This window comes from Delphinus delphis, chromosome 16 (genome assembly GCF_949987515.2).
Source record: "Delphinus delphis chromosome 16, mDelDel1.2, whole genome shotgun sequence".
Lineage (NCBI taxonomy): Eukaryota > Metazoa > Chordata > Mammalia > Artiodactyla > Delphinidae > Delphinus > Delphinus delphis.
The window spans coordinates 24,434,645-24,495,592 of record NC_082698.1 but is presented as its reverse complement, the minus strand read 5'-3'; the positions used below and the strand labels follow the sequence as shown (position 1 = coordinate 24,495,592).

The window sequence follows — 60,948 nt, the reverse complement described above, 5'->3', positions numbered from 1 at the left end:
CTATGACTCTGGGAATCTGAACTTGCCCTGTGCTAGAGAAAAGGAGGAACTGAACAGAATCAAATTGAAAAAGCAATCTTGTGGCTATCTTACTCCATGAAATCCCGACTGGGTTTTAGATGAAAACAGAGGTCTCCAGCTGGGTTTCTGGGAAATATCTGTGGCTGATATTCAGAAGAAGGTGCCCTGACCTCTGCACCATGCAGATCAGAGGAAGATGAGTGGCCTTTCTTTCTTAGTCGGGAAGGGGAAAGATAGACTATCCCAGAGAATGGACTGGGAGAGATAAATAAGGAAAATGAGTTCCAGTTCTCTCTGTGAAAGATTTACTGATATCGGTAAGGGCACAAAGCACAAACCACACAGCATTCAAGAGAAAAAAGCTGAGAACTCTGGAGCCAGAAAGGGGTTAATCACAGCAGTATATCTTTCGGGTCGCAGTGGTGCTGGCAGAATGTTGGGTGCTATTACCTGCTGTTACCATGACAGAGGCCTGAGTCCTTTAAAGCAGGGGACCCATGGCCAGAGCACCCCTTGCTGCATTTGTGGGTGGCACTATGTCACATGTGTTTGACAAACCATGTACTTAGTGAAAGACAATATCAGAGGAAGACTTTGTAGCGGCTGATGAAAGGGGAAAACAGGGTTAAATAGTCAATGGAGGGGATAAATACCTAACTTTTTGTTACACTGTAATGTATTTTATCATTTGTGCATTTTTTTTTTCATTTGTACCAAGAGAACACCAAGTCTTTATTACACGAATTCCTATGAAACAGCTCCAAGAAAAAACCCACACGTAAAAGAAAAAACAAAAACAAAAAAAAACGAACAAAGCCACACACAGGGACGGGGTGGGGGAGGGCGACTGGTGCTCCCCCTCTTCTGCGCCCGGGCCACTGGGGGGCGGTGAGGATCTGAGGGCCGCCGCACTTCCGCACTCGCTCGAGATGCTGAGCCGGGCCAGGGTCCCCCTCTGGCACCGCGGGGAGCCCTCCACGCCCTCATTATCTCTGGGTGACTTAGGGCCACCAAGCCTGCTCCCAGTGCCCCAACGCTGTACGGCTGGGCTGGCTCGTCATGGGAGCACCTCTTGGCCAGCAGGCTGAACTTTGGTGCGACCGCCATCTGCGGTGTTTTAAGCTTTGCCCCAGCAAACCGGGAAGGCCGGCCCTGGGTCGGGGCTTACGGGGTGGGCGTCTGGCTGCGATCTCCCACAAGGCACGCGGGAGGCTGCGGCGGCGCGTTCCTTCTCGCGGAGAGTGGGGAAGCCAGCCTGGGCGCGGGGTCGGATCGCCCAGGAGGCCTTCTGCGCGCGGGTTGCTGGCACTTCTGGGAGAGACGGGGAGGGAGGGAGGGAAGGAGGAAAGGCGGGGCCACCGACTTTCGTAATCGCCTGCAAGACCCGGCGCGAGCCGGGCCTGTGCTGCGCCGAGATGTCCGGAGGGTCAGCCAGGAGCCTGGGGAAGGGTGAGGCCTGCCTGCCGCGATTCGCGGCGACCCTCAGACGCGTGTCGGGGCCAGGGCCTGGGGGCTGGGTTGCTCCGGAGCGGAGCCACGCAGGAGGTCTTCCACTCGCGGGAAACTGACCAGGCCCGGGGGGGCGGCGGGAGGCTGAGAGTTCCCGCTGCTGTTGGGGCTGTAACCGCCTCCGCTTCTCCCCGCAGGAAGCGCGCCCCCGGGGCAGGTCCCCGAGGGCCTGATTCGCGTCTACAGCATGAGGTTCTGCCCATTCGCCAAGAGGACGCTCCTGGTCCTGAAGGCCAAGGGAATTGGGTGAGGATCGAGGCGCGGGCCGCTCCCGGAGCCAGCCAGGAACCAACAGCTGCGGGAAGAGCGGGCGGAAATCTTCGATAGGGTCTCCGCAGCTTCCTTTACTACAAAATACATCAGCCTTTTTTTTTTTGGGAGGGGGGGGACAGAGAAAGTTATGAACCCTATCCTCGGGGGGCGGGAGGAATGCCACAGACACCACCAGTCTAGGACATCCCGTTTAGATTAACCATTTTATGGATCAGAAATGCTGAGGCTCCAGTAAAGTTAGTGGCATGCAGAGATCCCTCGAATGGTAATCACAGGCAGCTCTTTTAGCTCTGGCAGACCCCTGATTTCTGCTGTACTTCCTTCTCTATCACCCCGCTTCTTTCATGTCCTGTTTATATTGTTTGCTGTTATTCTGAGACTATAGTCCCTTCCTGAATAGTCGGTAATTTGCCCCCTTGAAGAGTCCAGACCTTGACCCTCCGCTGGACAGAGTGCTGAGTTAACTGTACTGTGAATATTCCTATAGATTGGGTTGTTGGTTGAGTGAAATAAAGTGTTTATGTCTAAAAATTCAGACTTTTGGGAAGCCTCACTGAAACTATTAAGGTGATTGACATATGGGTTATCCACAGGAAATATGCAAGTCATTGGCTTTTCCCTGAGCTGAATAGCCATTGAACTGCCTCCCTTCCAATGACCTTTGGAATCTGTTGAACAGACGTTAGATACCTGTAGTGTGGGAGTTTAAAACAAAGCCCCCATGACAAAGAAATTTTCCATGTATGTGCTTAGAATTTGTAAACTAATTTTAGTCTTCTTGGGGGAGAATTAAGCAGGCAATTCTTTTCTCTAAAAAAATAAGATATATTCTAAAGAAAAAAAAAACAAATTATCTTTGAATTAGTCATCACTTCAGTAGGATTTGCATCTTATTTTGGATGAAACAGATTGTGAACACATAGCAAAATATTCAACAGTAACATTTATCAAAACATTATTTTATCCAACTCTTGTAATGTTTACTGTATTAGTCAGGATACTTTTATTGCATTTAAGAGATACCCATTTCAGTTGGATTGAAAAAAGACATATCTTGTGCTCATACAATTGAAAAGTCCAGGAGCAAGAGACAGCTGGATCTGGGGCCACAAAGTCCTGGGTTAGTGCCCTTCTGGAACTCTGGGTTGAAAACAACCATATCTTATTGGGACAGTTTCCCAAAGGAAAATTGCAGTGATTTTACATAAAAGTGTGTGTATGGAGGGTGAAGGGTGTAACAGCTGCCAGGCAGTGCGAACAACAGAGGTCTGCTATGTTTATGGATCAGTTTTGAGTCCCAGAAGGCTTTGATTAGAGAGGTACTAGATTTTACCACATGATAGAATTTACTAAAGCATGGTTTTCTGTAAAAGGTGCATCTTCCAACTTGTTGCAGCAGATATGTTGCCTTGTTGGCTCACCATGCCAGGTTAGCAAAATGCATGTGTGTTCTGAGAACTTTCTTTATGACAAAAGCCCAGGATTTACCTTTTCTTTTCATACTATAAATTTTCAGAAATGTTGATAATTCCTTAGCAGGGAACGTCATTTTTCTTGCAGTGGCTTGTATCTGAAGTGTCCGGTAATCTGACAGCACAAGTACATACACACAGATACCAGTGTTCAATCTGGCTGTTCCTTTGTTTCCATGGGGGGAGGGATTGCATATTTAAATCCTCAAGATAATGCTGTTGTAGCTAGCTGCTGAGGTGGATGAGGAAATAGGAAACAAAAGGTGCTGGGTATATTATTTTTGAGTAGCTAATCTGTTCTATTGAACACTCACCCAGTTTTGACAATGATATGGACCTGACAATTATATGAAACTTTCTTTTCTCTTATTTCCCCTAAAATCTCTTAGGCAAGATACAAGTTAGTTCTAAAAACAATCTTAATATAGCCTTAATATAGCCAATCTTAATATAGCCTGGACTTCACCTGTTTTTCACACTTAGTGTGATTTACCCATGTAACATTTTTAAAAAGTATCAAGGCATGGAGATTTAATCTGAAAGTTTATTTCGTGGATGGATTTTTTGGGTTCCCTAATATTCTTGAAAAAAGTGAGGAACTTTCTATTAAAATTAGCAAAAGGAATTGAATTTTATCATGTTGATTCTCATACAATGGAGTGGTGGGGTGTGGAGAAACTCAATTAGTTGGCTCATATATTTTTACAATTAAGATACTTCTTAGTCCCAAATGGAGTATCTAATTGACAATCTTGAAGCATTTCCACTTATTTATTCAACAAATGTGTACTGAGTACCTATCTGAAAATGTTTATATTTCTTCATAGCATTTAAATCTACTTATAACTTTGCTGATTTACATGTTGGTTTATGAATATGACCAAGACACACAAGATCCCTGCTTTCATGGAGCTTACATTCTAGGGAGGTGACATAACAGACGTAATTAAGTAAGCAAAGTAATTTCAGTTAACTATTATCAGTACAATGAAGAAAGTAATTCAAGAAATATAAAAAAGGCCGGTGTGGGGTTTCCCTGGTGGCGCAGTGGTTGAGAGTCCGCCTGCCGATGCAGGGGACACGGGTTCGTGCCCCGGTCTGGGAAGATCCCGCGTGCCGCGGAGTGGCTAGGCCCGTGAGCCATGGCCGCTGAGCCTGCGCATCCGGAACCTGTGCTCCGCAACGGGAGAGGCCACAGCAGTGAGAGGCCCGCGTAACGCCAAAAAAAAAAAAAAAAAAAGGTCAGTGTGGCCAGATCATAATGACCAAAGGAAAAGTCATAGGAAGCAGATGTGACAGGTAAGCAGGGGCCACATCAAGGGGTATAGAGTTTATCCTCACTGCAATGAGGAGCAAGCGAGGGGTTGTAAGTAAGCAGGAGGGTGGCCTCATCCAATTTACTTTTGTGTGTGGAGAATGGACCATAGGGAGGTTACAGTGGAGGCAGAGGGGCTGGTGGGACTATTGTAGAGGTCCAGGTGGCAGATGACCTCTTAGATGAGGTGGCAGTGTTAAAGCTGAGAAGTGGATGAATCCAGAACGTGATTTGAAGGTCTAGCTGACAGGTCTTGCTGATCCATTTGATTTGAGGAAGAGGTGGCAGGGGGAAGGAATCAAGGCCAAGCTGACTCCGAAATTTCGCGTCTGACCAGCTAAGTGGATGATAAGACCAATGAGGCTTTATTCAGGAGTACAAGAAAAATGTTACTCTCTTCATTGTCTTCTATGTGTTTTTCAGGCATGAAGTCATTAACATCAACCTAAAAAATAAGCCTGAGTGGTTCTTCAAGAAGAATCCCTTCGGCCTGGTGCCAGTTCTGGAAAACAGTCAGGGTCAAGTGATCTACGAATCTGCCATCACTTGTGAGTACCTGGATGAAGCATATCCAGGAAAGAAGCTGTTGCCAGATGACCCCTATGAGAAAGCTTGCCAAAAGATGGTCTTTGAGTTGTTTTCTAAGGTGTGTGTTCAAGAAATTTCAGCTCCTATATAACACCTTTGTTTTTTAAGCTAAATCACTGCTGTCACTGATGGTTCAGTGATTTGGGTGGGGAAGACAAACAGGATTATGCTCTTGTCCGCTTGGACATGTCCTACGAGCCCTTTCATGGTCCAGATCCTTTTTACTTCCCAAAGTTACACCTCTCCACTCTTCTCCTAACACTTTATATTCCTGTCATGCTGAATGTTTTTATTTTTCCCAAACTTGCCACCTTCTTCTCAACTCTTGCTGGAAGACTCTTCCCCCTTCTCACTTTGCCTGGTTGTCTCCAAGTCCTCTTTCCTGTACAGTCTGCGCTCCTGTATGTGCAGAACGTGAGGATGCTGAGGGCCCACTATACTATGCCGTTTTATAAAGGACTTGTGTATCAGTGGATTTTGGTATCTGTTGGGGGCCCTGGAACCAATCCTTCAAGGAACCAAGGGACAACAGCCTTTGCTCAGATACCTTTGTCTTCTAGAAGCTTGTCCGGGCTGGGTTAGTGCCCAGCTCTGTGTGCCCACGTGTGCTAACTTTCCCCTGTGGGGACTGCCACCTTCTTGCCTGTGTGTTGTACCAGGGCTGTGAGCTCCTTGAGGGTGAGGGCCGTGTCTCCATCACTGTTGGCCCACTGCCTAGGCTTGCGACCAGCCCTTCCTAGTTATGTGACGGTGAGCTAGTTGCTTATTAGTTTACCTCTGTGCCTCAGCTCATGTGTAAAATGAGTATAGTAATTGATCCCATCCCATTGATAAAAATCAGTTAATATAAAACACCTAGAGTCCAACAGATGGTAGATACTCAATGTTAGCTCTTGTTGTTCTAGCCACATTGTCTAGTTGTGAGCATCTTCTGTGTGTTGGCAATAGCTCCTTGTGGACTAAGTAAATGGCATTCCTATAGGAGAACTGTCTGTGTCTTAATTAGCATCAAAGTTAAACATTTGCGTGAGTTCAAACAATTAGTATAACCAACAGTAGACAATGCGAATAACATGGTCAGGTTATATCTCTATAATTCTGTTACTTTTGTCAGGATATATCTCAGCACAGTAAGAAACATCGTATCTCTAGGGAAAGAAATGGTTAGAGAAATATCCAGAAGGTGAGACTTGTAGGGAGAATATTTTCTTAAAGGAGACATTGCAAAGAGAAGTCAATGGGGAACGAAGAGGGAGTTGTCTGGCTTAGCAGAACGAGAGTGAAAGAATACTAGAGATGGTTGCCATCAAAGATGATGGACAGGGAATATGGCATTTACAAGAAAGATGCTGGAGAATTTTTAAAAATAGTAACGAGATTCATTGTACTGTCCAGAAAGAAAATGAGCTAACAGCTGGAGATGCCCACCATTACTTCCCTCACACTCAGGGAAGAGGTGGCCTTAAGCACTATTATGACACCACCCTCCTGGCCCCAGTTCAGCAAACCAGAAATGCCCCCACCTGCATCCACAGCCAAATCATCTTCTCTCCTGGGAACTTGGAAATGAGACACAGAGACTAAGACAATAAATGTTGAGGTTTTAGAGGTGTATGTATATATCATTGGAGATGACAAATCAAAGTCACACAAAAAAAGAATTTTTAAGGAATCAGAAATTAAGAGCATTGCAAAGGGATTTGACATTTGGAAAATAACAAGGAGCAGACATTTAAGGAGAAGCAGAAATGAAAGACCAGGCAGGCCCAGATGGAAACGTGGAAGGAAGGGCTGCCTGCACACCTTCAGTTCCAGTGACGGCAAGCTGTACCCTGGGATGGATGGGCTTCCTGTATTTTTTAAAGTGCCTTTTTACTTCCACTGGACGAGTGGACTTTTGTCTCTTGCAGTGAGACAATACCAAAGACCGAGCATTAAAACACAAACACTTCCACCACAAGCATCAAAGCATCTGACAGGACACCTGTCAAGTCTTCAGGTCATCAACCACTTTGAACTGTCTTCTCATGCCCTCCCCAAGATAGAAATCAGGAAAATCCCCTTCCCAGCTCCCTTTGCAGCTGGGGCCAAGGTCTGGACCTAGGCTCTTCCTCTCAGACACACACATGTTAGGGTTCAATTCAGAAATGAGCCATGTGGGGAAACAGGCTTGGTGTGGGGCACTGGTTCTACTGATGAGGGTGGCTGGTGGCAGAGCTCCTGGCTTTCAGGAGCTGCGGTGGTTGCCAGGTTGAATTCCAGAGTGGCATTGGTTACCTCAGAGTCCAGCTTCTGGCAGCGGCACAGACTGTAGCATCTAGTGCTCGGTTCACTGGTGGCAGTGGGTGCTTCCCATCAGGTCAGTTCCCAGCATGATTCTGAAATGTTCCAGACCTGTTTGTTCAGCCTCTCAACAATTCTGTGAGCCACTCAGTGTCCTTTTAGGACATTTTTGACCCAAGCTCACCAATCGGCTTCTCTTATTTGCAGCTTATAAAATCCTGACCAGTACAGCATCTAAGGCCACAAAACTGTTTTTAAGATCAGTACCCGACCTCTGTGAGCAAAGGAACTGGTGTACTTTTGAAGTTTCTAGAACATCCTGACACTGGGTCTATGAGGGTTTTATGGCGCTTTTATATGAGGGGGCTGGTATAGTTAGCGTCACACTGATAAACTAAGAAATTACTCTCTGTCTAGGTACCACCTTTGTTATTAAGCTTTCTTAGAAGGCAAAATAAGGAAGACTGCTCTGGCCTGAAAGAAGAATTGCATAAAGAATTCAGCAAGCTAGAGGAGGTAATTAATCCCTTCTCCTTGATTTTTATTGAAGTGATACATTGTATCTGCTGTCACCTTCTACTCTTTTCTTCATACTCCCATTTCCAAAATCACTTTAATTAGCAATAATACCAAATAGGAAATTTTAGTTTACAACAGATAGCAGCTGTAAGCTGTTGTGTTTAAGATACAAACCAAAACACCTAAAAATGGTTTGTCATGGGCTTGCTTTTAAAACATTTTATCGCACTGACATGAAAATATCACGGAAAAATTTCACCCACATTTCCAGTTTTTCACCTGTTATTTTTCCATGCTTGTTTTCAGTCCTTGAACATATATATTTTTTATATATATAAATTTATTTATTTTTGGCTGAGTCAGGTCTCTGCTGCTGTGCACGGGCTTTCTCTAGTTGCAGCGAGCAGGGGCTACTCTTCATTGCGGTGTGCGGGCTTCTCATTGCAGTGGTTTCTCTTGTTGCGGAGCACGGGCTCTAGGCACGCGGGCTCAGTAGTTGTGGCCCCTGGGCTCTAGAGTGCAGGCTCAGTAGTTGTGGCGCACGGACTTAGTTGCTCCGTGACATGTGGGATCTTCCCTTCCCGGACCAGGGCTTGAACCCATGTCCCCTGCATTGGCAGGTGGATTCTTAACCACTTCACCACCACCCTTCACCCTGTGTATGACTCCTGTACAATTTATCCATTTTAGTCCTGATAGACAGTAAACATTTCCACTTTGGGGATGTAACAAATAGTGCTTCAGTGAACATTCTTATACCTATCTTTTGGTGAACATATGTTCACATTTCCAAGGAATATAATTACTGGGTTATACAGTATGCATGAACTCAGCTTTAGTAGATACTGTTAAAACATGGTTGTACCAAATTATTGATACATTCCTATCAGCAGTAGATCCACACCCTTACTAAGTTTGTCTTGTTCATTTTAGCCATTCTGATGTATGTGAAGTGGTATGACACTTTGGTTTTAATTTGCATTTCCCTGATGACTAATGTAGTTGAGCACCTTTTCAAATGGTTATTGGCCATTTTGACCTCCTCTTCTGTGAAGTCCAAGTCTTGCCCAATTTTCTGATGGGTTTTCTGCCTTTTTTCTTTTTGATTCCCAGGAGTTCTTTCTATATTCTGAATACCAGTCTTTTGTTGGATATATCTATTACAAAGATCATGCACTCTGTAGCTTGTTTTATTTTTCTCCATTTTCCAGTTTATTTTATTGACCGTTTTGCTTCATCCCAAACCAAGAGATTCTAAAGCTTAAACTAATCAGACAAAAAGCCAACTTGAATATGTCAGGGTTAAACCTGCTGCTCTCACTTTCTTAACTCTTGCCTTCATCATTTCTTTTGATGAATCTTACCAGATGCACAAATAACAAGTACTCTTATGCTGTTTAATGTTCAGGTTCTGACTAATAAGAAGACAACCTTCTTTGGTGGCAGTTCTCTTTCTATGATTGATTACCTCATCTGGCCCTGGTTTGAATGGCTGGTAGCCCTGGAGTTAAATGAGTAAGATATTTGAATATTTTGTGCTTAATTTAGGATAATGACAACTGAAATAGTATATACTAACCTTTTTTTATGAACAAAAATTAACATATCTCACTCAACTGGCATGAATGGGAGCAAGCACACAGGAGGAGACTTGGACGTGCCAGGGCATGTCCTATACCTACACTCACCATTTTTCATCCTTGGGGCCGGTAGGGGTGGGGAGTTCTGTGACATGTAGTAAAATGTTTTAAAAGTAATTACTCCTTCCCTCCTGGTTAAAAATCCATAAGGATGTGCATTTTCATAAGGATTTCAGGAAGGACTGTATGACCAATGCTACTTCCCATTTACCATCAAGAGTCCCACACTATTTTCCAAACTCAGTGTTTCAAAGTTTGGCGGCGACCTTGGCTTACTGCCAATTCTTCGGGCTTAGAGCTACTCAGGGTTACTTTTAGTCACAATCTGACCATAGAATAACAAATATATAGCATTCTTGGTTGTCTTTCATTTTCTCGTTTTAAAAAACTATCAGCCTCTGTTTGGACAAGTTCTCATGCTAACTGAGCAAGTCACTTCACTCTAGTCTTAGATTCCTCTTCACAAACAAGGACCTCTACAATATCTTCCAAATCTCATATTCAATGATTACATGCATCTTAAATAAGTATTTTTAAAGAACTATTTTTAAAAGTTAGAGGAAAACAATATGAAACTGCAGAGTGGTAATAATGATATATAGGAGAATTTGCAATGCCTTCCTACTTAGCCTTGCTCACACCTTCATTCTTTCCATCTCCCACAGGTATGTAAACCACACTCCAAATCTTAAGCTCTGGATGGAAGCCATGATGAAAGATCCTGCAGTATCATCCCTCTTCATTGATCCAAAAGCCTTTCGAGGTTTCTTAGATCTCTACTTGCAGAACAACCTCGAGGCCTGTGACTATGGGCTCTGAAGGGGACAGGATATATCGGATAATATATCGGTTCGCTAATATGAATAATAACATGCTTTTATTTTACCAAGTGCTCTCACGTCTCACTGGATCACCTTCTCTGATTTGACACTATGGCCTTACTGTGGGCTTTCCTCAAGTCCCTCCTGCAGAAATGTAAACACATTTCCTGTCTCAGGATGCTCAAAGGATGCTAAGGGTTCTATCAGAGTCCATGCTGAAAACCTCTAAATCACCTCTAGTGAGAGCTGAACTTCAATCTGGATTTCTAACTGCCCATAGGACATTTCCACTTGGATACCGTGTTGTCATTCAAGAGATGCCCTTTCAAGTTTGTCTTCTGGGTTCTAAGTTAAGAACCTTTCAATTCTTCATTCTTTCCTTTCCATCACTGACTCAATTTTACACCTTTCTTCTTACTGTTGTTGCCACTGAAGTCCAGACCCACGTCACCTCAAAGCCAGGTGACTAGGTGGTCTCCTACTTGTTCTCCCAGTCTCCAGTCACTAAGCCCTTCAAATCCTTCCAACCAAATCTTATGCTGGGCACACAGAAGGTGTCCCATATATGTAAGTGAATACTTTGAAGACCACCTCCATCAGTTCAGTATATAAGGCTGGATTTCATTCTACAGATGATTCAACTAAGGTCCTGAGGTTAAGTGAGGCCTTAAGACGCTGGCAGAAAGTTCTGGGGAAACACACCCAGCACAGGGCTCTTATATCAGAACTAGGGGGCGGGCTGTCGACCTGCCCCAGTACAGTCTAGTTTCCTGTCCTTATTCTTAAACGTAAGAGCGCGTTAACAGTCACCTAAGGCTCACCCCTGGATTTCCGATTCGGTAGGGTGGGCCGGGGAGTTCACATTTGAAATGAGTCTTCCGCCCCATGGTGATGCAGGCGACCAGGGGGGCCGCACCCTGAGAGGCAGCTGAGAATTGGTTGACTTCACAAACGGCCTCCAGCCGTCCACCTCGGCCGCCACCAACGCCCAGGCTCCGGGCGGACCCATCTCTGCCGCCGTCCGCCTGCCCCACCCGGGGCAGGCTGCGGGCAGACTTCGGTCGGATGTAGACCAGGGGACTGAAGTGCCATGACCAGCCACTACCTGGCTTCCACTTTGGCCAGCCACAGACACCCGTGAGGACCCAAGACTCCGGGACCCAGGGGCCTGTAACGCGGCCGCCCATTGGCTCAGCTTGGCACTGCGAGGCCGGGGCACATACAAAGGCTTGGAAGATTGGCTGAAGCTCCGGGCGCTGCGGCCAATTGGCGGATAGGATCGCGGTCTCGGGGGCGGTTTCCGCCTGGGCCCCGCCTCTTCCTGCGGCTCACTTTCTCCCCATCCGGTTCCGTCGGCCGCGCACCTGGAGGTGCATCGGACTCGTCTCTCTTTTCACCTGCGCCGGGTGGGTTGCTGCTGCCTGCGTAGCATTTGAAGGGATGAGGGGTTAGAGGTCAATTTTGAATTTTTCACGAATTTGGGAACCCAGAATAGGATTGCCAACTTTTAATTTTGCGTAACCGTTTTAAAAGAAAGCTCAACTACTTCACCAAAGTTTCATCAGAGATTTTACCATCAAAAAAAAAAAAAAAGCGCAAGGGCTATAATCTGAGAGTAAGGAACAGGTCTTTAAAGCGAATACCTTTAACTTAAAGGGGAAAAAAAAGTCATTAAATTGTTCTCGTTTTCTGATTTGACTGGAGACAAGTAAGGACGACCCCATATCACTAATTGTCAGCTCTGCATTGGGCACCACTAATTTAGCTACATTATAGGGCACTGACAGACAGGGGCATTTGGTCCCCAGGAATGTTCTTTCTTGTCAGAACTATGGGTCTTCCCTGCAACATTCAAATAATAAAAATAATAGCTAACGGTTGCTACGTATTAAATGCTTCTCATCCATAGTCAGAATTACTTCAACCCAGACCATACAATGTGTTGGTACCATTAGCTCTGAATTAACAGATGAGAACATCAGGGCATAGAAAGTTGCTGTGATTTGTCCAGGGTCGACCAGTAAATGTTGAAGAGGTGATTTAAACCCAGCCTGAACTCTTTAACAGTCATTCAGACCATTCTTAAAATAAGCGTTTAAATATGCCCCTGCCTCAGACTCTTTATTCATCAACTTTTAAGTTTTGGAGATTGAGCTGAGAGAGGACTGTAGCCACTTTTTTGACACACCACTGTTGTTCCTGGGGTAGGACAGGAAGTGTTGATGTTCCTTTTCGAAACCCAAACAAATCGAAATTTGTTTGATTTTACAAGTGTTTCATTTTGGCTTATTTTAGGATCTTGAAAATCTGCCTTTGCTTATTCAAGTGTTATTATATAAGGTTGTTAATTTCTTTTCTTTGATCCCTTAAGCTATAAAATAGGGACAGGAAAGCAGAATCACGTACTTAAAAAGAAAGTCTCCTTTGACCCTGCTTTCCCCAGTGGGAAGATGAAGTTCCCCCCACTGACAACTTTAGTAATCTTATTTAATGTCCCAAAGACATTAGAATACAGGATTCTCTCTGATCCTAACTTCTTTGAAATAAGTCCTAAATCTAGACCCGTTTGAAAAAGAGCCTTTTTCCTCACTTGCCTAACTCTTTGAACTTGGTGAATAATAGTGGAACTCCCAGTAACACAATCTGTCATGTAAATTAGGCTTCTGAAATACTAAGAGGAATGTCCTCCAGGTTCTGCCACTATCAGAGATTGGTATGACAAAAAAAAATTTTTTTTTAATTGCAAAATGCACACCCCACTTCCTCTCCTCAAAACAGAGACTCAGGTAAATAAGAGTGAAGAGATTATTATTAATGTGGTGGCACTTTTTTCCTAGAAGGCTTAAGTCATCATCACCCAGGACTGAAGTTCTCCACATTTTCAAAACAGATGCCGTCATATTTCAGGTAGCTGGAAACCAATTTGGAGTAGGTTTAATATAGCCTTATTACCATTTATTTCTTGAGTGACTCAGTATAATAGAGGTGTAAACATGATATACAAGGAACATTTGCAAAGAGGATTTCAAAGAGGTACTTACTGAGTTTTAGAGAGCAATAGGGTTAAGCTTAAAGGTCATAATTAAAATCTTTCTAGGGAAACCATAGTGTTCAGTGGTAAGATTAAAAACCACATTACTGAAAGGTAGCCTGCAGCATTCAACCCATTCAATTGGTATTAAACTGGTAACTGATGAAATAAGCATTCTGAGTTGAATTTTAATTCTAATGTGCTTGGCAAAGCCGAATTGCCGTGCACTTTATCCTTTTGGATATAAAATAAGAATGCACTATGCTATTAAAAATGTGTCCTTATTCACTAGTATTAATCATTAATTTTGAAGTACACTAAACTCTTACTATACTGAGGACGGCCACCTGAACAATTTCATTCGCTACATCAAAACCCTTCAAGTAGGCGCTTAGTGTTCTCATTTTACAGGTGAGGAAGTTGATGGTCAAAGAGGTTAGATAGCTTGCCTAAGTGCCAAAGCCAGGGTTTGAATATAGTGCCCAGTGAGAACTTTGACATAATATTGCTTCCATTCAGAGGAAGAACTTTCCATCCCTTTGTCCATTCTCCCCTGACTACATCAAATAGACTTGCATCATCTCAGAATGTGACTTCCCATATACAGGTATACAGCTGACCCTTGAACAACATGGGTTTGAACTGCAAGGGTCCACTTATGCGTGGATTTTTTTCACTAAATATGTACCGCAGTACTATATGATCTGCAGTTGGTTGAATCTGCAGGTTCATAACCACGGATGCAGAGGGCTGACTGTAAAGTTATACTTGGATTTTCTTCTGTGTGGCGGACCAGCACCCTGAAACCCCTAGTTGTTAAGGGTCAGCCATACTTTTAATAAACAGTATTTTCCAACTCTCGGAGTTGCTTTTCTTGAAAAGGTGGGAATGAGGAGACACAACATGAAAGTACATTCTTTTCTGGCATGGTAGAAAGGTGGAGCCAGGAACTTTTTACTTTACAATGGAATCCTTAGCTTAGCTATTGCTAATCCAGTCATTGTCAGTGTATACCAGGGGTGGGCAAACTAAAGCCAGTTGGCCGAGTCTAGCCCACTGCTCATTATTGCACAGTTCAAGAACTAAGAATGGTTGCAAAAAAGCATCAAGTGAAGAATTATGATTTGTGACATGTGAAAATTACGTGGAACTCCTCAATGGTAAGAAATGTCCCTCCCACCCTGATGCAGGATGCTCAGTAGTCGGGGAGGCTGTGCTCGTGTGGGGGTCGGAGGTTAGTGGGAAACCTCTATATATTCGGCTAAATTTTGCTGTGAACCTAAAACTTCTCTAAAAAACAAAGCCTATTAAAATATATATGAAGTTCAAATTCAACGTTCATAAGTAATGTTTTATTGGAACACAGCCACACCCATTTATTTATATATTATCTACGGCTGTTTTCACCCTACAAGGATAGAGTTGAGTAGTTGAGACAAGATGGCTTGAGAAGCCTAAAACATTTACCGTCTTGGCCTTTACAGAAAAAGTTTTCCCATCTCTCGTATAGATTAAGATCCTGGTTAGAGTGCTGCCCCTGGAGTCAAACTTCCAGGCTTCATAGTACCCTTTGCACCTCTTACTAGATGTGAGGCTTTGGACAAGTGACCTAACCTTGCTAGCCTCAGTTTACCGAGGCAGGAATACAACCCTTATAGGACTCTTTTAAGGATTAAATGAGTTAATACACATAAAGCAGCTAATCCATGTTAGTATAATTTATTTTGATTTTTGAGAATTTCACATTCCTCATACGGCCTTTCCTTTTAGAATCTGCTTATATTTTCTCTCAACTATTTGAAATATACTTTCTCTATGTGAGCGTTATATTTGTCTGATCAGGAGGCAGCTCCTTGTCTACCAGAAGCTCTCACATGACATGGTTATGTTGATTGTTCCTATTTTACCCTCCAGTTTGTACTTTTTGATCAAAATTAGCTCCAGAAGAGTAGTTATTACTTCCTCTGTCTTCCAGATGCAGAACTGCCAGCATGGCAAGTCAAGAACCAGTTTGTCTTTTCCAATGCCAGGCTTCTTGGTGGCATATATGCATTTTCTTCCCAGAGGACATTTATTCATACATTTTGCCATTCCCCAGTTCTTAGAAAGTGACAACTTACCATATCTTACATAAAATCACTCTGAGTAACTTAGCAAAGAATGTAGTCGAGTGACTATTCTGAAGATTTTCAGATTCTTATTCAGCAGAAAAAAATGTAAACTCAGTTAGCCAAGAATTTCTGGATAGGTTGGAATTCCAAAGACCAAAAGGTGCCCGTTCATAAGCTACATAATTAGGTTCTGGTACTTTAATAAAAGATATTTAGATTCAGCTAACATTTGTTGAGCAGCTATTATGTACTATATCTTTTTTGGGCTTCATGTCCTTTCCACACTGTTGCCAGCTTTAGAGGCCAAGTCAATGAGCCAGACTTCGGACTTTTAAAGTTCTTCAACCCTACTAAATGGTCACTTTGGGCAAATAATTTTCTTTTTCTTTTTTTTTGGCCATGCTGCGCAGCTTGCGGTATCCTAGTTCCCTGACCAGCGTTAGAACCTGGGCCCCTGGCAGTGGAAGCACTGAGTCCTAACCACTGGACCACCAGGGCATTTCCTATTTTTCTGAGATTATTTTCTAACTTGTAAAATAGGAATAATAATAATAGCTGACTGAGTGGTTGTGGGAATCAAATAAGGTAACCCATGGAAATCATTTAGTCACTGTGAGTGAAACATAATAGTTTTATTTCCTTCTTTACCTGTCAACCCCATAAAATGCATTTACAAGCAATTCCCATTTCAGCTCTATCCTGTAAAAATTAAAAGAATTGTATTTCCACCTGCTAAATTTTAGGATCTCAGCTTCTTAAGGTCAGAGCAAAAGATAGCTACCTCCTTTATCTCATGTAGATGGGCGTGCTATCCAAGTGGCCCCTGTATTGCTGGCTGTTCGCAATGTGTCCTTGGTAATTAAAAAGGGTCTTCTCTGAAATTTATACTGGGAGTTGGAAAGAGCTCACAAATTTGTCTTTGCCTCTAGGTATCTTGTTTCTGTTCATCACCAGTTTTTCATAGTTTGAGTAAAATCTCATAAATACGGCCAGAACTAGGGTGAGGCAATGAGGACACAAAATTTAAGGAGACACTTTTAGGGTCGTGCAAGATCTTAACACTAATACGTTTTTCTTCTTATCTGCTAGATCATGAAAAAGTTTGGCCTTATTTTAAAATAAAGTACTCATTATACACAGGGTATGGCCAATTGTCTTAGATAACACAAGAGGGAGGGTTTAGAATGGGAAAGAAAACGTTAGCGTTACCCTGGTCAATTTTTTATTAAACTCCTTTGAAATAAGTGGAGTTTAAATGCCCATTCTTCACGGATTCTTGATGCAGAGAAGAAACGGCACAGGACGTTGTGAGTTCAAAGCAAGGTGTAGTCTTCAGGTGTTTTTTGTTTCTTTTCTGTTGTTTGTTTTTTTTGCTTTTTGTTCTTTCCCCACTCCTGCTACGGCCTCCGAACCTGGGGCTATGTCTCTGCAGGTTGAATAATCCTAGCTGCCATCCTGGATCACTCCCCCTCTACCTCGCCAGTGACCTGTTGCTCCAAAGCTGAATATGGGGCAAGAGGGGAGAGCCGGAGCGCTGCTGTCCTTGGAGTCTGCAGTGGCGGCAGCAAGCCACACTGCCACAACTGTGAGTCTTGGTCGCTGCGCAGACTCCAGGAGAGCATGACTGACGATGCAGCCAGGACCTTGGGGAGAGGTGAGTCCTCTTGACAGCTGTCCACGGACTGGGGGCGCCCCGTGGCTGGATGTTGGCTCTGGTGAGGTGGCTGCCGGCCTTGGCCTCCAGACCAGCGTGGCGAGGAGGGACAGGGTTCCTCCGCACAAAAGGCACGTGCAAAAAAAAGGTGTCTTCTCTGGGACATGGGAGACGGAGCACCCGTGGCCCTCTTGGGGTCCTGGGGAGGCGAGTGAGCCCCTTTCCCCTCTGGGCTAATCCGCCTCCCTGTATCCCCCTCCGCCCACAGGGAGCGCCCCCCCAGGGCCTGTCCCAGAGGGCCTGATCCGCCTCTACAGCATGAGGTTCTGCCCCTACGCGCACAGGACGCGCCTGGTCCTCCAGGCCAAAGGCATCAGGTGAGAAGCAGGGGCGCCCCCGTAGGCGCGTGGGAACGTCTGATATCTGGGGAGCCCTGGTCAGATTTCAGAGGCTCTCTGTGCCTTTCTTCTGAGGCAAAGTCAATAAGCGGTTAGCAAAGGACAGGTTCTTGAGAGTGCCATCCTGAAATGCAGAGACAGGCCTGTGCAGGAGACTTTTAGGGCAGCTCAGAGTAAACTGAATGATGGCTCAGTGAGCTGGTTCCTCCCCTAGAGCTTGTGAAGAAAGGCACCACGGAGGCTACCGGGGCCTTCTCTGACTGCTCTGTCCAGTGTAAACCCCACCCCACCCCAGGCGTCTTCAGGTCAATTCTGTTCTCTTCATTGCGCTTGCAATGTTTTCTTATTTGTTTATCCGTCTTTCCTTTACATCTCCCAGCCCCTCCCCCAACACACATAGAAACACACACTGACACACACACAAATGTAAGTTCTTGAAGGTAGGGACTTGTCTCTCCTATTCATGGGCCAGAAGAGAGCCTGGCACGTAGTAGGTGCTTAAAACTATTTTTTGAATGAATGAACAAATAGTTCCAAACAGTGAAATAGAAGGAACTGCTATCAAAGAGGTGTCCTGAGGTTTCCCACACACCTGATAAATAGGTACACACCCGTCCAGAAGGAATTTTGCAAGACGAGCTCCTGCAAAGGACATCTGGATTTGGAAGGCAGAGCAACTTTGCTGGAATGTGGACGGCTGGATGGACCAGCTCAAAGCCAAGGTGTTGAGAAGTGTTACTCCAGCCTCTTGACTCTGGCCTCGGAGAATCGGTAGTTCGGGAGTTTCGGATTCATGTTAAAGAGATGCAGAGACTAATACAGAGATGTTTTAAAGAAAATTATGTAATTCTGCTCTGTGGAGTTTCTACGGCTTATATTTCCAGGTTCTTCCTTCTTGCTCAATTCTACTTGGCCTTAAGGTTACTTTTTTTTAAAGAAAAATAACAATTGATGTTTTACCCCCAGTGATGAAGTGGCAGCTTAGGAACTGATGTAAATACTTCTTGGGGGCAGGGTTTCTCACCCTCGGCACTGTTGACATTCGGAGCTGGATAGTTCTTTGCTCTGTGTGTTTGGTGAGGGAGGAGCTGTCCTGTGCACTGCTGGATGTCTAACGGCATCCCTGGCCTCTATCCGTTAGATGGCAGTAGAATCCCCTCCCTCCAGTTGTGGCAAACGAAAAATGTCTCCAGATACCAGATTTGTACTTTCAAACTTTAAAATGTACTGAAATCTGTGGCGCCATGGTTAAGCTTGTGAGCTCTGAGTCAGACTGCCTGGCCTCCCATCTCGGCTGTACCACTTCTTAGTGGGTGATATTGGGCAGGAGATTCAACCACAGGGAGGCTTATTTCTCATAGGGGCTGTGTTAAATGTTTTCTTTGCCTCCCCTCCGTTGCTGTTCATCATGATTCCCCGATTCGCTGGGGAATCATGAGGAGCTAATGGGATAAGGCATCGAAAACATCCAGCACATCTTACTGCAGGAATGAAGACGATGTTGTTATGTATTTTTCTTTGTACAAACCTAAATTTAAAAAAAACTCATTGCAAATTTTAATTTTATAGATTGATTGCTTCTGCTTTCAAGATGAGTGTCTGCCTGCCTAAGCCTTTCATTTTTGTTCTGTCCTGTTTTCCCTTTGCTTTGCAAGACATGAAGTTATCAACATTAACCTGAGAAACAAGCCTGAATGGTACTTTACAAAGCACCCTTTTGGCAAAATTCCTGTCCTGGAGAACAGCAAATGTCAACTGATCTATGAATCTGTCATTGCTTGTGAGTACCTGGATGACGCTTATCCTGGAAGGAAGCTGTATCCATGTGACTCTTATGAGCGAGCTCGCCAAAAGATGTTATTGGACCTATTCTATAAGGTATATCCAATTTTTTTTTAAAGCCACTTACACTCTGTTTTACTTTGTATGTCTTTCCCAAACTCCAATCCATTTTAAAAGTCAAATCGTTGGTGAAATTGATATGTTTTAATACACATGTGTGCCTTAGGAGGATAACTGGTGTGGAATTACAGTAAAGCTGTGACCTCTGATATTAAAGGTTAAAGGCTTAGCCGATAGGTACTTTTCCATTTGAACTAGCAGTCTCAAGAGTTACGGTTATGGCATAGTTATGACTGTGTAACTTGAGACAGGAATATTGAAAGAATTGAAAACTGGTGATACTTTAAAGGAACCATTTCCAAGATCCCAGGTTAAAAAAAAAAAAAATTGGGATGTGAAAAAGGTAATACACAGAAGGAGATTGGCCTTTATGGGGAACAAGAGTGCCAACCATCCAGGAAATGTGTAGAAGAGAGAAAAGGGGGCACCTGTTGATAGTGGGAGAGAATACGATGGAGAAATTTTACGACAGTTCTCTTTGAAAAGAAACAAAAATAACTCAATGATATTAATAGCTGATGTCTGTTGAGCACTTGGATGTGCCAAGCACTGTTCTAACTACCTTATAAAGGTTAACTCGTTTAATCCTCACCACTGCCCTTTAAAGTGGGTATTATTATTGCTCCATTCCTCAGATGAGAACATTGAGGCTTAGAGAGGGTAAGTGCCCTACCCAAGATTGTACAGCATGGAAATAGCTGACCAAGTAAGGAACACTGGAGAGCCCCCTCTAAAACACCTTGTTTACCAGGGTGCTGTGACAAGTGGATTCCTGAAACCACAGAGGTGGCCCTCAGAGGGAGCTGGGGAGCCTGGATGTGGGTGTTGGCCTGTTCAGCTGGAGTGACAAAGCTCTGGCTGCATTTTTAGGCAGAGCAGGAGCCCTCAGACTTCTCCACTAAGAACCTGTGTCCTCTGATCAGGTCCCACATTTGACCAAGGAGTGTCTGATAGCATCGAGATGTGGGAGAGAATGCGCTGATCTGAAGCTAGCCCTGCGTCAGGAGTTCTGCAACCTGGAAGAGGTACAAAACGGGTCCCCCTCCTGGCCAGATGCAGTGGAAGAAGTGATGCAGGTCCCCACCCTGGTCACCCTGGCACCCTCCACTTTCACAGATGTATTCTTTTCCTACCAGACTTTGATAAGTTCAGTTACTAGGCATCTGATTTTAACTTGTGGATACTTGCCCTCTGCTAACCTGCTCTGGAACTTTTCTTGAAAATCTGGCAAGGAGTGAGGGAGGGCATGTGATGAATTTCTTCCTTTCCCAGAATCACCACATTCCTTAAGTATCTCTGCACGGATCCTCTAGCTTCTGCCACTGAGTCCAAGGTCTATGTGGGTTAGAGATTGTGTTTGGCTGCTAGTAAAAGGGACCTAACCACTGTAAATTTGTCCTTTAGGATTTATTCTTTCACACACACACACACACACACACACACACACACACACACACACACACACAGGTAAGGTAGTACAGGGCTGTTTTGATGCCTTCTTCATGAAGTTACCAGGGACTGAGGCCTTTTCTCTCTTCCTGTTCTGTTATTTTTGGTGCAAGGCTTGTATACTCAAAATAACAAGATAGCTGCTAGAACTGCAGCCATCACATCCAAGTCCCAGGCCACAGAAAGGAAAAAATGGCAAAAGGCCATACTACTTTAAAGGCTTTCCTGAAAGTCCTACCCCATGACTACTTAAATCTCATTGGCCAGAACTTAGTTGTAGAGTCATAAGTATCTGCAGGGGAGGATGGGAAATTTAGTCTTTTAGCTGGGAACACCTTGCATAAAATCAGAGTTCTATAATCAAGAAAGAAAGGGAGGGCTTCCCTGGTGGCGCAGTGATTGAGAGTCCGCCTGCCGATGCAGGGGACATGGGTTCGTGCCCCGATCTGGGAAGATCCCACATGCCGCAGAGCGGTTGGGCCCGTGGGCCTGTGGGCCATGGCTGCTGGGCCTGCGCGTCCGGAGCCTGTGCTCCGCAACGCGAGAGGCCACAATAGCAAGGAGCAATGACTGTTATCAGATCCTCCATTAATCTGGCAGTAATGGGGAATTCCCTGGTGGTCCAGTGGTCCAGTGGTTAGGACTCTGCACTCTCACTGCTGAAGGCCTGGGTTCAATCCCTGGTTGAGGAACTAAGATCCCACCAGCCCTGTGGCGAGGCCAAAAAAAAAAAATCCAGCAGTAATAGGGCTACTTACCCTGTACATCTAGAATAACCTGGAAGGCGGTTCTTTGACTTCCTTTATCTTTGTTCCAGAAACTGATAAATTCCCCCTATGGGTGGGTTGTAATTCTTTTGGCAGCCAGAGAATGCTATTTTTATCCCCTAAAGGGAAGGCTGATTACTAATATGCTTCCATTTGACCTTTGTTAAGTGGAAGCAGTTCAGTTTATTTACAATGCCAGCTGCCTATCTTAGATTTATACAGTTGCAGTATTTCTGGATGATGAATAGTCATGTGTAAGAAATGTCAACCTTGGGGCTTCCCTGGTGGCGCAGTGGTTGAGAGTCCGCCTGCTGATGCAGGGGACACGGGTTCATGCCCCGGTCCGGGAAGATCCCACATGCCGCGGAGCAGCTGGGCCCGTGAGCCATGGCCGCTGAGCCTGCGTGTCCGGAGCCTGTGCTCCGCAGCGGGAGAGGCCACAACAGTGAGAGGCCCGCGTACCGCACAAAAAAAAAAGAAAAGAAATGTCAGCCTTTGGTCCTGAGAACACAGACTGTGGTCTTCACTCCAAGGAGGCAACTAGGATGAGGTAGACTCTTGGATCCTAGACTTGGCTTTACTAGATTACAGAACCTTTGGTAAGGTTCTGGACCTCTCTGTGCCTTGGTTTCCACATTTATAGGATGAGGAAGTGTTTTAAAACAGAGAGTTTCTGGGTTCTACAGAGGGACCACTGAGTAGGGGAGGTCTGGTGGGTGGTTCCAGGTCCTGCTTCAGCCACACCAGCCCTGCTCTTATCACCGGATTTAACAAGACATCCAATAAGCTCGAATTTGGAGAGGGAGGGGGACCTCTGCTTTCAAAAAGAAGTTTGAAAGCTCTTGCCCATAGAGAATGTTTAAGGTCTTTATTTCAAAGATCAGCTGAACTGATTTTATCATGTCTGGTTACCTTTTTACAGTTAATTGCTGGGCCAGGGAAAGGAGCTGGGAAACAAAACCCTTTAAACTCAGAGATAATTAAAAACACATTTTGAACTGTGTTCCTCCTACTCTGTGTTTGGATGATGGATGAACTTTGAAAATTACAGATTGCTAAAGAAACGTATAATAATACGACGGAGGCACAGTTCTTTAGCTGGGTTCTTCCAGGGGAAGTGAACCTGTATTTTTGTGCCAGGCATGATGCTACAGGTGCTTTGAATACATCCTCTCATTTAATCTTGCCAACAACCCTGTCAGATCTAATAAATAGCATCAGTGAAAGCTACCTAAACCAGGGCTGGTTCAAGGACCACTGAGTATTCAGCATTGTTCTACCAGATTTGAATGTAGCTTTTGTCCCTAAAATGTTAGCAGGAATTATAACTACAACAAAGGCAGTATCAGAATCTGAAACATGCCCACTGAGCTTGAATTATTTGATTAATTCCTCTCAATACCAGTGTATTGACTCTAGGAGATTCTAGTGAAATTGAAACTTGTCCGAATAATTCTAATAGAGATGGCCCCTCTCTATTAATAGAGATGACGTGTACAATTTTTTCCCATGGTTTTGTACAATCAGGATCTTCTGTGAGTTGAAAATATTTTAAATATCCTTGGGCTTTCTGAGTGATAAACAACTTAAGAGACCAGTGTATAATTTTCTGCCACGTTATCCTCAAGCAAACGGCTCAGTTTAACTTTTGCAGCCTTACACTGACATTTTCTTCTTTTGAAATAAATGCCCTGTTTGACTTTTAAATTTTTCTTTAAAAAAAAGTTTCATCGAAATTAAAGGCTTATTGTGCTTGTTATATAACCATATTTTTCTATGTCATTTTTACAATTCTTTGAGATACATTACTGCTGTTTTTCTTTCTAACCAGCAGGCTCCCCTCTTGCTTTCCTGTTCTGAACATTTTCCTGAGTTTTAAAAACTGCTGGGCTGCCCTTCTCTAACCACACGTTCTGTCTTCAAACCTATTTGCTAGTCTTTACTGAATCATTAATCTCAGCAGCGTAATTTTTTTAAGCTTTAGTTTTTTAATCTTTCTTACTGACTTTCATTTCAAAATAGCACCTGATCCCATCTTTCTTTTATCTTTGTGGATTGGAATGTTGGCAGAACCTCTCAGCTGTTCTTTTTTCGGGTGGCAGTGCCTTCATTCTAAATATTTTCATTATGGAAGTAGTCCAGTCAAGTCTAAGTTCAGTGAAGGACAGGATTCAGCCAGCTTCCAGTCACTCCCCATCTCTTCCCAACCCTCCCAGTTATAGGCAACTACTAATTTACTTTCTTTCTCTGCGGATTTACCTGTTTTGGACATTTCATATACATGGAATCATTTAACGTTAGCCTTCCATGTGCTTCTTTTACTTAGTGTAATGTTTTCAAGTTTCATCCTTTACTCCTTTTCATGGCTTAGTAGTATTTCGTTGTATGGATACACCAACCTTGTTTATCCACACATCAGTTGATGGATACTTGGGTTGTTTCCACTTTTTGGCTCTTATGAATAGTGTTGCTGTGAACATTCATTTATGAGATTTTGGCTCAGACATATGTTGTCAGTTCTCTTGGATTTGTTAGCTAATTCAGCATGTCCACCTACGTGCCATTTTTTGGTTGTAATCACCATTCCTCCACATTAGGGAACTGGTTATCTTCTAGTCACCATGGCTACTTGAGCAGTTTTAGTGCTGCTAGTTTGGTAACTTAATTCACTGTCCAATTCTGACAGCTGCTTTCTAGGTAAACTAATATTTGCTGTATTTCTTTTAATAAACTTCCTCTATACCTTCTCCCACCATGTAAACAATAGAATAATAGTTCTTCTTGTTATTTAAAAATTAATTTTACTCATCTTTGATTATAAAGTAATACTTGTTCATTAGAGAAAGTTTGGAAAATACAGAAAAATATAGAAACTAAGAAAAGAAATTCATAATCCCACTACCCAGAAACAACCACTGTTATTATTTTTTCTCTCCTTTTCTTATGTATATTATTATGTAGTTGAAATTGTACTGTATATAGAACTTGGTTACCATTATGACATAAGAATTTTTCCCATATTTTAATAAACTCTATAAATGCTTATTTATGGGTATAAGGGTGTTTATTAGAGCAGCCTTATTTGTTATGGTGAAAAATTATAAACCTTAATGTACATTAGATAGGGAATGGTTAAATGAAGGCTTCCCTGTGGCGCAGTGGTTAAGATCCGCCTGCCAATGCAGGGGCCACGGGTTCCAGCCCTGGTCTGGGAAGATACCACAAGCCGCGGAGCAACTAAGCCTGTGCGCCACAACTACTGAGCCTGCGCGCCTAGAGCCCGTGCTCTGCAACAAGAGAAGCCACCGCAATGAGAAGCCCGCGCACAGCAACAAAGACCTAACGCAGCCAAAAATAAAATAAATAAAATTTTAAAAATTTATATAAAAAAGGAATGAGGTAGATCCATGTGTACTGAGATGAAAAGATTGCCTAGAAATATTAAATGAATTACACAGTAATACAAGTGATATGATCCAATTTTGTAGAAGAAAACAAAACTTAACTATATATGCATATATATATACATGTAAATAAACGCCTGGAAAAATGTCTGGAGAGACACACATCAGACTCCTACTGGTGACCGCTACTGGGAAGGGGATTAGCACTGGTGTGGGAAAGAAAAGTGGTTAAGAGCAGGGATCGGAAGGGAGAGTCTTTACCTTTTATGCTGCTTTCTGTGTTTGAATTTTTTTAAAATAATGAGAATGTATTTCTCTATTAGATGTGTAATTATTAAAGATGGAAAAAAATCACTTTTCATTCTGCATAATTTACCATATGTATAAGCCATAGTTATTTATCCAGCAACACTCATTAGAGTTATTTAGTTTGTTTCAGTTGCTTACTGATGTGAATGATGCTGCCAGGAACAGCAGCTTCTTTGCATAAAAATCCTTTTCTCTATTTTAGAATATGTCCTTAGGCTGCACTTCCAGGAGTGGAGTTACCAGATCAAAGGGTATGACCACTTTAGAGGCTGGAGCTGGATGTTGCTAAATTGCTTCCTCCAAGACATGTGCTGTATACCCCCCACCCTCAGTGTATGGAAAATGCCCTTTGTATCATCCCCTTTTCACTGTTGGGAGATTTCACTTAAAAAGATATTTGCCTGTTTTGAGAAACAATAGTTTCTCATCGTTGATTTCATGTATGTTTCTTTGATTGCTAGTGAGGTGGTAGATTTTCCCCCAAAGTATTCCATCTCTTCGTGTTTTATTTATGAAAATGGTCTACTACCCATCTGTCAAGGTCTTACTGATTTTCCTTGTTGATTTATTTTTTTAGAGTTCCTTATATATAAAGGATATTGGCCTGTTTCTAAGGCACATTTTTTGGTTTTGTTTTAACTTTTTGTCTTTGTTTTGTACATATATAAATATAACATTATTGTTCTATAAGTCTTTCCTGTTGTGATTTCTTCTGATACTTTTATACATAGGAAATCCTCTCCTCCTTCAGAGATTTGATATTCATTTATATTTTCATCCACCACCCATCACTTTAAAGATATTTGACTTGTCAAGACTTACCCAACTAGCTTTTCCCCCCTACTATCTTACAAATATATTTTGACAAAAGAATTAAGCCCGTGAAAAGGATTCCAGGATAGAATTTTCAGGGTGGTCCTTTGATCCCCCCAAATGTTGACAGGTTGCATTCCGAATCTTCACAGGGAGCTCCAGGTCGTAAGTGGTGGTCAGTAGGAGCGGCGTGTTCTGCACAGACCCTACTTCTCAGGCTTCTTTCTAGAGAAGTGGCTTTATTTATACTCTAAGTTTGTTCTATACCCTTGGTTTGTTTTAAAGGGAATCAGTTCATCTTCATTAGCTCAGCCTCAGCTATAGTATGTCAATGTAGCAGGGACCTGAAATTTGAAATCTTGAGAATCTCCCCCTTGTCTTATATGAACTTAAAAGATTTCTGCCCTGGAGTTGAGTACTTTGCTTCTGCTTCTGGATAAGGGCCTGCATTGCTGATGTACCAGCAAGTGGCTTTGTGTATTTTATTGGGGGAGGGGGGTCTGCTTCATTTTTTTTTTTTAATAAATTGCTATTTTATTTTTAAAATTTATTATTTATTAATTTACTTATTTATGGCTGCACTGGGTCTTTGTTGCTGCATGGGGGCTTTCTCTAGCTGCGGCGAGCAGGGGCTACTCTTCATTGCGGTGCGCGGGCTTCTCACTGCGGTGGCTTCTCTTGTTGCAGAGCACGGGCTCTAGGCACACGGGCTTCAGTAGTTGTGGCACGCGGGCTCAGTAGTTATGGTGCACGGGCTCAGTTGCTCCGCGGCATGTGGTATCTTCCCGGACCAGGGCTCGAACCCGTGTCCCCTGCATTGGCAGGCAGATTCTTAACCACTGTGCCACCAGGGAAGTCCCAGGTCTGCTTCTTAAGAACTATTTCCATCAAGAAAAACCTCTTTCTTTCTCCTCCAACCAGGACAGCAGCACCCGCTGAGAGCCACCAAGCTGTCCTGGTTAGAGGTCCGGGATTTGTCGGCTGTGGTGTAAATGACCACGTGCAGGGCAAGTGGCCAAGTCAAGGTCTAAAGTGCAGTTATTGAAGCTGCACTTGAGAGTCCAAGATTGTAGACTGAAGCTTTTTAGAATGCTTGGTTTGAGGAAGTCTGGGCTTTGCTTCTCTTTACAATCTTGCTCCTTAAAAAAATTTTGCAGATTTCCTTTTCCTCCTTGTTGAACCTCCTGGCGGGTAAGCCACGGCCAGTGAGCCTCACCACGATGGCCACGAGGGAGAGCCCCGCGCCGCGCACTTCTTCCTTCTACGTGCGCTCTAGCACGAACCTCCTTTCATCCACCTGGGGGAGCCCAAGAGGCCTTCGCAGTAGATGAGTGGCCCTTCCAGGCTTTTCAAGTTTGGGGTGGAAGTAGCGATACTCACGTCTCACCAAGCAGTCCCTCCCTCTTGATTTGGATGTTCACTCCTAACCCCTTGTCACATCTAAAAGCAAGGAAAGGATCTGTAGTCATTTTTCAGTGAAGTGGAGAACAGAAAAGTTTTAAAATTAGAGTTTTCTACTATTCCAGAGCATCAAATGGCTTTCCCTAAAATATCTCAATTCTTAACCTGAATTGAAGATGTGTGAACACTTTAAGGAAGCCTGAGGGCTTGAAGCTAGAGGCTCAGTTCCCTCCCCAGGCCATGCATGGCCTTGTGGGGATGTCTAGGGCCTTGGTGGAAAAGTGTCTTCTCTAAGCAGGCCATCTTGCCTTGCTTGATGATACCAAGGACAATAGTTCTGAGAGTGAGGGAGTCCATCATGAGAAAAGCTATTCAACATTAAGAATGGCCAATATCATTATATGTGGCAGGTGGGTGACAGGAATAACTCAAAACAGTTTTTTTAAATGACATTGGATATTAACATAAGCACTGCTAAGTGGGTCGAGATGTAACCACAGCTTCCTGTTTTGTTTCTGATGACAGAACACTTAGGAACGATAAGACATTGGACATTAAGACGGTCGGTTTATTTTTAATTCTGAGTATCTGAAAATTTGTCAGAGCAGATAATTGGCTGTGAACAGGGACTTAGTTTAAACTGAGAGCACAGAAGAACTCTTTTGAGTCAAGTTGCCTGAAGACCTTCTTATCCATGGAATGAAATAGGAAGGAGAGAATTTTGAAAAGTTCCTTTGCCATGATTGTGTCACACTTCTTGGTTAGTTAGCTGCTCTGGCAGAGCCCCTGACAGAGAGACTGAGAAAGAGGAAAACTGAGGGGGAAGTTCTCACAGGGATGCTCAGAGCTGAGCCAGTCCTTGGATGTAGAGGGAAAGAGGCTTTCAGAGTTTGCTGATTCTAAGCTTTTTGCTGCTACATAAATTTTAAGAACAGGCAAAGAATTCACAAGAGACTTGGGGAAGCCTCTGTGATTAGAGTCATCATACATACATATCTGAAGTTGAATGACACAGGGTTGACGCTAGTCTGGGACTTAGGAGAATGATGTTTTTGTCTCAGCTCTGGCACTAACCAGAGAGCCCTCTTACTTCCCTGGGTTGGAGTTTCCTCCTCTGTAAGCGAGAGTCTCTTGTGCTTCCACGCAGGAGACAAGAATCAGCTCACCAGCATGTTTTCCTCTCCACTTGAACTGCCAGGAAACTCAAGTCAAATCCAAAGCTTTATTTATTAAAGAACTCTGCAGGAGCCTTGGCTTGATGTCTTGAGACCGTTTTCCTTCCTTATTTTGACCTTCTGTTCTAGCTTTTACTTTCCCTGATCTTAGCATGGTATTATTTTTCATATTTAATATTTTAGTGTACACGTTTTTGTACACTGCAACTCTAATCCTTTGTGTAATGAGCATAGTATAAATAAATGGAAAAATGGAAGAGGAGTCACACTAGAAGAATCCCAGTGGCCCTTCCAGTACTGAAGTTCTGTGATTCTAAGCGGACAAGTCATTTCACGTGTCCGGAAAGTCTCAGGTTTGCAGAGGAGGGAGCTCTCCTACTTAAGATCCTGAAGACGGTAATAAACCTCCAAGGAGGCCTGGCCAGGTTGTGCTCCTGGGTTACTGCAATGTGTCTGTAGGGGAGCCAGCACTTTGTGCTGGTTTATAGGAAGACTGCTTCTCTGTTGGGATTTTTAGACTTGCTCTGTATGAAATCTGGTGGAGAAATGCTTGTTTGAGGCAGGGCTCAAGAATCTAGAGCTGTATCAAGAACTCCAAGGAATTTTAATGTCACACTTGGATTAAAGAAAGTCCGAGGGAACGTGTAAATGTATTTCAGGGGTGAGGGAGAGGCTGGCAGAAGATAATTGATGCCGCATTCATTTCATCCATATGCTTATCTTGACTTTTTATTGTACCAAGCACCTTGATAAGGCTTAAATTGCTTTATGAGTGTTTATATAAAAATTGATTGTACCTATAAGATCATATATATTCAAAGGCAGACTCCTACTCTGAGTAAATGAAAAGCTTGAAAAATACATACTAAATAAACATCAATTACTAAGCAGCTATTCATTTTCAAAATATCTCATCACTTTACCAAAGGACTCATCATGGGTTCTAGTAAATGTCCATATGTGGTCTGTTTTAACAAGGACTTTCTCAAGAGTACCTCTGCTCTGTAAAGCAGAAGAGTTATATAGAAGTTCCAGAGTCCATCAGTTTAGATTCAGTTCTCGTTTGTGCCATGAAAGGCCATAAGAAGCTGGAGGTATATGTTTCAAAGCCAGTGATAAAAGTTTGGGTGATTACTATCTGTTCCTGAACATAAAGAAGGTTTGGGGCTTTCTGGAATCCATAAAAACTGAATAATTTGTTCCTTTCCCCTGTAAATCAGGACTTATTTACACATGACTGAAAATAGCCTCTGTTTTGAGTTTTCATTGGCCAGATTCTTCCGCTTTAGTACCATCTTGTGAGTTTCTTCGAACAAAGTAATGCCACCTAACATTTTTTCAGACTTTCAGGACACTAGTCAGGGGGGTCTCCTCTATGCCATACTGGGAGGTAATGAAGACATAGACTTTAGGGCACCAAGATTTGCTTTCTCCTCTGAGAAGGATGGCAGGTGGAGGATCCCATTGATCTTTTCTGTTGGGGAAGGATTTGCTTTCTGTAGATGTAACCTCTGGGGGGGTCTCTGTGCTTTCTGATCACGAGAGCTCATGTATATTCATGCATGATTCCGTCCCTCCTCACCATAACCTCTGAGGAGGGCACTAACATTACCACCATTATACAGATGAGAAAAATGAAGCTTGGAGGAGGAGGTGGGTAAGTTGCCCTGGGTTCCATGTTGAATGAGACGTAGAGCCCAAGGTAGGATCAGGTCTGCTGGTACCAGAGCTCATTCTTTTTTTTTTTTTGTACATTTATTTATTTATTTATTTTTGGCTGCATTGGGTCTTCGTTGCTGTGCATGGGCTTTCTCTAGTTGCAGCGAGCCGGGGCTACTCTTCGTTGCGGCTTCTCATTGCGGTGGCTTCTCTTGTTGCGGAGCACGGCTCTAGGCACGCGGGATTCAGTAGTTGTGGCATGTGGGCTCAGTAGTTGTGGCTCACGGGCTTTAGAGCGCAGGCTCAGTAGTTGTGGAGCACAGGCTTAGTTGCTCTGCGGCATGTGGGATCTTCCCGGACCAGAGCTTGAACCCGTGTCCCCTGCATTGGCAGGCAGATTCTTAACCACTGCACTACCAGGGAAGTCCCCAGAACTCATTCTTAACTTCAGCCCTAGACTACATCATAGAGGCAACAAGCTGTCCTGGAGTACAAAGAATCAAGCCTGAGAAATAAGGACACAGTAATCTAGATCTACACCTACGGGGAAGTATTTAGTTGATTATGCTTTTCGTGGGCCAAAGAGAGTCTTTTGCTTGATTTAACTAGGTAACTAGCGTCATACGTTTCTCTGTGGGAAGACCTGGCCCAGCAAAACCTCTGCTAAGCACTGTTGCTTTTTAAATTCTCAAGTACCTTTCCCCCCCACTGTCTTTGGCTATCTCTCTGTCAAGAGTTTATCTGTTTTCTTGATGATTCATCTATCCAGGTTGATTTGTCCCATTTGGGAATGCAAAATTTTATTTTAATGTAAAAAGTTGATAGTGTTGGGTGGCCAATCCATGTGAAGTTCAAAGAGCTCAAATAAACAAAGAAAATATGATAGAAAGAGAGTGTTGGGATTTGAGCGAGCCCATTAGATAGCCCTGCTCTTCCCTGCCTTAGTTTTGAATTGATCGAGAAACAAGGCAGAAGAGGAAGATGTGTGGAGACTGTGGTATCCCCTTTATTACAGATAAAGTGGACCCTGGAGAATGGGGGTCACAACTGCAACAAGTGGGGTTCCTAATGTGGCCTCTCCCTCCCAGTAACAGGCAGTGATGGTCAGGGGCAGGGCCCCCTCTCCAGGGGCTGAGCTCATCCCTGGAAAGCTTAGCACAGGGAGGAACCTGTTCTAGGCTGAGAAGGAGTGGCTGGGCTGGGCTGTCCTTCAAAATCCTCCAGTCAGATGAGCTGCACGAATGCCCCAGTGTTGAAAGGAGGGCAGGACTGAGCATGCCAGGAGTACAACCCTAAAGGAGGTGGAAGAAAACTCAGAAAAAGGGAAGACGCATTCACCTAACAAAATGGAAGGAGAATCAAAGTCTTGGTTCTCCTTCTTTGGGAATTAATTTGATATTTGTACTTAGTGTCTATAAATACATTAGTATATAGGTAAATTAACTTGCTTTTGCTCTGTTTAAACTTTCAGATTCTTGGCTATCAGAACACAGTCTTCTTCGGTGGTGACTGTATATCCATGATTGATTACCTCTTTTGGCCTTGGTTTGAGCGGCTGGATGTGTATGGAATAGCTGAGTAAGACATTTAACTGTGTGGTTGTGGATTCCTAGGGTTGCCCTAGTGCTTGAAATGGTCTGTGTGCCATTTGTCCTTCTCTGGACATGTGACACATGTGAATGTGAAACACAGTCGGGTTTTAAACTGTGTGTTTCCTTGTTCAAAATGCATCTGTGCTCTTATGCCACTAACTGTGGACCCAAACTTTACCCATATTTCTGCTGATAAGACTGTGTCCGAAAGCCTCCTGCCATGCTACAGAGCCTGCTGTCCTCAACACCCACCCAGCACAGGCCGGTGGTGAACACAGAAGCAGGGGAAGGGTCTCAGTCACAGGGTTTTGGCGCCTTGTCTGCAGCTTCCTCGGTGGCCCTCCACCTGGTCCTGCTGTGTCACCCAGCGGATCCCACACACCTTACTCCTCACACCTTTGTTCCCCAAGGAATCGTTCCCCAGATAGGCAGACCCTTCAAAAAATAGATGATTTTTAAAGTTATATATGCTTGATGTTATACAAACAAACAAAATGGCCAGCCATACGCCATGGGAGTGTAGGGATGTTTAAGGTAGAAGAAATGACCTGGTAGACTCAGGGAGGCTTCATAGGAGCCCTGGGCAGAACATGTGCTTTGTTCCCACGATGCTCACAGGAGAGGTTGAACTTGTGCTGGCTCTGCTCTCAGGCCAGCCGGTTGCATGGTGGGTGCCGGCCACTCTGGTGTTTGGGAATCCAGTCCTGCAGAGGTAGAACCGCGTCTCCTTCATAATGCACACACTTGAGTCTTCCCAGGAGGCATCTCCTGTGCGTCTCACTTAGCGAAGTTCAGATATAACAAACTTGGATATTTAAAACTATGTCACACCATAAACTTTACAAAAACCTGTCCCTTCTGGGAACAGAGTGTTGAACCACATATTAGGAACCCTCACCTCTTCTCCTGGATTTTACACTAACAAGTTTATTGCCTGGGCAAGTCACTTTACAGATCCTAGACCTAAACATCCTGATGGGTCTTTGAAAGGACCCAGTCAGCTCCATTATTTCAAGGTTTAATGATTGTTTTACTCATTGCTTTCCAAAAAAAGTGCTTTTGGAAACTACTTGTCTTTATTTTTTTCAAGCCTCCTAAAGTAAAATCTGAGAATGACAGAAGGATGTATCTTTCAGGGGGTTGTCTTTTTGTTGGCAAACAGTGAAGCACAGATACCTTATTTCCCCAGAGCACTCAGTCCACAAGCATTTTAACTGCAGGGTTAAAAGCAACAACTTTTGCAATTCTAAAGCACACACAGCCATTCCAAGAATTAGATTTTCCTCCAGTAAGTGATTATGCTCAGTTGATAGTAAGGTAACTGAGATAACTTTATTGCCCCAGTAAATCCATTTCTTGTAGCTTGTAAGTCTAAAAAGTGATCCATGCCCCCTTTTGCCCTTTAGCCGTGCTAACGATTCTCTCCTGTCCTGCAGCTGTGTGAACCACACCCCCGCGCTCCGGCTCTGGATCGCAGCCATGAAGCAGGACCCCACAGTATGTGCTCTTCTCATAGATAAGAACATCTTCCTCGGCTTCTTGAATCTCTATTTTCAGAACAACCCCGATGCCTTTGACTATGGGCTAAGTTGCTGAGCCTTGCAGTCCACCCATTCACCACCCAGAATTCCCAAACATGTCGTGATTCTGCATCAGCACTTGTTTGGGTGGGGCAGTCAATCTCTGTTCATTTTCTTTGAGGTTCCCAATAAACATGGAGACAGAATCATTTCTGATAATCATTTGTATGGCTCCTCTAGCCCACAGCGTCCAGTGATTCTCTAGAAATCTCAGTGCTAGATTGTCCAGGGACATTTTGAGAGCCTGTGTGCCTCCCAGTTCCACGGTTATCGACCCGGTTTGACCTCCAGGTTGTTGGTGTTGAGGTTCAAGGCCGCTCCATCACTGGTGCTTGTCACTACAGATGGCACACCCTCCACAACTTCCTGGGAAGAAAATGCTTGCAGTCCAAATACTCTCCCTTTGGCAAATGAAAGCTGCAGTCCCTGTGGGTGTGGGCGAGTTTCATTCTCCCTCAAACTTTGGCTGTGGGCCCGGGAGGCACCGAGGGTCCTGTGACTGAAAGAATTCCAAAGCAGGAAATTAAACACCCATTATCACCCTGGACTACCGACGTCAGAATATCACCGGTGCTGTCAGGGCTCAGGATGGCTCACAAAATGTTCTATAGCCAACATCCTGCCTTAAAAAAGGACACACATCCCAAACCCAGTCAGAGGTAAAGGTCACTCTGTTGGATTTGCGTCACAGACGCTTTCAATTCATCCCAACGCATGCCTCTGGTTGCCTGTTGTGTACCAAGCCTGGGCTGTGTGGGTGATAAAGATGACAAAGACAAAGGAGCCCCTGATCTCTCCAGTCATCTTGGTTGAGATTTTAAACGTAGAGCTTTTGGAGCTGCTTGTCTTGCAGTGGGAATGCTTCTCTTTTTAAAAAAATTATTTTTAATTGAAGTATAGTTGGTTTACAGTGTTGTGTTCATTTCAGGTGTACAGCAAAGTGATTCGGTTCTACATGTATATATTCTTTTTCAGATACTTTTCCATTATAGCTTATTACAAGATTTTAAATATACTTCTCTGTTCTATACAGTAGCTTCTTGTTGTTTATCAGTTTTATACAGAGTAGTGTGTATCTGTTAATCCCAAACTCCTCCTTTCCCCTTTGGTAACCATAAGTTTGTTTTCTACGTCTGTGAGTCTGTTTGTGGGTTTTTTTGGTTTGTTTTTTTTAATTTTCCATGCCCCCTGCCTTGATTTGTGCCAAAATAAATGATGTTTCGCTTTTAAGATCAAAATCCATTAGTCCTTGATAATATGTAGGAAAACAATTGGCTTTGTACATTAACCTTGTATCCTGCAACCTTGCTATAGTTGTTTATTAGTTTCAGGAGCTTTTTTTTTTTCTTGAAGTATAGTTGATGTACAGTATTGTGTTAGTTTCAAGTGTAGAACAAATTGATTCTGTTTTATAAATATACATGTATATCCTTTTTCAGATTCTTTTCCTTTATAAGTTATTATAAGATATTGAATACAGTTCCCTGTGCTGTATGGTAGGTCCTTGTTGTTTATCTCTTTTATATAGAGTAGTGTCTGTTAATCCCAAACTCCTAATTTATCCCTCCTCCCCACTTTCCCCTTTGGTAACCATAAGTTTGTTTTCTACGTCTGTGAGTCTGTTTCTGTTTTGTAATTAAGTTCATTTGTACCATATTTTTAGATTCTACATATAAGTGGTATCATATGATATTTATCTTTGTCTGACTTCACTTAGTATGGTAATCTGTAGGTCCATCCATGTTGCTGCAAATGGCAATATTTCATTCTTTTTTATGGCTGAGTAATATTCCTGTGTGTGTGTGTGTGTGTGTGTGTGTATCTTCTTTATCCATTCCTCTGTTGATGGACACTTAGGTTGCTTCCATGTCTTGGCTATTATAAATAGTGCTGCTCTGAACATTGGGGTGCATGTATCTTTTCAAATTAGAGTTTTTGTTTTTCCAAGATAAATGCTCAGGAGTGGGGTTGCTGGATCATATGGTGACTCTATTTTTTTTTTAATTTATTTATTTTTGGCTGTGTTGGGTCTTTGTTGCTGCGTGCGGGCTTCCTCTATTTGTGGCGAGTGGGGGCTACTCTTTGTTGCAGTGCATGGGCTTCTCATTGTCGTGGCTTCTCTTGTTGCGGAGCATGGCCTCTAGGCGCACAGGCTTCAGTACTTGTGGCACATGGGCTCAGTAGTTGTGTCTCATGGGCTCTAGAGCACAGGCTCAATAGTTGTGGCGCATGGGCTTAGTTGCTCCGTGGCATGTGGGCTCTTCCCGGACCAGGGATCAGACCCGTGTCCCTGCATTGGCAGGCGGATTCTCCACCACAGTGCCACCAGGGAAGCCCCTATTTTAGTTTTTGAAGGAACCTCCGTTTGCTCTCCACAGTGGCTGCACCAGTTTACGGGAGTGCTTCTCTTGGCTGGATGTGGCACCTCGGCTGGCTCCGTCCAACAATGCCCACCACTGAAGACGATAAGGAGCCCCAAAGATGGCCAGGTGTGCCAGCAGGTGCCTTAGGAGTGGGACAGCTCTGTACAATGCCATTTTCTCTCAGGGTCTCAGGATCAGCCTGTGATCATTTGCTCTGTTCACGCGGGATCTTTTCCCAGCCTCCAGCCATGCTGAGACCAGGCAGCGGCAGGAGTGATGTTTGGACTTGTCAGTGCCCATGGAAGAGCTGTCTGCTGCTCCTGCCTCTGACTCAGCCCAAACCAGCCCCTCTCTCCTCATGTCTCAGCCTGGCCTGGCCTGGCCATCTGATGCCTCTGGGTGGATTTTGACTCATGTAAATACTTACCAGTGTGACTCCATGCCAGTTGGACAGAGCAAGCCTGCTTGGGGAAGTAGAGGGTCTGCCAGAACAGGCGCCACTTGGTGGGGCAGTCTCTGTACCATTTACTCAGGATGGGGCGCTCTGTTGCCATGGCACCCGAGCAACAAAGAATGAGGTCTGCAAGTCACATTTCCCTAGGATCCTTGCTTGGCTTCTGTGGCCTCTCCTGGGACTCAGGGATTGATCATCTTTGCAGATGTAAATCCTGTGTGCTGGCCAGTGTTTGGCATGGGACTGAGACTGCTGTTGACTCAACAAATAAAGGCCTGTTTCTGGATGGCCAGAACCAAAGATGTTCTCTTCTGGGGTCCACATGCTAATTCAGAAAGCTTGGAGAACCAGGAAATAAAGGATGGAGAAGAGTGTTCATGGAAAGTTTGCAGGCTGGTGGCCCACAGCCCAATTTGGGATTTGAAAGCCTTTCAGCCAGGCGTGCTCTGTGCAGTTGGCAAGGGTCATCTGCACTGCCTTACACTACTTCCTTATCTTTCCTTTATGTCACCTGTCAGCCACAGAGGAATTTGAATTGTCAACCTCTGGATGAAACTAGAAGCATTTAGCCTGGAGAAAAGAGGAAATTAAGTAAGGCTCCATGAGGAACTTTCAAAACAACTACTTCTTTTATGTGTGGGTGTTTAAAAAAATTACATCAGGGTTAACAAAAAATCAATGAAAGAGAAACAGGAGGTCTTCCATCATCCCATATCTCAGAGATAACCACTTTCAACAATTGGAGAGTATCTTTTTTTTTTTTTAAAAAGGTCCTGGATGGCCAAGTCTTTTTTTTAAATTTATTTTTATTTTTTTAAATTTATTTATTTTTGGCTGAGTCGGGTCTTCGTTGCTGCGCGCGGGCTTTCTCTAGTTGCGGCGAGCAGGGGCTACTCTTCTTTGGGGTGCACGGGCTTCTCATTGCGGTGGTTTCTCTTGTTGCAGAGCACGGGCTCTAGGGCACACTTCAGTAGTTGCGGCACATGGGCTCAGTAGTTGTGGCGCATGGGCTTAGTTGCTCCGTGGCATGTGGGATCTTCCCGGACCAGGGCTCGAACCCATGTCCCCTGCATTGGCAGGTGGACTCTCAACCACTGCGCCACCAGGGAAGCCCTTGGAGAATATCTTATAAAAGCATGTTCAACTATGGATTTAAGGTGAAATCTGTCCTCTATTAGAAAAAGAGAAAGACGGTTTAAACCACAGCATTGAAAGAGCCTCCTCGTCATAGATGATGATAACATCAGAACTGATGACTAGAGGCGGTCGTGTGGACCCCTTTCCTTGGTGGCTCTGGACTGGAGCGCATCTGGGCTGAGCCCAGTTACATCCTGGCACAGTGTGGGTGGGTTGGGATGGCCAGGACAGCTGGCAGTGGTTGTGATGGGTGCTGGGGATGCTGAGTAAATGGTACTTGAGTTCCCTTCTAGCTGTAAACTTCTCTGATCTCAGACAGCAGAGTGGCTGTGTTAGAGTGGATTAAACCTATCAACAAATGGTCAGGTCCAAGGTGGAGCATCTTCACTGCTGCAGGAACTGCCCTTGGGTACCTCCACATTGCTCCTTGGAGCTTTGGTGGTGAGGGCTGTGGTGGGGTGTCTCTCCTGTAACTTCTTACCTCACATCCCACCGGGTCCACATTTCCTTTGTCAAAGTCAATGATCATCTTGATGGAGGGGAGACATTGCTGCTCTGCCTTAGGCTCCCCTGTGGTTTATGTCAGCCTGGTTCCATTTATTATCAAAAGTCTACACAGACAATTAGACATCCAGCCCGAGGAGCTTCTCACTGATTAGCCTCCAGCCCCTTCCCCGCCTTACACACACACTGAGCACTGGGTCCACCCAGGAGCCCCATTTCCCATTCATCCACCCCTGTGAGTCCCTGGAGGCCTGGGCATTTGGTCTTTGCGAACATTTTGCTCACATATGGCTTGTGCCAGAGCTCTTGAGCCTTTGCAAGTGCTGTTTCCTCCACTCTCGAATCTTCCTCAGAGCAGCCTCCTCGTGTTTTTCTTCAACCAGCTTTTTCTCTTGCAAAATTCAGATAAGAATTTTTCTTTGGGCAAAGAGGTGGTATACCATAGAGGATAAGAAGAGGGCTGTGTGGTCAGGTGTACCAGGTTCAGATTCTAGCTCTGCCGCTCATTAAATTCCATGGGCAAGATGCTTAATCACTCTGAGCCTTAGTTTCTTATCTGTAACATGGAACGACTAAGGACCTGTTTCATAGGGCCGTTGAAAAGTAATGGGGTCATCCATGTAAGGACTTAGCACCTTCCAGGGAAATGCTCAGTGAGTGGCCAACAACACTATAATCATGGCAACGCTTCTGAGGATGATTAGACATGAACTCTGCATTCATTCTCCCAACGCTTTGTGGAACAAGATGCCCTGCGTTGCACACAGCTTGATGCATGGTTTGGAGTTGTTTTCTGGTTGCTTCATGTGTGCAGGTTTAGACTCAAATGACCTGTGAACCCTTTGAAGCTGGGACTATTATTCCTTCCCCCACCCCCATTCCGTGCATCCCAAGCCTAGTTTAATATTGTGAATCTTGGAATCTTGCCATGTTGCTGATGATGGTAAAATAAATACCCTCTCCTGTGTTATGGAGGAGTACTCAGAATTCAGCTTCTCACGGGGCTTCCCTGGTGGCGCAGTGGTTGAGAGTCCACCTGCCGATGCAGGGGACACGGGTTCGTGCCCCGGTCCGGGAAGATCCCACATGCCACGGAGCGGCTGGGCCCGTGAGCCATGGCCGCTGAGCCAGCGCATCCAGAGCCTGTGCTCCGCAACGGGAGAGGCCACAACAGTGAGAGGCCCGCGTACTGCAAAAAAAAAAAAAAAAAAGAATTCAGCTTCTCTGCCCTCTCAGAGGATGTTATCATCTTACGAGGGTTAGTGTTATGGATTTGAAATGCCTGCAGGCCTGCCCAGATACCAGGCAGCTTGGATGCTGCATGGAACACAAAACCACCCAGAACCGTGCTGCTCATGGAAAGGATGATTACACACATGCTCCCGACAAGAACTGTAGGATACGTTGCCCTGTCATTTCCTCCCAAAGATCCACCACAACCAAGAATCCCCTCGCAGACAGCAAGAGTCCCCAGCCCACTTAGTAGCAGACAGCCTTCCTCAGAGGGTGTGGTTGAACAGCAACGGTCAGCTCCCTGGCAGAGAGCAAGCAGGAGAGAGCCATTCACAGGCCCGTCAGCCAAGGAGGAAAAAGCAACTAAGGCAGGCTCTGTGCTGCCCACGCAGGGGAGTCTGAGCGTGGCACCCCTCTCCTGGCAGCGCAAGACTGGGGGCCTGGGAAGCAAGGATGTCTGTTAGCAGGGGTAGCCTTTGCTAAATCTGGGTGTATACTTCCAAAGCTGTGGAATATTTGGATTATACTCAGAGGTTTAGAAAATCTCTCAAAGGGGTGTGTGTGTGTGTGTGTGTGTGTGTGTGTGTGTGTGTGTGTGTGTGTTTCTGGGCATTTCTGCCAAAGGAGGAAAGTACCAGGATGAATACTGAGGAACCCTATAAATGATCAGAGCAGGAGGTATTTTAAAAATTCCATCCTGAAATAAGTGGTACTTGGCCATTCATGTGCTAAACAGAAAGAGTCCCTTTGGGGACTTTATCTGGGACACTGTTCTGATAATCTGCTGGCAGCAGGGGGTGGGGTACACACAGACTTCCCAGATGCAGGGGCAGTGGGGGCTGCTAAGCCTGGAAGCTGGGGTAAGAGTTAGCTGGGGCTCTGCTGAGGAAGCACTGGAGGAAGCTCTAATCTAAAACTGGCTTTGGGTATGTGGAGGAGGGAAACTGGGGTAGAGTCAGAACAATAGAAAGCCTTCTGTTTACTGAGTGCTTGCCATATGTCAGGCAGTACTTTACATATACTAGTGATACCTCACAGCCTTTGAGGTAAGTGCTAATTACCCCCATTTTACAGATGGGTAAACTAAGGCTTAGAGATGCAGTAAAGTGCCCAGATGTCACATGGCAAGTAATAGGCAGAGCCGGGGTTTGAATGCAAGCAGTCGACTCCAGAGGCCCTGCTCTTAACCTCTGCACTCCTCTGCTCCACCCTCACACATACCCCTCTGCCTCCTGCCCTCCCCGGCCTTCCCCTTCTGCTTCCCTCTCTAGACTGGGAGCTCTCTCGAGGCAGGAACAGTGTCTCACTTGAACTTTGTTTTCCTAGCAGCTGGCACAGTGCCTGTCATATAGCAGTGACAGCCACTCAGTGTTTCGTGAAGGGGCAAATACGTGATTGGATGAAATAAGGGGTATATGGATGACATAGAAACCTGGACCCCTTCCAGGGAGCTCATTATTATGAGGCAGCCGTCACAGCAGTTTCCCCTATTTGCTGTCCAGAAGAGGCACCTGGTCTCCCGAGAAGCAGGGATGCCCTGCCTGGTACCCTCTCTCTGGCTCTATTGTTGCTATGGTAACTGCTGATCTAAGCACTAGCTGTTCTGCAAAAGGACCAGGAAAGCAGAGGGGGCAGAGGGGCCAAGGAAAGATACCCCTTCCTATTCCCTCAAACTGGGGCCAGTGCTGAAGACTCCCTTTGGTTAGGTGTACAGACATTTCCTGAGCATTTGCCTGGCCCTAAGGTAGGTGTGGAGGTCCTGCAGGTCCCACACTGTGTGCTAAAGGAGCCCCCAGGGAAGACAGACTAATGTGTGATTGAGTGTGGTGGGGGAGGTACTAGAGGGACAGCCTCACTATCAGTGGGAGAACCACGAAGTAGGAGTTTGGCTGTAAGGGGCCCTCCTAAGAGCAAGGGTAGAGACCTCCCTCGTGGTCCAGTGGGTAAGACTCCACACTCCCAATGCAGGGGGCCCAGGTTCGATCCCTGATTGGGGAACTAGGTCCCACGTGCCACAACTAAGAAGTCTGGATGCCACAATGAAGACCCGGTACAGCCAAAATAAAATAAATGAAAATAATAGATAAATAAATAAATATTAAAACATGGGAGAAATTTTTTTAAAAAAGAGCAAGGGTAATAATCGCTACCTTTTTTAAAAAAATAATTAATTAATTATTGGCTGTGTTGGGTCTTCATTGCTGTGCGCGGGCTTTCTCTAGTTGAGGCGAGCGGGGGCTACTCTTCCTTGTGGTGTGCGGGCTTCTCGTTGTGGTGACTTCTTTTGTTGTGGAGCACAGGCTTCTAGGCGCACAGGCTTCAGTAGTTGTAGCATGCAGACTCAGTAGTTGTGGCTCGCAGGCTCTAGGACGCAGGCTCAGTAGTTGTGGTGCACAGGCTTAGTTGCTCCGCGGCATGTGGGATCTTCCCGGACCAGGGCTCGAACCCATGTCCGCTGCACTGGCAGGCAGATTCTTAACCACTGCGCCACCAAGGAAGTTCCAACAACTGCTGTTTTTGTTGTTTATTATTCATCAAGCCCTAAGCTAAGTGCTTCACAGGTGCCCTTTACACTCAGTCTTCTCAATGGCTGTATGAGGTGGGCAGCATTATTCCCATTTTACAGGAGAAGAAACGAAAGCCATGACTTTCAGAAAAGCCATGACTCACAGAAATTATGTGACTTGCTAAGCAGGACGGTGGCACAGCTGGGATTTGAACACAGAGTCCAAGTTCTTAGCCCCTGTGCCATCTGCACTGTCTGGAATCTCAGTCTCATTGGTCTTTGCACGGTTTTGTCGTGGGAGAAGTCTGGGTCCCTCATGGGCAGAATTTCACACTGGGCTTCCAGTTTGAGTGGGCACATGGAGACGGGGCAGGGGGACCTCCCTTCCTTGTCTCTCTCTGGGTCACTGGACACTCAGGCTGAGCAATCTTGCTGCTTGAGGTCTTGTCTTGTCCTGGATGGGTGGGGCTTCAGTAGCTTCTATTCCTGGCTGATTACAAAATGCTGCAAGGAGGAAACAGATGTGTGGAGGGAGCTTCTTAGGAATCGTTCTGGTGGAAGCTGTGGCTATCAAGAGGGCCGAACGCCACCAACCTCCCTGGCCCTGAATCTGGCTCCGCTTAAGGTTTCTGCTGTTGCATCCGTTGGCCCTGATTCCTGGGGTGTCAGCAATCGCGGAGTATGTATGGGCTGATTCCTCATCTCTGGCTGGGAGATCTCGGGGCTGACCTGAAGTTCAACTCCTGGGGGGCTGACTCAGCACTAGCCATGCCTTTTGGGAGAGACCCAAGGCCAATATCTGCCTTTGGAGGCCCAGCCACTGTCCCAGGAGACTTTGGTCTAACACAGCTCAGTTCTCTGCAGGAATAGGTGAGCAATGAGGCCGGGGGTGGCTGTGTGAGTCATCTCTGGCCAGTTGGGAAGACAGGCCCAAGGGTGCCTTGTGAGAAGTGGCAGGAAGTGGGTCTTTGCTTTCTATTTCTATTTTAAACAAAGTTACCCTAAGAGAAACCTTACTGATCGGTGGGTTTTAAAGAAATAGAAAGGACTGAATTCTTCCCAACTCCCTACCCCGCCCCTGTCCTGAAAATCTCATCTCACACTTTTTTTTTTAAGGTTTTCAACATATGTTTATTACATTGAAGCCTTCAGTGCTAGGATCAGGGGGTGACACAGGTCAACGGATGTGAGGATGCTGAGAACTCAGATGTCAGTCTCAGCTCTCTTAGGAGGAAAGAAGGAGGGGCAGCCTCCACCTGCCTAGGTCTCAGCACGTCTGAGCAGAAACCTCAAGTGCTCACAGCAGCCAGCAGCCGCAGCTCCGAAGCAGCTGTGTTGGTGCTGAGCTGAAGGGGTGGGTGGAAGACAGTCGCGGAAGTGCAGCTCAGCAGAGTTCCGGCCTTCTAAATAGAGGGGCAACAGGAGGTGTTTCCCAGCCCAAATGAGAGGGAGGGGCCTGAGCTTCCCAGGGAACAGGCTGGGGCACAGCAGCTGTCCTCATGCCCCCTCCTCTGGGCCGGTCACCTTAACACTCCTCTTTGATGTGGTAGGTTGTGCCACCCCTGAGGCAGTGGGGCTTCCGGCAAGCCCTCTGGTGGGCCCTCCGAGAGCCAGCCTGGCTCTGGTCCCGGGGCCTTTGGGAACCAGAACCACAGCCTCCTGCGCAGGGAGGGCAAGGAGCAGAGCAGGAAACCAGGGAAGGAGTTGGGCCTTGGGGAGCGGGCATCAGAGAGCACTTGGAATCTCCTGAGATTGCCGCTTCTGCTGGGACATCACCTGGCTAGCCCGTGGAAGCCTAGAGGAAGACGTGTGGACCACTTATCCCGGAGGAGTCTGGAGGCCTCTCATCTTGCACTTTTATGACCTAACCTTTTCCCCTCGAAAAAAGAAGTAATACCTTTGAACACCTCTGAGGTTTATGTGGTTCCATTTTGCTGGGAGTTTGTTGTTGACAGTTTTATTTTCTGTTTTCTTTCCGGGGCTGTAGAGGAACACCAAAGGGATAGAAAATGCCACTCTCACCCCTAGAGCAGGGTTCTACATTGTGCAGGAGGAAATAAGCCAGCCCTGGGCTCAGATGAATTTAACACAGGCATTTGGTGACAGAACGACAATCGTGTTGATTAGATTTTCTTTGGGGAGGCTCTTCACATTTTCCTGTATATAAGGACAAAGTGTCTCACGTGAACTTTGTTTTCCTAGGAGCTGGCACAGTGCCTGACATATAGAAAGTGATAGCCACTCACCAAGTATTTTGTGAAGGGGCAAATACATGAATATGTGATTGGATGAATGACGGTATGAAGGGTGTATGCATGACACAGAAACTTACAGCTCAATCCCAAAGCTGGTCCGGCAGCTCACACACCCCTGTCGCCATGCAGGCCTCAGAGCCACATCGTTTCCCTTTCAATTACTTACCAGTCTTCATTGTTCTCTGGCTTATTTTGTGGCCATTGGTCTTGTCTTCCTAATAGATCCCGTTTACTGGGGACAAGAGCCCTCTCCTTGTCTTATATTTCTGTTCCCCACATAGCATCTGACCCAGGGTGGAACACAAGCTGTGTTGTTCAGTACTTGGTTAAAAATGGCTTTTCCTCACTCCAGAGTCATGATGATTGAATAAATCCCAGAATAAAGGGATTATTCTTATTGTTATGTTAAGATGCTTGGTGGTGAATCCATATACAGCCAGTTGGTGAGTACAGAATATAGCGATTACCAGGAGAGGATCACTTCAAAGCAGGTTTTACACACAGAGATGTTCACTGCAGTGTTGTTTAAACAGCAAAAAAAGTGGAGACACCTTAAGTGTCCCTCGGGGAAGGGTGGGTAAATTACGGTACATCTATCACACAGGGAGATAGCAAGCAGCTATTTTAAACAATAAGGTAGAGCCAAATGTTCCAAAAAGATGTCCAAGAAAAGTGAGATGGTATGGTGCAATTTATGTAAAAAAGAACTAAAGGGATGCAGCCACGCACGTGATACGTACATATATAGAAACATTTTGGAAGGAAAAACAAGATACTTCCTACTGATTAATGGGGGAATGGGCTGAGAATTCAGGAGTGGGAGCTTTTATCTGTTACTTAATTTTTCTGTGGTTGAATTTTTTTATCATGACTGTATTGGTTTTGTTTTTAAAAAGAACAGACACACAAGTTAGAAAAACAAGCTATCTTTGGATGGCAAGGAAAAATGTTAACTTTGAAAGATGTCCCTCCAGGGTAGAGGGAGGGGGCAAGTCCGGGGAGGGCAAAGTGGGGGGCCGTGGTGAGGTGAGCCGAAGGCCCACACTTCCGTTACTGCATGGCTCTTGGCTCTCTGCTTGTGGTCAAACCAAACAACTTTCCTGCTCTATCCCGTGAGGCGGAGACCAGACAGGGCATGAGGATGTTCTGAATCCCAGTCTGCCGAGTGACTTAAGTTAGAACTTCCAGGACAGTCATTCCCTGCTGCCACAGCTGCCACCAACCCCGCTCTGGAAGGGTGCTTGGTACACAGTACGTGCTACTTAAATGTTGCCTATGTCTACGGTGCTTTCCTGCCCTCACTCCATGGTTCTGGCTGAAATGCTTTGCCTGGTCAGTCCTGCTCATCTTTTAGAAACAGCATCTGGCAGCGCCCTACCGTGAGGCCTTCCCTAGTCCTCCAGTATCAGGGGTTCTTGGGCTTCCAGCATCACCTGGGAAACGCGGCAGAAAGCAGATTCCTGTTCCTGACTCCTAGAGATTCCACTGAAGTCTGCAGTGTAGCCCAGGAACCTGTGCCCCGGTGATACCCATGCGTGACCTGCTAGAAAGGAGCGCTCACCAGCTTTGCCTCCCCCATCCCCCCTCTGCTTCTCCTACCACTAGCGTAAGTGTGGGTGTACTCACGGATGTCTGTGGTGTGGCAGGTGCCGCTTGGACCATAGATCCCAAGCAGGCTGGTCGGCTTCTACCAGGCCTTTCTCCCAACAGTTTTGCAGGTAAAGCAGTCCACTTGGGTTTTCTTTCACTTTCCATTTGGAAAGGAGGTGAAGAGCCATCCTCAGCCAGGGGTGTCATCAGTCACTTGGGGGCGCTTTAGAAATAGAGCCTTACCTGGTTGCCGTGTAGGTTCAAGGTGGGGTCTGGGCATTTGACCTAGCTCTCCATGGGATTCTGATGACACCCGTGATTACAAACAAACCAGTGCTGGCTGGTTTGATTACAAACCACGTTCTCAACCCAGGCTGTGCTTTTTTTTTTTTGGTCATGCATCATGGCCTGCAGGATCTTAGTTCCTGAACGAGGGATTGAACCCGTGCCCCCCTGCAGTGGAAGTGCAGAGTACTAACCACTGGACTGCCAGGCTGTGCTTTGACAAGGCAGAGAGAGGGGCTGGGGCTTTTGAGGAGGAGGGGCCCTCGTTCAACCTAACCGACCTTGTGGCTTCAGGCCAGGCCTGCTCACTTCACTTGTCAAGAGGTGCAGCAAAAGTCCTGGGGCATTTGGTATAGCAAGTGAGCAGATGCTGGGTCATGTCAAGCATCCTTGGGAAGGAAAGAGATCCCGCGGAGAAAGTTGTCCTTACTGGAAAGGCCTAAGTGACCTAAAGGTCTAGAACTCTTCTGTTTAAAAGACATTCTCTTTTCTTCAAGCCAAAAGCTTCACATTACTCCCAGGGCCCACATTCTTTGCACACATCAGCTCTGTGAAATAAGGTTTTGTGTTGGAATCCACCCTATATAGCCTGCTTTCAAAGGCCCTTTCTGGAACTCTGCAGGCTGCCTCAAAGATGGGCCAGAAATATTCTGTTTTGCTATTTTTTAAATTTCCTGAAAGCATAAGAATAAAAAGGGAGTGAAAGCGTCCGTGTGTCAATAGGAAATCTACCCCCTCCTCAGCTCTGCCCTGGGAAGCTCACAGATTTCCTGAAGTTAAAAACAAACACTGTGACCAGTTTCTACTCCTTGCAAGAATTTAATTCTTCCTTTAACATAAATAAGGCAGCATGAAACACCAAGAGTCCCGCTGCTCTCTGCTTCAGATGCAGCTTTGGTGCATAAAAGATCCCCATTTCCCCGCTGAGTTGTTGTCTCTGTATAAACAAGAAGCCGGAAGGTAAGTTCTCAGTGAATTTTCTCCTGGAAGCAAAGGGGAAGCTGACGGAGACTCAGGCTTGGTCTTGGCTTCTGGAGGCTGCTCCTTGGTTGCTGGGGTCTCCTCAAAGCACATCAGATGAGGATGGGAAAGGAAAGGCATGGGTGACAATAAATAAGGAAATTCCCCCAAACTGCAAATGGGGCTTTGGGGTTACTGTTGGAGACCATGTGGGCCTGGGGAGGGGCAGACCCAGGTGCTGCCCAGTCTAACCCCAACTCACATGGAAGGAAGCTTCCTACAGCTTCCTATGGGCTTCGATGCCCCATAACAGCTGAGCCTCCTACTGTGAATTAACCCTGTCAGGCAAACTGTCCGTCTTCTAGAACACTCTGAGGCTAGGTGAGAGCACTCCTGGGGTAGAGACAGGATCCTTTCTTCAGTTCATGGTGAGCCCAACATCCCTGAGGAATTGGGTACGTGTCTGGGAGGCACGGCCAGTTTCAACCATGGAAGGAGAGTGCTGGGGAAGGAGAACTCATTCTTGCTTCACCTTGGCCCTCTGCCAAGGTTACTGAGGCAATGCCAAGAGGGGAGCTCCCAAAGGGCAAGTGAAGCCATAATTGGAGGAGGGAGTGGCTTCCCAGTCCCTCTGAACCAGGCCTGGAGACTGAGGCCAGCTCTGACCGCCGGCTCTGGTGCCTGCCCAGGGGTCGCAGCCCAGCAGTGCCAAGGTGGCCTCTCTGAGGTCTGAGGGCTGTGCTTGTAGTCTGTCCTTACGTGTCCCAGTCAGCCAAGCCTCTGTCAGGCTCTTAGGGTGTTGGTCATCTGTGTGGCCAGGAAGGCCCATCCAGAAGGGAGGGCTCTGTGCAGTGAGGGAGCCCCACTGGAATGAACAGCCAAGGGGATTTGGGGGCCTGCATGTGGAGCTGGGTTTCCACAGCAATCTTGTTTCCAGGCACGCCCTGCTCTAGGATTGGAACCCTGCGGAAAACTCAGGGCCACAGCATCCCTCACCTCTCAGCTCTATGACCTTCTCTGAACTGGGCATCAGAGGCCAGACTGCAAACCAGACCCCAGGTAACAGGCTCTGCCCTTTGCCCCAGTGACCCTGTGCTCCTCTTTCTCTCTCATCGTCTATCTTCAGTGCCCCCCACCTCTCAACATACTGGTGGCCAGAGAGACCAGCTGTGGAGAGAATAACGAGGGTGAGGGGCCCACATACCATGCTTGTACCCAGCGTAGTATGTGGTACCCACAGGGTTCAGGACATAGCATCCCGGGAGAAGGGGCAGAGAAAAGGGGGTGCACCCTGAGTGAGATGTGTAGCTGAAACAACGGCCAGCTTAAACTTCTGTCTGCCACCAAGTACCCACTTCTGTGTAACAGAGACATTAGCCACCTGTGGCCTTGAATATCTCTAGGGCTTTTCTCTAAATAGTATAAAAATGGCAGCCACAGTGGGGACCCCGACTGTGCAGGCTGTGGATGGGACACTGCAAATTCCCACACTGGTGCCCACTGCTTGGCTGCAGACGCCTGGGGGCAAGGGTTACTGGAAATCAGGGTGCAAGGTCTTAACATGGGTCCCTGTTAGCATTCCTGTAGATCTTTTGTTGATATTCAAGTAACGACTGGACCTGGGATATAAAAAGAATCACACCCAAATCGATGTTTGCATTGTGTGTAACTCAGCATCCACAGAGTTCTGTCATCATCTTGGCCATTGGTGGTGATCCAAAAGTAAGCTGCGAAGGATCAGTCCCCAAACCCAGACAACAGCTTCACCAGCAAGCCCCGACGGCATGAAAGCAAACCAGCTTCGGCTTGGAATTCTGTTTCCTCTGTGCTCTAGGGTCTGGCTCCCCCGGCAGGCTGAGCCACGGCGCCCTACAAAGCCTGTCGTTTTCCCGGGACCGGGCCTGCACATGCCCCCAGGGGTGTGGACATGTAGGATGCCTTGTGTCCTGGCCCTCTGGGTCGTGGATGCTCTACAAGATGACAGCTTTTGAGGGCAGGCTGCCATGGTCTGAGGGAATATGGAGGGAATACTCGCTAATGAGCGCTGGGGCATTCTTGAGCATCTCATAGAAGGAGTCCACTGTCTTCCGGTAGAGACTTCGCTGCAGGACGAAGGGCCGGAAGAGGTTGAGAGGCTCAGCCCTGCGTATGGCCTCAGGGAGCCCCATGGCCTCGGGCACCTTGCAATTGCCGATGAAAAAGTGATGGAGCTTCTTCTCCAGCAGGCTCTTCTCCAGGAAGCAGAGCAGCTCGTGCAGACGAGCATCGAGCTGCTCAGCCTTCCAGGCGGCTGGCCGCCGGGCAAGCAGGAGGTGTAGCAGGGCGGTCTTCAGGTGGTAGTTGCTGAGCCTGCTGGGGCCGGTCAGGCGGCTCTGTTTGGAGAGCAGGAAGGAGGCAATCTGCAAGCAGCTGAGGTGGCAGGCGCCCTCGGGCAGCGCCTTCGAGGTCATCCTAAGGAAGTGGCGCTCATAGACAGCGAAGGACAGGAGCCAATCTGTGCTGGATGGTGGGGTCCCCCCACAGGGCTCCCTGGTAAGATGGGAGACCAAGTACAGGTCGGAGCCATCATACTGGATCACAGGAATCAGGTTGAAGGGCATGAACTTCCCCGAGCGGAACCTGATCTTGAGGGACCCTGGGGTGTCCAGCTGGCCAAAGGCCAGGTCGAACTCGTACTTGTGGTTGATGCGGTGCCAGGCTCTGGTGAGGGCCGTCTGGAACCACTTCAGGACTCGCATCGTGTCCAGGTATGGGGAGTCTCCGACGCACAGCGGGTCTTTCGCCTCACTGCCTGGCCGCACCACATTGTTCTTGCCGTGGAGGAGACACAGCATATCTTCCCCGAGTTTGGTCTTGCCGCAGATACAGCCCAGTGTCTCGTCATCGGCCCGGACCACCTTGATCTGGCCGTAGCCCTGGCGATCCAAGGGCACCGAGCGGCTGGAGCACCAGAGCTCTGGGTGGAAGCGGTAGGGCTCCGGCGGCATGAAGGGCACAAAGAGGTCGCACAGCAGCGGCTTGTTCACCTGCCAGTTCTCATACATGCTGTCCACGCCGATGAAGTCCTCCACCTCCATGTCCGTGTCCCGGCTGCAAAGGCTCCTCAGGGCTTCCAGCAAATCATCCACGAAGCCTTCCACAAACTCCCGGGTGCGGGGGGCGTCGGCCGGGGCCCCCCGGATGCAGCGTTCATAAAAGTGGTCGAGCGTGGCCTTGCTGGGCAGGGTGAGACCCCGGAGGGGGGCGCCCTCCAGGCCGGGCAGCTCGTCCTCGTCGGCACCCAGGCACTCGGGCGAGGGCGCGTCCTGGTGGTCCTGCCGCCACACCTCGATCACCAGGAAGAGGATCATGCAGAGGGTGCTCCACAGGTCCCAGGCGGCGCGGCTCTCGTTCTGCTGCTGGCCCTCCTCCGCTAAGCGCTCCAGCGCCTCCTTCTCGGCCTCCTTCTCGGCCGCCAGCCGCGCCACCTCCTCCTCCAGGCGCAGCTGCTCCAGCTGCAGCTTCTCCTGGTGCGCCTGCATCTGGCGGATGATCTCCTCCTCGTTCTCGGGGACCGTGGCGTTCTCTCGCGGGAACAGCAGCGGGTGGTTGATGATGGCCGTCACCACCACCAGGCACACCCGGAAGAGCCCCAGCGCCATGGCTGCAGCTTTCCTGGGAACAGGGAGAGAGAGGCCGACGGTCACACTGGGCTCCCCTCGGTGCCGCTTCTTCCCTCGTGGTTCCCTCCCACTAACCTCCGCCCCGCCGAGCTGGTGGACGGACGCCTTAGGGTTCTTCCCCGTCCCCACGCCCAGCCTAGCCTCAGGAACAAGAACCCCGAAGTCGCACAGCAGCGATCCTGGCTACGCAACCGCAGTGGTGGACCTGTTTCGGTCCGCCCAGACAGCCCTCTTTCTGGCAGCAGCTCCCCACTTTCCCTGGGAACCAAACCTTTTCTACTCCCAGTCCTTATGGTCTGGGTGGGGATGAACCCACCCCCTGCTCAAGGGCTGAGCATGTAACCCAGGCCCACGGCTACTTCATGGTCCTCCTCACCAGCCACAGTGGTTGTTTCAGGGTGAGCTTATGACCCTATGCTGGCCACTGGGAGACAGAGGTAGGATTTGTTGGGACCGGTGGGGAGAAAGACTCACCCTGATGCCTAGGGTTGCTGAGGGAACAGGAGTACACCTGCTGGTGGCTCTCTGGCTGCCTCAAAGAGGGGATGAGAAAGATGCCAACATGGAGGAAAGCATATGCCCTGGACCCAGCTGTGCCTGAAGCCATTACCTCTGGACTTCGTAGTCATATAAATCAATAGATTCTCTTTTTTTTTTTTTTTTTTTTGGTAGCACCACGTGGCTTGTGGGATCTCGGTTCCCCAACCAGGGATTGAACCTGAGCCGTGGCACTGAAAGCCCACCAGGTCGGTCACCAGAGAACTCCCGATACATTCCCTTTTTATTTAAGTCAGCTTGAGTTGTTTTCCAACACTTGAAACCAAAATAGTCCTGTATAAGACATCCCCCCCCCCACCCAGTGAATGCTTGTTTCCGCAGTACAGTATAGCCTAGTGGTTAAGAACAGGAGGGTTGGGTTCCAAAGCCAGCCCTGTCACTCACTGGGTAGCTGTGTGACCTTGGGCATGTTAACTCACCCCTCTGAGCCCCAGTTTCCTTACTGTACAAAAGGAAAGCCAGAGCACCCAGAGGGTCATCGTGTTGATGGATGTGTTGATCCATGCAAACTGCCTACACAGCACAGTGAATGGTGCACAGCATACGTTCATTGAACAGTAAGTGAAGCAGTCTTGAGCCCTTATCTTTCCCCACTGTAAACCTCTCCTTCTGATCTGGAAGGCTCCACCCCAAATTCAGATATTGATCTCCTGGCTACTCCTGGGTCTTCTCCCAGAACAGTCTAGGAGACAACCAGAGTGACTGAATCATTGGCTTTCCTCTCGCGAGTCATCTGAACTTTAAATTTGACTTCTTAATTGTGAAAGGAAACACACCATTCCTCCAGGATAAATGGATTTTAGCTCTCAGGTGACTTCTGGGGAAGGACTAACCTCTTACAACACAGTACTTGCTATTCAGACTGCAGCTGCAGCATCTTCTGGGAGTTGGTTGGAAGTGCAGAATCTCGGGGCTTCCCTGGTGGCACAGCGGTTAAGAATCTGCCTGCCAGTGCAGGGGACACGGGTTCAAGCCCTAGTCCGGGAAGATCCCACATGCCGCGGAGCAACTAAGCCCGTGCGCCACAACTACTGAGCCTGCGCTCTACAGTCTGTGTGCCACAACCACTGAGGCCGCATGCCACAACTACTGAAGCCCGTGTGCCTAGAGCCCGTGCTCCGCAACAAGAGAAGCCACCGCAATGAGAAACCCACGCGCCGCAACAAAGAGTAGTCCCTGCTCGCCACAACTAGAGAAAGCCAGCGCGTAGCAACAAAGACCCAACGCAGCCAAAATAGATAGATAAATAAATAAATTTATTAAAAAAAAGAAGTGCAGAATCTCTGCCCCACCCCAGACCTATTGAACCAGAATCTGCATTTTAATACCATCCACATTAAAGTCTGAGAAGCAGACTCACATGGTAAGTCTTATATTATACCCTCTTCTCCCTGGCTGGAATCTTGGGAAGTAACAACTGGCCTTTTCCACATTTGCCCCACTTGCTTCCTGCCGGGGACCTCAGCTAGGAGAGCAAATGGCCAAAGGAGGTCATTGTTGGAGAACCAAGAGCCCACCCCCCCAATATATGCCAATACACCCCATTCCCTGACCTTGAATTTGCACCCTGAAAGCCACCTGTTCTGGTTCTTACCCTAATGGTGCCAAGAGGCAGGTATCTGTCATTAGGTAAGAGGACCTCTGTGGGTTCTACCCAGCAGTGCCAGGATGTACTGGTTTGGCCAGAAAGTTTGTTCAGGTTTTTCCAACGTTACGGAAAAACCCGAACGAACTCTCTGGCCAACCCAGTAGATGTTGCCACACTTGGGTAAAGCCGGCTGCTCAGATGTGATCCCACCCTGTCAGTGAGAACCAAAAGGCTTGGCAGGGAGGAGGGAGGTCCAGCAGCAGCAGAGTTCAGTGTGCAGACACATTCAGGCCTCTGAGGTGAACTCTGAAGCCCTTATGTATTTCTACTAGAGGAGGAAATGGAGGACAGGAGAAAGTGGAGGAAGTCTCAGGGTGGAAGGGAGGTGGGGTGAGGAAAAAGAACGGGGGCAGCCAGCCAGCTTCTCTTCCCCAAGACAAGAAGCGGCTTGCTGGATAATTGAAGAAACAGGTCAGCCCCAGATTCTACATTAGACAAATATCAGTGGACAGTTTGGCCAGGGTGGTCCAAGATAAAACTGTAAGGCCGGCTGATAAACGTGGATCAGAGTTTTAGGATAAAGGTATGGAGTACTAATAGTAGAATACTAGGCAGCAGCCAGTTAGGAGATAATTTGGGGGTTTTGAGGCCCTTCCGGGCCTCTGTACTATAGGCAGCCACATTTGGGCACAGCGGGCCCTGACAAGTCACAGCAAAAGTCTTTGGCAGCACCTGATTCCAGAGGTCAGTTTCCACGCCAGCTCAGGGTAGGATGCTACCAGCCGGGAAGGGGTGCCGTCACCACGTCCTGTGACTGGGAAGTCCCCCTCCTCTCTACCCAACAGCTTCCACAGGGCTACCTGTATATGTCCTCATGTCTGCTGGAAGATGATGGGCTGTACTGGGGCAGGCAAGGTTCAAAACTCCTAACCAACTGGAGCAACTGACACAGTGCATGAGGGGCTAAGAGGATGGACTCTGGAGGAGACGGACCGACTTAGCACCCAGCATGTGTACCTACTGGATATGTGACCTTGGACAAATCATTCAACTTCTCAGAACCTCAGTCTCATCATCTGTAAAATGGGAATAATTATACCTGCTGTTGTAAAGGAGATAATGCATAGAAAGCACTCAGCAAAATGCTTGCCCCTGAGCAAGTTTTCTTATAAAAGGGTAGCTGTGATGGGATGGGAATAGCAGATGAACTTGCCTGCAGGGGTTTGCGATGCAGTGGGCCACAGAGATGCCCCTACAAGGGACTCGGGCAGGAAGCAGGCAGCCACAGGAACACTGCAACAGCAGGGTTACCAACAAGACTCAACAGGAGCACAAGGGAAACAGGAAGGAGCCCAGGCTGTAGAAGCAGACAGGTCTAGGTTTGAACCGCGACCGCTCCTTGCTGAGGGGTCTTGGGTGAGTCACTTGGCTTCCCTGGGGCTCCACTGCTGTACCTGTGAGATGGCGCTAACAGCAGGCCCTCCTTCATAGGAAGGGGAGGCTAAGCGAGACCATCCAGCTCAGGTGCTGAGCACAGTGCCCGGCATAGGGTCAGCACCTTACAATACCAGCTCCTTCCCCCTTGGCGTCCATGGGCCTATTTTCTCACCTGTCAAGCACACCAGCCCTGCCCAACTCCCATGGGCCTGGAGGAACACATGCTCAAAAGTGCTCTGAAAGCACAAAATGTTCCCCTGGGACCGCTGTTCCTTGGCACGCCACTCCTTCCACCCTGCCCCCAAGCAAATGGGGAGAAGCCTTCGGAGCCTTGGGTCCTCCTGGAGGTGGAGTTCTCTCTGACTCACTCCCAGCTTAAACCGCCTCCACCCTCCCATGGATGGGATGGGATCCCAGCTGTCATTTTGCTCCTGGTACCCTCTGTGCAGGCTGGCTCTGCCTGCGGCACCTAAGTGATGGTGAACAGGGCAGCGGCTGCTCAGTGCCCACGATGTGGGGCTGGGTTAGAAGCCTCCACTACTTCCCCTCCCCAAACCAAGTCACAAGAACCCTGCCCTAGGGGCTGCGGGGGTCAGAAGAATGAGGGGAGAGAATCTGGACGTTTGGACTTTTGGAGACCACAGGGACAGGACAGTAGCTGAGAGCCTCTCACAAAACCGTGGATAGATGCATGCACGCGTACACACGCGCACACACACGCACACACACTACTCACCAAAGGGCCCCTTTCCCCCAATTTCAAGTATGTCCACCTCTGCCTTGGCCCAAAGCTCTCACCTCTACAAGGCTGCCCCATGCATGCAGTCTGAGACATCCAGTTGGGTTTGGCTTTGAAAACAAACCTGGGCCACTTGGAGGGCTTTTGTTGGTCTGCTTGGCCGGAAGCAGGCAGGAAACCTTCTGAGTTCCTCTCCACCCCTGCCCCGGCCCACAGAGTGTAGTGGCCCATGCAAGTCACGGCTAAACTTAGCCTGGCAAAGGGCCAGGGTCACAGGGCTGCAGGTGGTGGGCCCAGACCAATGGGTTACTCAGGCCCTTACTCTGAGCTTGGCCGGAAGCTCCAGACCCTGGGGGAGAAATCCAAGATGGCCCCTCCCTTCCATGGGTCCCTGATTCCCACGGCCCCCAGACCTCCATAGCACACCCACCACAGTTTAATCCAATAAATGCCACTGAGAGCTGGCTAACAGTGGGACTTCTCTGGCGGTTCAGTGGTTAAGACCCTGCGCTCTCAGTGCAGAGGGCACAGGTTCCATCCCCGGTCAGGGAACTAAAATCCCACATGCCACACAGCGCGGCCGGAAAAAAAAAAAAAAAAGTTGGCTAATAGTGATACACTAACGTTTATCAAGCCCTCACTAGGATGTGCTGGGCACTGCACACAGCGAGCCCTGTAACCTTCTAGGTGGTGGGTGTCACTCCTGTTTCACAGTTGGGTTAACCATAACCCAGGAGAAGTAATTTTCTAGCCCCACAACTAGAAAAGGCAAAGCTGGGCTGAGAAAGCCTACTCTGACTGCCTCCGCCAAAGCCCAAGTTCTGTCCACTGTGTTATGTCTACAGAGCACCTACAGTGTGCAAGGAACACGCTGGGTGCCACAGGGCCCACGAAGATGAGCGTGCCATGATCCTCAGCAGTAGAAACGCCACAATCCACATGGGAGGCAGACGGCCACCAAGTACCCTCACAGGACAGAATGAGCAATAGGCTGCAACATCGCAGAGAGTTTCATGGCCGTTCTTTTGGGGACCCTCCTTGTCTGTAGACCTTCCCTGTGCCCATCTGCTTGGCTCCACATCCATGCCCCTTCCTTCCAGACAATTCTTATAACAAACTGAGACCAGTAGGAGCCTGTGTCCAGCCCCACAACGTGTTCATCAACACCCCTCTGCCCTGTCACCCACCAGCCCCCTCCCGGGGCTGGCTGACCGTGGCCTCAGCAGCGGAGGCGCCCTTCCCAGCAGCCCGGCAGCCCCCCCTGGGACAGTAGTTCTCCAAATGTGGTCGCGGTTCAGCATCACCAATATCACCTGGGGACTTGTTAGACGAGCAAATTTTCAGGTGCCCTCCCAGACCTGCTGATCAGAAATTCCAGGGGCGGGGCCAGCACCTCCAGGTGGTTCTAATGCCCACTCCAGCTTGCAAAACACCCCTTCCCACACCAGGCAGGCCTCCAGGGAGGAGGGGGGTGGGGCTCCAGTGATACTGCAGCCCAGATCCTGGAGCTCGCCAAGGGTTTGCCCCATGCCCAGACTGTCAGATGCAATTAGCTCTGCTAATTACCACAGCTAAAGTAGCTCAGGCCCTGGCGTCATCTTCAGAGCCGAAAGGAGAGGTGATGTGTCCTTACGAAATGGAGTAAGGAGGTGCGCTGATGGCAGGGGAGGGCACTTGTAGCCCAGGCCCCGTTGGGTGACTTGAGTCCCTTTCTCATTGCTTAGGTTCTGGGCCTCCTGAGAAAGAAGGGGCTAAGGGAGACCCAAACCGTTGATAAGTTTGGGCTGAACCCCTCCCGTGTGCTTGGCCTTGTGCTGGAGTTTCACAGTCCTGGCTAATGACATACATGTTGTTTGGGGGAAATAAATCCACAAATTTAAGAAAGTCAGAGTTTACAGTGGTACTAATCTAAGCCCCATTTTACCGAGGCGAAACGAGGAGACACACTTGACTGAGAGATGGGTGAAGGTGGAAGTGGTCCAGGCAGGCTGGACATCACGCTGTAGACCCTCACAGACAGGAGAGGTTTAGTGAAAGGTGATGATGTTTTCATTAACAGCTGATAGGAAGCTAATTACTCTGCGTGTGTTTTGTCATTTAATTTTCAGAACACCAGTTAGGTAGTTGCAACACCCCTACCTTGTGAAGAGACTGATGGTCAGGGAGGTGCACTGGGTGGCCTCTAAGATTCCCTGGACTGCAGTTTGAGACGGAGTCTGCCCCCCTCTCTGTTCCACCTCCATCCCCCAGGGGCTGATGGGAAACTGAGTGAGCCCTGCCACCTCCCTGGCATCACTGTCAGTGGCAACCACCAAAATCATCAGGTTGACTGTCCCCCAAGTCTCCCAGGCCTTGGAGACACAGGACTGTAAGAAAAGAGAGATTGAGGGGACTTCCTGGAGGTCCAGGGGTTAAGACTCCGCGCTTCCAACGCAGGGGGCGTGGTTTCCATCCCTGGTTGGGGAACTAAGATCCCACATGCCACGCAGACAAAAAAAAAAAAAAAAAGAAGAAGGAAAAGAAAAGAGAGGTTGAATGCAGAGCACAGAGTTTGACCCTGAGTCTTGGTTTGGAGTGTGGGCCCCAGGAGCAGTTCGTCTGAGCCCTGGTGAGGCGCCCCTCCTGTGGTCCCGCCTGTCCCATCCCCGATTCCACACTTCTCTCTGGCAGAGCCCAGGCCGCGTGCTGGAGTCTGACCAGCTTTCCTGCTGTTGAACAACACCCGCCGTTCAGGCCCAGCTCAGGGACCCCTCCTCCAGGGGACCTGCCCTTCTCCAAACTCCTGCGGGTCAGGCCGCCTTCCTGCTCTTTACTGCGTTGGTTTACCCATGGGTCCCTGCCTTCCCACCCACGGTGCCAGCAGGGGCCCCCTCTAGGCACCAGGCATGAGGCTGGACACCTGCAGGCGCCCAGTGTGTCAGTGGGAGTTGGCTTATCCCATACTTGGGAGGAGACGGCCGGCTGTGCGAGTGATGGGTCTCCACACACTCCTTCCTCGTAGCCTCAGGGCCAGGGGACAGACAGGCTCGGCACAGACGGTTCCAGAAGGGAACCTCTGCAGCCACTGTCTGCCACCCTTACAGGATGGGGCTTCCCTGCTGGAGAGGAGAGAGGCCCAGCAGGGGCAAGGCCAGAGAGCCACTGTCTTCATCTGCATCCCACACAGTGATGGGGGAGGCAGTTTAGGGGGGTGGGAGCGGGACGGCCTCAGGCGTGGGCAGAGAGGGAGGGGCGGGCAAGGAGAGGAAGTGAGGAAGGAGGAAGGAAGGGGACCAACAAAAATTAATTGAGCAAGTGGGTAGAAAGGGTGTGGTTCTGGGCTCCCAGGGCCTCCTCTTCTCAGTGCCTTTGCAGTGACCTCCTCCATCACCTTCCACCCCTCCCACTGGGCAGGACCTCTGTCATGGCCTCCAGCCTGTGTCACCTTCCTGGGACCTGCCACCCTCAGGGCCACTGGGCTCCTTCCCTTATCTCCTTTCCCCTTCCTGGGGGCAGGAGTGGCGGTGGGAGACATGCCTGGAGTAGGGGCGTGGAGAGGGGACACTTCCCCACCACAGATGAGCTTGGCTGCCGACTCCAGACAACTGGGCCGAACAGCCCTTCTCTAGGGGGAGCTACCGTACTGCGGTTCTATGCACCCAAAATGGCATAATCTTTTTTGTTTCCCCCAAGAGAAGCCAGAAATCTGGATTTTATCAAAAATCCCAAGTTTACAATGTCTTCTACTCTTTCAAAAATTCTTTAAAACTCATGTGAGCCAAATAAAATATGTCAGTGGGCCACCCAGAGCCTGCTGCCCCTCACCCGCCTCCTCTCCCTGCCCACTGCTGCCCCCCACTCCCCACCAAGCATCCCTCAAGGCGGCCCGTGACCCCAGGGCTCACCTCACTCTTCCCCCTCATACCACCACCTGCTAGCACCCCTGCATCCAGGACTCCCCAAAATACCCCCCTGGCTTGACTTTTCACCCCAAGTCCAGGGCTGACTCTATCCCAGTGTCTCCCAGTCGGCCCTGGCAGCCACCCTCAGAATAATCCTAACCAGCCTGTGCTAGGGGCTTATACGTGCCTTCCCCACAGCCTCTCTAGGGACTAGAAGGAAAGAGAGAGACTGTGTGGCCTAATGGGTGTGCATCAAGGCCTGTGGTCCCTAGGACTGAGAGCTGGACCCCCACCAGTCCTCCCTAACCTGGGGAAACCCCAAGGGTCAAGACTGGGCCCTGATGGAGGTTGGGGAGCAGGGCAGAATGAGGGGGAGAGCAGAGACCCCGCCCCCATGCCAGAGAGGTGGACCTACTGATGGGTCCGTGGGAAAGTGCACACTGCGAGGAGAGTGGCCTTTCCACTGACATGAGCTCTGCTGTCGCCGCACGTGGCCACACTGGCCAGACTCACAGAGGATACCCAGTCTTACCCGCCAAAGTGTGAAGTTTCCTCGAGGCCCACTCTCGGAAGAGGGAGGCGTTTCCAAAAAAGTCACCAGGATGCCAAACCCATCCTCTGGACTGGGGTCATGCAGCCAGCCAGCCCAGGTGCAGGAAGGACAGTGGGCTGGACTCCAGCCACGTGGGTGGGAGAGCCCACATCCTTCCTGTTTCCGCTCCTCCATCATAGCCCATGCATGTCCCTTGGTGGGCAAGGGATGGAAAAGGCAGGAAGCAATCAATCTCCCAGGAAGGACAGGGCATCCTTCCTCCAAGCCATGCTGCCTGACTTCCCCACAGCAGAGGCCCTGACCCACAGGGAGTCATGGAAAATCACAGCATCTTAGGACAGACAGACAGACTGCAGCCTGGGGTCTCAGAGGCTAAGGGATGACAAGGAGGCCTGCAGGTCACAGAGATAAGGAAAGGCTCCCCTGGCAGCCCTGAGTCAGGGCCCACACCTCCCCCCCCCTCATCCATATTCCCCAGGGCTCCTCTGGCAGTCACTGCAGTGGGTTGAATGGCAGCCCTCAAAAAGACAAGTCCACGTGCTAATACCTGGACCCTGCGGATGGGACTTTATTTGGAAGAAGGATCTTTACGGATGTAGTTAAATGAAGGCTCTTGAGATGAGACAGTTCTGGATTACCCTAAATTCAAAGACAAGTGTCCTTATAAAGAGACAGAAAAGGAGAGAACAGACAAAGAGGAGAAGGTGATGGAAGACAGAGGCAGAGGATGGAGTGATACTCCACAGCCCAGGAAGGTCTGGAGCCACAAGAAGCTGGGACAGGCAAGAGAGGATTCTTCCTTAGAGCGTTTGGAGGGAGTGTGGTCCTTCGAGTACCCTGATTTCAGACTTTTGGCCTCCCGAGCTATGAGATAGTACATTCCTGTTGTTTTAAGCCACCGCGTTTATGGTCTTTGGTTATGGCAGCCCCAGGAGGCCAATGCAGTCTCAAAGCACAATGCACCCCCCTCCCCTCCCAGTTTGGCCACTGACATTCCCATTTCTGCTGGGCACCTCCAACCTCCCCAGCTGCCGCAGCCATCGCTGTGCACCAAAGACTGGGGCTTCCACACCAATGGGACTCTCCCTTCTGGCCTGGTGTGGTCCTTTGGAATCAGCTCCTCTAAGCTCTCCCTAATTCCCAGACACCCCAGGTAGCCCTGGCCCTGGAGGTCTCCCTGCCCCACTTCAGGGAGTTCTTGTGTCCATGAGACACAGGCCTGAGCTTTAGTTCAGTCTGATGTTCAGGGCCTGGTCTCAACCAGCCTCAGGGGACCTCTCAGGTCACTCCCCTCCTGCCCAGGCCGCTTCAGATTATCTACTGTCTTCTGAACACCTCCTAGACTTACTTTCCCACCATTCCCTGCAATGTCCACGCCTAACCCTACCCAATGGTCCTCACAGCCAGCCCATTTCAGAAACTGCTTCCAAGATTCTTCCAGATCCCTCCTGAGGGATCCCTTCTGAGACAAATCCTTTCTTGAAAGGGACAGAAGAACAAGGGGAGGGAGATGGCCTATTTATTAAGCCCCTCCGAGTGCAGGCTGGTGTCTGGTGC

General features: G+C 47.5%; 3 protein-coding genes across 9 annotated transcripts; 2 read left to right on the top strand and 1 right to left on the bottom strand.

The window, feature by feature from the left end:
• Window positions 1-970: 970 nt before the first annotated feature.
• Window positions 971-10,531, top strand: LOC132439639 (glutathione S-transferase omega-1). Of its 4 annotated transcripts, none has more exons than XM_060034117.1 (6): window positions 971-1,115; window positions 1,668-1,776; window positions 5,014-5,236; window positions 7,879-7,977; window positions 9,389-9,495; window positions 10,286-10,529. In XM_060034117.1, the coding sequence occupies exons 2-6, from the start codon at window positions 1,718-1,720 to the stop codon at window positions 10,437-10,439; spliced, it is 642 nt and encodes a 213-aa protein (XP_059890100.1). In that variant the 5' UTR covers window positions 971-1,115; window positions 1,668-1,717; the 3' UTR covers window positions 10,440-10,529. The 4 variants fall into 4 exon arrangements, with proteins under 4 accessions (XP_059890100.1, XP_059890103.1, XP_059890099.1 ...); XM_060034120.1 differs by lacking the exon at window positions 971-1,115 and adding an exon at window positions 1,359-1,470; XM_060034116.1 differs by lacking the exon at window positions 971-1,115 and adding an exon at window positions 1,422-1,566 and having other exon boundaries at window positions 10,286-10,531.
• Window positions 10,532-10,657: 126 nt separating this feature from the next.
• On the top strand, window positions 10,658-34,032 carry GSTO2 (glutathione S-transferase omega 2). Of its 4 annotated transcripts, XM_060034123.1 has the most exons (8): window positions 12,717-13,348; window positions 14,547-14,632; window positions 17,016-17,237; window positions 17,506-17,614; window positions 19,291-19,513; window positions 20,461-20,562; window positions 31,986-32,092; window positions 33,543-34,032. In XM_060034123.1, the coding sequence occupies exons 3-8, from the start codon at window positions 17,204-17,206 to the stop codon at window positions 33,700-33,702; spliced, it is 735 nt and encodes a 244-aa protein (XP_059890106.1). In that variant the 5' UTR covers window positions 12,717-13,348; window positions 14,547-14,632; window positions 17,016-17,203; the 3' UTR covers window positions 33,703-34,032. The 4 variants fall into 4 exon arrangements, with proteins under 4 accessions (XP_059890104.1, XP_059890106.1, XP_059890107.1 ...); XM_060034121.2 differs by lacking the exons at window positions 12,717-13,348; window positions 14,547-14,632 and adding an exon at window positions 10,658-11,847; XM_060034124.1 differs by lacking the exon at window positions 14,547-14,632.
• Window positions 34,033-46,824: 12,792 nt separating this feature from the next.
• On the bottom strand, window positions 46,825-50,621 carry ITPRIP (inositol 1,4,5-trisphosphate receptor interacting protein). Its single transcript, XM_060034115.1, has one exon. It carries the CDS (start codon window positions 50,612-50,614, stop codon window positions 48,944-48,946), a length of 1,671 nt encoding a protein of 556 aa, XP_059890098.1. The 5' UTR covers window positions 50,615-50,621; the 3' UTR covers window positions 46,825-48,943.
• Between the last annotated feature and the right edge of the window lie 10,327 nt (window positions 50,622-60,948).

Coding starts and splice junctions, on each gene's coding strand:
- GSTO2 (XM_060034121.2), top strand. CDS start 17,204: ATGACTGACGATGCAGCCAGGACCTTGGGGAGAG. Junction 19,514..20,460: donor TATTGGACCTATTCTATAAG/GTATATCCAATT, acceptor TCCTCTGATCAG/GTCCCACATTTGACCAAGGA. Junction 20,563..31,985: donor AGTTCTGCAACCTGGAAGAG/GTACAAAACGGG, acceptor TTAAACTTTCAG/ATTCTTGGCTATCAGAACAC.
- LOC132439639 (XM_060034116.1), top strand. CDS start 1,437: ATGTCCGGAGGGTCAGCCAGGAGCCTGGGGAAGGGTGAGGCCTGCCTG. Junction 5,237..7,878: donor TCTTTGAGTTGTTTTCTAAG/GTGTGTGTTCAA, acceptor CTCTCTGTCTAG/GTACCACCTTTGTTATTAAG. Junction 9,496..10,285: donor GTAGCCCTGGAGTTAAATGA/GTAAGATATTTG, acceptor CATCTCCCACAG/GTATGTAAACCACACTCCAA.
- ITPRIP (XM_060034115.1), bottom strand. CDS start 50,614: ATGGCGCTGGGGCTCTTCCGGGTGTGCCTGGTGGTGGTGACGGCCATC.